Genomic DNA, 67,011 nt, shown 5'->3' with positions numbered 1-67,011 from the left:
GGATTATCCAATGAAAAAGCCCAGAATTCCATGGAAAAATAGGAGATACAGGTGGAAAATATCCCAAAGAAACTCAGGAAGAAGCACAAAACCCCATCCACATCCAAAGATTTAATTCTGATTTTCAGGATTTAAATCAAAAAGTAGCACAGAATTCAAGGAGATTCCCAAAACTCAGGGAGATTTTCCCAGGATTTCTTGCTATTCCACATGAAATTGGGAAATAATAAGGACAAACACTCAAAATCAAGGTAAACAAGTCCCAAACTCATCCTGCCCACCCAAAACTTCCTAAAATCCAGGAATAAATGACTTGGGCATCAATATTCCTGCCAAATCCCAATTCCAGAGGGTGGAATTAGCAGGATTTTCCTTTAATATTTTAAAGGAACAAAATCCATCTCACAAACTTCATTCCCTAAAACACACGTGCACACAGCTTAGAACACAACAACATTCCCAACTGGAATTTCCATCTCTCTCTGCCTAAAAACCTGGAAAACTTTGGATTTAGAACTCTTTGGGGGCACCAATTTATGATATTTACAAGGAAATTTACTGAAATTTACAAGGAAAACCAAGCGGTGAAAGGTGAAATTATCCCGATTTTCCAGCTCCCTGCTGCCCATTCCCAGCCCTGAGGAGCAGGGAACTCCCTCCAGCTCCGAGTTTTCCCAACTTTTTTTTTGGCGTTAGACAAAAATGAGCGGAAACAGCACAAAATGCAAGCAAGGAAAAGAGGAGAAAATTGAGTTTATCCCTTTGGAGGCTGGTTTTAAACCAGCGTTTAAAATGGGGAAGAAACCTCCAGCGATGTGGGTGGTGAGGCGATATGGGGGCAAAAATGAGCAAAAATAGAAAACTCTTTAGAAATTAGGGGAAAACTCATGAAAAAAAACAGAGAAAAATAAGAAAAAACAGGATGAAAAGGAGCAAAACACTTCCCAAGCCCAATGCTGCCTCCCCACAGGGCCCTGCCCAGGAAGGAGGCGGATTCCCCGCTCCGCGCTCCTCACCCGAGGGAGCCGCGGGGCTCCTCCCGGTGCTCCCCCGGCCCCGTTCGGACCTCCCGGTGCCCCAAATAGTCAAGAAAACCCAATTTTTTTAAAAGCTGGTTTTGGGTTTTTTTTTTTATTTTTACCCCCAACGCGGCCCTCACGAATCTCCTCCCGCCCCGCGGCCGGCGACAAAATGGCAGCGCTGCCCGTCATGTCGGGAGGGCCCCGCCGCAGCCTCCGCAGCGCCTCAGCCCCGGCGCCAGCGGGGCTCCCTCACGGCCCCGCGGGGCCGCCCGCGGCCGAGGCAGCGGCAGCGGCGGGAGGAGGAGGAGGAGGAGGCGGCGGCCGTGAGGGGAAGGCGGGGGGGCAGCATAGAACATGGCGCCGCGTCCTACTTGCGCTGCGGTCGCCTCACGGAGCCCCCCGGCCATGGCGGTTGTACCGCGGGGTTTGCCGTTGAGTCGTCCCCCCCGCTCCCTCCCTCCCTCCTCTCGCCGTCCTCCTCCTCTTCCTCCTCCTGCTCGCCCAGGAGTTTTTAAACTTTAAAGCGCAGCTTCCGCCGCCCCGCGCCCGCCTTTGTCCCCCCCCCTCCCCGGAGCACACCGCGCTCGGTTCGGCCGCCGCGTCCCGCCGCGCTGCCCCGGGCGCTGCCCGCTGAGGTACGTTCGCCCCCCGCTCGCCCCTTCCCGCAGCCCCCGGCGGCTCGGGGGACGCGGCGGGGCCGGGGCTCGGTGAAGCCTCCCCGGGCAGCGCCGAGGGCCCGGCGGGGCGGGGGGGGATGAGGGGAAGGGGCTTCCCCGCCGCGGGTTCGCGCCCCGCCTGCCCCCGGCCACCTCCCGCCCACTCTTTTTGGGGTGATTTTCCTATTTTTCGCTTCTTTCCTCCCCCCTCCCCCCGTTATTTTCTTGTTTGTTTTGGGGTTTTGTCGGGTTTTTGTTTTTTTGGTTAGGCTTTTTTTTTTTTTTTGTCCTGCCAAAGTTTTTCGCCGTCCCCCGTTTATTCCGCCAGACGCGGAACAACAACCTGAAGTCCGGCCCCGGGGGAAGGAAGGGGGGGAAAAGGGGGAAGAAGGAAAAACACGCACACACATCCAGCCTTTTTGTGCGTGTGTGGGGATGGAGGGGGTGGAGAGTGCGTTCATTTCTTCCAATATTATTTTTCATTATTCTTATGATTATTAGGATTATTATTCAACGCTCGCGCTACCGGCGGCGATGCCCCATCGCCCGCAAAATAAAAAAAAAAAAAAAACAACAACAGGGAAAAAAAAAAGCCCAAACCAAACCCAACCAACGCTAAGCGTCGGTTTCAAAATTCTTTCCTTTTATCTTCTCAGCATCTGGAGAGAGGGAGAGAGAGAGAGAGAGAAAGGGCGCGTTCATGAGGACTACAAAGTTACAAATATGGCTCCCCAGTCTCTCTTGCCTGATCACTGCAAAGAAATGAAGACGCACTTTAAACTAAACCATTCGCAACTCACTCGCAGTCCCTGCCTGCCTCTCCCTAGCCCAGCACCCTGCACAAATATTTGCCAACTAAACACGCCGAGAGAGAGAGCAGCGAGCAACTTATTTTTTATTTAATGCACGGCCAGCCCCTCTCCGAGGCATCGCAGCCCGGCACGGGCAGGAGGAGCCCCGGGGAGCCCCCGAACGTCCCCGGAGCGCCCCGCGCCCCCCAAAGCGGGGGGCACAGCCCCCCCCCACACACAGGTAGGCACCTCAAGGGCAGCAGCGGCCCCGCCAACACCTGGCACGCTCCACCCCACCAAAAAAAAAAAAAAAAAAAAATTGTGGGATGCCTTTTTATTATTCTCATCATTAGCGTTATTAGCATTAATTTTTTTTTTTTTTTGGCATTGCATTGCTTACATCTGAGGGCGTCCTGTTCCGCAGCTCTAAGTGGATCCTTCTCTTCATGTCCATGTCCGTGGCTGGCGGGAGGCGCGGAGGGTGCGCGGCTCGGCTGGCGCAGTGACCCCGTGCAGAGCCCCCCGATCGCGGGGCGCGGAGGGACTCGGGCTCGCCCAGCGCCGCTCGGAAGCCCGAGCGCAGCACCGCGGCGCGCACTAACCTGATAACCGCGGGGGCGGGCGCTCTGGGGGCTCCGCCGGGATTGACGGCGCGATCGGCCAACCGGAGCGCGCCACTGCCGCGTCTCAGCCAATCAGCAGCGCGAGGCGCGGCGGAAGCCAATGGGGGAGCGGCTGTGCCGGGCAGGGGGACAGCCCGGCGCCGAGCCCAGGCTCATTCCGCGCTGCCGCCTGATGGGGACGGAGCGGCCGCGGCTCCGCCGCGCCGGGCACGGTGCGCGCTGCGCCCTGCGCCCGCCCGAGCCTGGGGGAGGCGCCGGGGCGGGGAGCGGCGGCCAAACCGGAGCCGCCCGGCCAGGGGCGCGCAGCCAGGAGGGAGGGAAAGGTGCGGAGCGAAGCACGGGAATGGCGCGGGCAATGGCGCGGGCCCCGGCGGCGGGGGGCGGGCGGAGCGCGAGCGGCGGGCGGAGCGAGCGGGCGAGGGAGGGGCGGCGGCGCTGCTGAGGGCAGGGGGAGCGGCCGGGCCGCCCTCACGCGGCTCCCCGCGGCCGGGGCCGCCTCGGCCGGCTGGGAGCGGCTCCGGAGGGGAGCGGGAGGCGCTGCCCGTGCCCGGAGTAGCGGGAGGGTCCCCCCGGGACGGGCTCCGGCGGGGCGGGTCCGGCGCTGAGGGGACGGGGAGCGGCCGGGCCGCCCTCAGAGGGCTGGGAGCGGCTCCGGAGGGGAACGGGAGGGTTGGGGCCTCCGGGAAGGGAAGGGAAGGGCGGGAGGATCTCCCCGGGAAGGTCCCTGAGGGACAGCGGGGCCCGGCTGTGCTGGGGTGGAGCAGGGACAAACTCGGGAATCTTTCAGTTCCCAGGAAAAATGGGGAGGGTTTTTTTTCCTTGGAGTGCCAGGGTAAGGGGGATGGAATTAGGCTAGATGAGAGCACACTGAGATGGGATATTGGGAAGGAATTCCTGGCTGGGCTGGAATTCCCAGAGGAGCTGGGGCTGCTCCATCCCTGGAATGTCCCAAGGCCGGGTTGGAGCAGCCTGGGATATAGGGGAAGGTGTTGGGGTTGGAACTGGAGGGGTTTGACGTCCTTTCCAAGCCAAATCCCAGGAATTTTGATGGAAAACGGGATAGTTCAGGAACAGGGGAATGGGGATGGAGCTAGGCTGGGAATGCTGGAAAAAGGAATGATCCAGGAATACTCAAAACCTTTTCCAGGGCCTAAAGGAGCTCCAGGAGAGCTGGAGAGGGACTGGGACAAGGGACAGGACACAGGGAATGGCTCAGACTGGGAAAGGGGAGATTGGGGTGGGATATTGTGAAGGAGTTCCTGGCTGGGCTGGAATTCCCAGAGCTCCGTCCCTGGGATGTCCAGAGTGGGCTCGGAGCATCCTGGGATAGTGGGAATGATCCCAGCCCATGGACTGGGATGAACTTGAAGCTCCTTCCCATCCCAAACCATTCCCTGCTCCCGGATCCTTTTCCAGGTGCTGCAGGATGAGCATCCAAGCCCAGAGCTGCTCTTTTCCAGTGATTTGGGATTTCCAAACTGTTCCCATCAGCTGGAGCAGAACTCAGGTAAAAAGTGCTTCGATTCCTTCTAAAATCCCTGTTTGTCCCTTCCTGCTTTTCCTGGAAAACGCAGGGCTGGAAAATCCCAAAGAGCTGTTAGAAAGCATCGAGGGAATGCTGGAAATCCTTGGGAAACTTGATTTTATCAATGTATTTTACAGGACAGGATGGAGACAAAGTCTCAGCTGTGAGCATGGAAGAATTCCAGGATTATGGATAAAACCAGCAGGAACTGTGTTGGGAATGGGACAGGAAAAGCTGGATCCAACTCCAGGTAAAAATTCCAATTTCAGCAAAAGAAAACTGCAAAATGTTCCTTTTTTGGGATGTTTAAGGGGTTTAGGATGGAAGTTTGGGATTGGCTGAGAAACCCTTGATTGGAATTAATATTCCAAACTTTTTTTAAATGTTTGGGACTCGGGAATGAGGCAGAATTTGATTGGAGCTCTGTTTAAACTTCTCCTTTCCAGGTGTGTCCAGAGGTGGCTCCTGGGCTGAATCTTCAGGAACTTCTCATGGAATTTCTGCTCCTGGTGCTGCTGAAAACCACTGGAAAAGGACTTTTCTCCTGGAAAAAAAACAATTGCTGGGACAAGCTGGGATTTCAAAGGAATTTCTGGGAATCCAGAGCTGCTTTTCCCTTTGTTTGTTCTAAAGAAAAACATGGATTTTGATTGTTTAAAGGTGCAGAAAATTCCTTTCTCTTTCATTGTTGAGGGAATTTATTCCCAGTTCCAAGCCAAAATTCCACATTTAAAGCTGCTCCTGTCTTTCTTTGTATTCCAAGAGTTTGGGAATTAAAAATTGGGAATTGTAATATTGGGAATAAACCTGAAGGGTTATTTTTTCCATGGTACAACTTTCCTTCCGTGATTTTTCATTCCTGGGGTTTTTTTTTTTTTCCTGCTTTGTTTTTATAGGAAGTTTGAATTGGTGGGGTTGGTTTTTAATGGGAATTGTTGGGATTTTTTCCTTGTTTGTTTTTATCAGGAATTTGGAATTTATGGGATTGGTTTTTAGTGGGAATTTTAGGTTTTTTCCGTGCTTTAAATAGGAATTTGTGGGATTTTTCCTGTTTATTTTTAAGAGGAATTTTGAGTTCGTGAGATTTGTTTTTACCAGGAATTTTTAATGGAATTCCTGGGATTTTGCCTTGTTTATTTTACCACGAATTTTGAAATTATTTGGATGTGGTTTTAAGGGGAATTTTCAATGGAATTTGTCCTGTCCAATTTTACCAGGAATTCTGAATTTACAGAATTTTTCATTGTTAATTTTTAACAGGAATTTGTGGAGTTTTTTCCTTGTTAATTTTTACCAGGAATTTTCAATTTGTGGGATTTTTCCTTGTTTATTTTTAAGAGGAATTTTGAATTTGTGGGATTGGAGTTTTTTGCAGGAATTTGAGGTTTTTTTTCCCTTGGCTATTTTAACAGGAATTTTGAATTGATGGGATTTATTTTTACCAGGAATTTCTGGGATTTTTCCTTCTTTATTTTTCTAGGAATTTTGAATTTTTGGGATTGGTTTTTAGCAGGAATTTTTAATGGAATTTGTGAGATCTTCCCTTGTGTTTTTCCCCACAGGAAATCGCAGCTTTTCCCTTTCTTTTCCCAGGATTCCCTCCCAAATTCCATAGGAATCCTCCCATTCCTGCCCCGCATTCCTGGGGTGAATTCCCATGGAAAATCCCTGGGAATTGTTTGTTCATCCCTTGAATGTCCCTTTGTTTTCCCACACAAAGAATTCCTTCTTTTTCTTAGGAACAGCTCCCGGCTCTGCACAGCTGGGAATGGAAAAATTCCCAGAATTCCCCCAAATTCCCACCCTTAACATTCCCAGATGGGGAACTTTGGGATCAAACAAATCCCAGGGATCGAGGAATTGCATGGAAGACGCCCTTGGGATTCCACAAGGATTTCCAATTTGTGGTTTAACCCCTTAAAATCGGAATTTTTGCGGTATTCCAGGGAAAAAAGTGGGAAAATCTGATAAAAATGCAAGGAAAAGCTGATTTGAAGGGGAAAAATGAGGAGGAAAACTCTGGGATGGCTCAAAAATTCCCTAAAATTAGTTGGAACGTGTTATTCCCATTTTTAAAATATCATTATTAAACTTTCTTTTTCATGGAAAAATTTGTGGGATAATTGCCTTGTTCCTGATTTTTCTAATGGAATATTCCAAGATTTTCCTGCTTTATTGGCCTGGATTAATGGGAGAATTTGGCAAAATGCCCCAAAAATTCAGGATGAGTTGAAAGTCCTCAGAATTTAGGGAGAATGGGTGGAAAACATGGAAAAAATGAATAAATCTGATGTAGAATCCAAGGAAAAGTTGGGAATTGGGGGAGGTTTGCTGTGAAAAACAGGGATTGAATTCCTCCGGATGAGCAAATCCTTTGGAATCCAAGGAAAACTTGGGAATGGAGTGTGGTTCCTGGGAAAAATGGGAATGAAAGGGATTAAATTCCTCGGAGAATCAGGGAATCCAGGGGAAATGTGGGAAAATTGAATTCCTCAGAATGAGCAAATCCCGTGGAATCCAAGGGAAAATTGGGAATGGAGCTCCCATGCTGCTGGCGCCCATTCCCAACATTCCCACCTGGAATTCCCTTTCCTCGGAGCCGGGAAAAGCCCCTTTGGAGCCCCAAATCCCACATGGAGCGGGAGAATTCCCGGGTTTCTCCCTATGGATGCACCTGGATGTGGCCCAAAGAGCTGGAGAAGCAGCGGGGAAAGGAGGGAACGGCTCCATCCTGGGAAAAACCTTTGGGATCCATCCCAAAAACACTGGGATAAAGACATGGAGATCCCAGGAAAAGGCTGGATTTGGGATGGGACTGGGCTGGAATTGGGATAGGACAGGGCTGGATTTGGGATGGGAAAAAAAGGCTGGATTTGGGATGGGACTGGGCTGGAATTGGGATAGGACAGAGCTGGATTTAGTCCAGTTTATGCCGAGATCCTGGGGGCGTTTGGAAGTTTTTGGGATCAGTTTTGGGATCAGTTCCGTGCTCCAGCAGCTCCTGGTGGTTATTCCAGGTAGGAGCTGGGGGCTCAGCTGCCTCTGGAATGTGGGAATCGGGAACGTTTGTGCCCGGATCTGCTCCTGACATTCCCATGGCAACCTCCCATCGTCCCAGCTGGATTCGTTGTGGAGGGAATCCAAGGATGGAGGCTGGAGGAGACATTCCCGGTGTGTTCCTGACAGGCCGGAATTCCGGAGTGGACCCCGCGAATGGCGGCTCCAGATGGATTTGGCAGGAACACAATTCCCGAGGGATGGATGGGACAGGGAATGTCCAGTGCAGGGGTTGGCAAAGGGATAAACAACAGCTGGGAAAAGCGGGATTGGTGTGGGCCATGGAGCTGGGCGGGATTTGGGAAGGGAGCAGGGATTCGGGATTTATCCCAGCAGGACACATCCTTCTCCTCGGGAACACTGCGGGATTCTCTCCCTTTGGAGTCTCCCCGGATCCCTTGGAGGTGAATGGGAGAGGCTGGAGATGGGAAAAGGCTCCTGGAACCTGGATTTTCCTTTGGATCCTGGGGAAGTCTGGGATGCTGGGAAGTGCCGGTGGATTTCATGGAGCGTGGAGGGTTGCAGGAATTTTGGAGGGCTGGGAAAGGAGGGAATGGGAATGAGGAAGGAGGGAATGGGAGATGATCCCTGCTTGGGTTTCCTGGGAAAAAGGAATCCCCAGGGATGCTCCCATGGGCCCCATGATGATCCCAGGAATTGGGCTCAGCAGCTCCATGGAGATTTGGGATTCCATGGAATGCAGCTGATCCCTGCAGGATCCAGCTTTGGGATGCTCCGTGCCAGGAGCTCTCTGGAACCAGGCTGGGAGATCCCAAAAAGGGATTGTTGGGATTTAGGGATCGCTCCGGAACCATGGGAGCGGCGGAGGACACGGAGTGGCTGCGCTGGGTGAGCAAAAAATTTGGGAATGTCGCTGGGAAGGAGAAGGAAATCAGCCTGGAAGATTTCAAATCCACCCTGCAGGTCAAGGAGGTCAGGATCCGTGGGAAGAGGGGAGGGATCCGTGGGAAGAGGGGAGAGATCAGTGGGAATTCCCTGCTCCATGGGAACATTCCCTGATGCATGGAGAATATTCCCTGCTCCATGGGGACATTCCCGATTCCCAGCTCCACGGGAACATTCCCGCTTTTCCCGCAGTCCTTCTTTGCCGAGAGGTTTTTCGCGCTCTTCGATTCCGACGGGAGCGGCTCCCTGAGCCGGGAGGAGCTCCTGGGATCCCTGCGCCGGCTGCTCCGCGGGAATTCCACGGAAAAGCTCCACTTCCTCTTCCAGGTGTACGACGTGGACGGTGAGAGGAGAAAAACGGGATTCCTTGGGGTTTTTTGGGATAACTGTGGGATTTGGTCTTCTCCGAGCATCCAGCTTTGGCTGGGATGAGACTGCGGCCCTCGTTCCATGTGGGAATGGGGGAATTCCAGCGGGAAGACGAGGATTCCATCAGCTGGGGAGAGCAGGAACTGCTCCTCTCCAATCCCAACTCCCCATCCCGCCTTCCTGAAATTCTGGGATCATTTGGGTTGGAAAAGCCCTCGGAGTTCGAGTCCAACCATTCCCACCCCAAACCCCTTCCAATGCCTCCCTTTCCATGAAGGAATATTCCCAAATATCCAACCTGAACCTCCCCCGGATGCCATTCCCAATATCCCGTCCCTGGTTCCTGGGAGCACATCCTGATCCATCCAGGATTTTCCACTGGAAAATCTGTAGGACTGTGGAATATCGGGATGGAGATGACTCTGTAGGACTGTGGAATATTGGGATCAATCTGATTCTCCAGGGAGTAGATCCTGACCCAACCAGGCTTTTCCTTCCTGCGAGAAAAATTCCTGGATTGGGACTGGAAAATTGGGATGGAGATGACTCCATGGGGCTGTGGAATATTGGGATGGAAGTGACTCCATGGGGCTGTGGAATACTGGGATGAAGGTGACTGTGGGACTGGAATATCGGGATGGAGGTGACTCCGTGGGGCTGTGGAATATTGGGATGGAGGTGACTGTAGGACTGGAATATCGGGATGGAGGTGACTCCGTGGGGCTGTGGAATATTGGGATGAAGGTGACTGTAGGACTGGAATATTGGGATGAAGGTGACTCCATGGGGCTGTGGGATACTGGGATGAAGGTGACTGTAGGACTGGAATATTGGGATGGAGGTGACTCCTTATGGCCCCGTGGGACATCGGGATTCTCCCGGTTCCCAGGGAGCGGCTCCATCGATGCCGAGGAGCTGCGGGTGGTGCTCCAGGGGTGTCTCCGGGAGAGCTCCCTGGCCCTTCCTGAGGAGCGGCTCGGGGCCCTGAGCCAGGCCCTGCTCCAGGCCCTGGACCGGGATCACAGCGGCTCCATCACCTTCCCGGAGCTCCGGGAGCAGCTGGAAGCGTTCCCAGAACTCCTGGAGAACCTGAGCATCAGGTGGGGAGGGGAACTCTGGGATTGCTGGGAAAGGACTCCATGGGGAACCCACAGTGGGCTTGGGAGCAGCTGGAGAGGTTTGGGATTGGATCAGGGATGGGTTGGGATGGGATGGGTGCAGGGTTTGGATTTTGGGATGGATGCAGGGATGCTGCCACTCTGGCTGCAGGGCCGGGTACCACCCCGGGCTGGGTACTTCTCCAGCTCCTCATTCCCCATCCAAACACCCCCAAATTCCCATCCAAAACCCCTCCCTAGTTCCTATCCAAACCCCAATTCCCATTTTCCCAGTGCTGCCAGCTGGCTGAAGCCCCCCAGTCCCAGTCTTGCTGAGCCCTGGCTGTGCTGCTGCTTTTCCCGGGAATCCGGCGGGGATCAGCGGGCCGGGATGTGCCGCTGTTCCCGGGAATCCCGCGAGGATCAGCGGGCCCGGCTGTGCTGCCTCGGGGGCTGGGTCGCCAGCACCGCGCTCCTGCTCGCCCTGGGGGCTCTGTGGCACCGGGAGCGCGGCCCCGCCCTGGCGCTGGCCCGGGGCTGCGGGCAGAGCCTCAACCTCAACTGCGCCCTGCTGGCCGTGAGTGCCCCGCGACACCGGGGGGACACCGGGGGGACACCGGGGGGACACGAGGGGAGGGAGCCGGGAAGGCCGGGAAGGTGCCGGGTTAGCCAGGAGGGGCGCTGGCCCAAAGTTTCCCGTTGTCCCCGGCGTTTTCCATGGTCCCCCAACATTTCCCCTTCCCTCTGGAATTTCCCATTGTTCCCCAACATTTCCCCTTCTCTCTGGAATTTCCCATTCTCTCCCCGCATTTCCCATTGCCCCGGAATCTCTCATTTCCATTTGCTCCCTGGAATCTCCGGGTGCCCTGGCCCCTCCCCTCGCCCGCTGCCCGTCCCTGTCCCGGGTCCCCATCGCTGTCCCCTGCCCTGTGCCCTGTCCGTGTCGCTGTCGCCAGGCGCTGATGCTGCGGCGCTCCCTGACCTGGCTGCGCTCCACGCCGCTGGCGGAGCTGTTCCCGCTGGAGCTGCACGTGCGGGGCCACGAGCGCGTGGGACACCTGGTGCTGGCCCTGGGGACCGCGCACGCGGGGGCACACCTGGCACAGGCCGGTCAGTGACACAGGGGCACACCTGGCACAGGCCGGTCAGTGACAGGGGGACACGGGGACACACCTGGCACAGGGGGTCAGTGACACGGGGACACGGGGACACACCTGGCACAGGCCGGTCAGTGACAGGGGGACACGGGGACACACCTGGCACAGGGGGGGTAAGTGACAGTGGGACACACCTGGCACAGGCCGGTCAGTGACACAGGGGACACACCTGGCACAGGGGGTCGGGGACACGGGGGCACACCTGGCACAGGGGGTCAGTGACAGGGGACACGGGGGCAGAGAGCCCAGGGATGGGGATCGTGGCCCGGGATCCCATGGAAGGAAGGGGGTGCCCAGGGACGGGGGGGATGTCCTGGAGGAGGGGTGGCCGTGCCGGGAGGGCTGCGAGGGCAGGGACAGGGACAGGGGACACGGGCCGGACAGGGCAGGGCAGGGCCAGCAGCCGCGGGCTGTGATCCCCCTCTAGCGGCTCCCGCCGGACAGCCGAGGTCCCGAGCGGGATCCCAATCGCGCATTCCCAAATCGCGGTGCCGCACATCCTGGAACCCCCAGTGCCCATCCCAGAGCCCGTGCCGGGGCTCTCCCCTCTCTGCTCCCCGTGCCTCTCCCGTGCCACCACCCCCGGCGGGGGTGGCGCGGCCGCGCTGAGCGGTGCCCGTGTCCCCAGGGCTGGCGCGGCGGGACTGGCTCCGGGCCCTGGGCGAGTACGTGCGGCGGGCGCGGCCGGGCGCGGGCGGCGTTGGCGGCACGGCCCCGCAGACCGGGCTGGCGCTGCTGGCGCTGCTCCTGGCCATGCTCGCCTGCTCCAGCCCCTGCGTGCGCCGCGGCGGCCACTTCGAGGTGATCCCATGGGAATTCCCGGCTGGAATGCCGGGGGTGCCGAGGTGGGAAGGGGGGCACCCCTGGGTGCCCATCCCGGTGCTGCCCCGTGGGAGCTCTGGGCACGCCACACCCGCGGTTTGGGGTTCCTGGGATTTGCTTCCCCACGGGACCCAGGGAATGGTTTCCCAGTGCCACGGGGATATTGGGATGGGATTCCCAGAGAGGCCCCTGGATCCCTTGGGAGTGTCCATGGAGCAATGTGGGATAGTGGGAGGTGCTGGGATTGGAACTGTGTGGGTTTAAGGTCCTTTCCAAGCCAAATCCCAGAGATTCCAGGATTCCCTTGGGCTGCCTTTTCCCACTGGGATACCCAGACAGCCCCACCAGGAAGCACCATTTGGGTGCAGCACTTCCCATTCCCATTCCTACCCCCATTCCCATTCCCAGGTTTTTTACTGGAGCCACCTCTCCTACATCCCTGTGTGGTTCCTGCTGCTCCTGCACGGTCCCCACTTCTGGAAGTGGTTCCTGATTCCTGGCTCCCTGTTTGTGCTGGAGAAGGTTCTGGGCTGGGCGTGGCGCCGGGCGGGGGATCTGCACATCCTGGAGGCCAAGCTGCTGCCCTCCAAGGTGGGAAAAAATCCCAAATCCCAAACATTCCACATCCCAAACATCCCAAATCCTATCCATCCATCTCAAATCCCACCATCCCATCTCCCACCTCCTCCTGGCACTCTGGGAATGAAGGAATAAACAAACAGGGAAAAGCTGGAGGTGGCAGTGGGAAGCCAAAGGAATTCCTTTATTTCCAAGCCTTTTTCCCTATTTTGTCAAATGAAAACTCACTGAACAACCGGAGCAGAACGAAAACTCCCGGAACTCGGAATTTTTTCCCCAAATCCCGTAGTTTGAGCCCAGTCTGAACTGGGATTTTATGCAACCCAAACTGGGCAGGGAATGGGGAACAAACCCAACGGGGGGGCCAGAACCCAGAATTTCTGCTGCACAGAAACCAGCGTGAGGTATCCTTTGGACATTCCCGGTTTTCCTGCTCCCGTTCTCCTGCAGGTGACGCACCTGGTGATCCAGAGGCCGAAATCCTTCCACTTCCAGCCGGGGGATTACGTGTACCTGAACGTCCCAGCCATCGCCGCCTACGAGTGGCACCCCTTCTCCATCAGCAGCGCCCCGGAGCAGCCAGGTTCCTCCTGCTCCCTGAAAATCTCCCTGGAATGTTTCCCCTTAACATCCCTGGAATGTTTCCCACCCCTGGGATCTGTTTTTGATCCCCAGGATCTGTGAGCCACCCCTGGGATCTGTTTCCCATCCCTGGAATGTTTTCCATCCCCGGGATCTGTTTCCCACCCTTGGGATCTGTTTCCCACCCCCAGAATCTCTTTTCCCATCCCTGGGATCTGTCTTCCCTCCCTGGGACCCATTTCCCACCCCCAGGATCTGTTTTCCATGCCCATGGCGAAACATTTTTCCAGCTTGGATGGGGCTTGGAGCAAGCCGGGGTATGGGAGGCGGTTCCATGGGATGAGTTGGGTTTGGAGTTCTTCCCAATCCAGAGAATTCCAGGATTTTGGGATTGATCCCCACAGAAACCCTCTGGCTGCACATCCGGGCGCGGGGCCAATGGACCACCAAGCTCTATGAGTACTTCCAGCAGCTGGAATTGCACGGCCCGGAGCCAAATCCGCCCGGGAAGAGCTGCAGGGAGCGGAGGAGCCGGCACTGGGAACAGGTGGGATTGTGAGTTTGGGATCGGAGCAAAGGGACGGAAGTGGAGTGGATCCCATGGGATCATCCCAGCTGGGGAATCCCTCGGGATGAGCATTCCCTGCTTGTTCAGCCTTGAAGGATTTGTGTCCCAGGAAATAGGAATTTGTGCTCTGTGGAATGGGATTTGGGATGGATGGAAGGATGGGATGGTAGGATTGGGGACTGATGGGATTTTATGCCCCATTGAATGGGATTTGGGATGGATGGATGGATGGATGGATGGATGGATGGATGGATGGATGGATGGATGGATGGATGGGATGGTAGGATTTGGGACTGATGGGATTTTGTGCCCCATGAAATGGGAATTCCTGTGACCCTGCTGGAGGCCCAGCAGATGCCAGGAGAGGTGATCCCAGTGCTGATTCCAGCCTTGGCTCCCAGGAAGGATCCGTGGCCTCTGGCAGGGATGGAGCCGTGGAGCTGACGGCGTTCCGAGCCTCTGGAGCTGCTTTCCCAGGAAAGGACCCGGAGCAGGGGGTGAGCCCTGCCCTGATCCCAGGGGACAGGGACGGGATCCCAAATGGGATAAAGCTCCTTAAAAAGCTCCTCTTTGGAAAGAAACTCCTTGGATGTTATTGTGGCATTGACAGCTGGAATTGCGTGTGCAGCCCAGTGGGAAAATGCCCAAATCCAGGGAATTTTGGGAGTGCTTGGGAAGGGGGATGGTCACTGCTCCCCTCTCCTGCAGGGCGCCGGGCCTGGGGAGACCCAGCGGAGCTGCAGCGTCAAGGTGAGGATGTTCCCAACTTCCCTGGATCCCAGGAAATGGGCTGGGATCAGCATTCCCACCATCCCATCCCCATTCCTGTCCACCCCATGCCCATTCCCAGCTGCTCCATCCCTGTATCCCTGTGCCTGGATGATCCCACCTGAGGCTGATCCAAACCCTGCCCTGTGCTGGAAAACTCCAATCCTTCCCAGCCATTCCTTGCTCATACAAAACCCCATGAGGATCCCAAATTCCTGGATCCCCTTTGTGCCCTTCTCCTCTGCCCGGGAGCTGCTCCAGCCCCTGGAACTGCTGGATCTGACCCTGGAACTGCTGGATCTGTCCCAGTGCTTCCTGGACGGTCCCTACGGAAGCCCGAGCCGGCGGATCTTCACCTCGGAGCACGCCGTTCTCATCGGAGCCGGCATCGGGATCACCCCCTTCGCCTCCATCCTGCAGAGCATCATGATCCGGTGGGTCCCCCTGGAATCTGGGAACATCCCAGGGATTTGGGATGCGTGCCTGGGTGGAGGTGTCATCCAATCCTTGATCCTTGGGATTCATTCCCATGGCCACAGGTGGGGCCTGCCTCGGTGCCAGGATTTTCCTTGGGAATCTGGGCCGCAGGAAAGGTGCTTGGCCATGGGCAGGCACCGGGAGGGAAGGGGCAGGAAAAGGAAGGAAGGACCAGGAATAAGCAGGAAAAGATAGGAAGGGGAAGGAAGGAGCAGGAAAAGGAAGGAGGGAGCAGGAATGGGAAGGAAGGGGCAGGAAGGGACAGGAAGGAGCAAGAATGGGAAGGATGGAGGGAGCGGGAATGGGAAGGAAGGAGGGAGCGGGAATGGGAAGGAAGGGGCAGGAAGGGACAGGAAGAAGCAGGAATGGGAAGGAAGGAGCAGGAACGGGAAGGAGGGAGCGGGAATGGGAAGGAAGGAGCAGGAAAAGGAAGGAGGGAGCGGGAATGGGAAGGAAGGGACAGGAAGGAGCAGGAATGAGCAGGAATGGGAAGGAATGAGCAGGAACCGCCACTCCCCCATGCAGGTACCGGCGGCGGAGGCAGAGCTGCCCCAGCTGCCATTTCTCCTGGAGCGAGGAACGGCAGGACGAGGAGATGACGCTCCGGAAGGTGGGAACGGGAACAGGAGCGAGAGGGGATGTGGGATCCAGGCTTGGCCTGGGATGGGGCTGCAGGGTGCTGGGGTGGAGAGCCTGGGAGCATCCCTCAAATCCGGGAAAACTTTGGGAATGGGGGCTGGATCTGGTGCCAAGATGCGGCGAGATCCCAAGCCGAGGCTTTCCCGCCCTGCCAGGTGGATTTCATCTGGATCACGCGGGACCAGCAGCACCTGCAGTGGTTCCTGGGCCTCCTGGCCAAGCTGGAGGCGGAGCAGGCGGAACTGGAGCCGGGAGGTGAGCGGGAGCACCCGGCATCATTCCCGGGAAAACCCCCAGCCCAATCCAGGCCCCGGAGCGGGCCGGATCCCGGCGGGCAGCTGGAATGCCTGGGGTTGCCAGGGAAGTTCCTGGAGCTGCACCTGTACATGACCTCGGCGCTGGGCAAGGGGGACGTGAAGGCGCTGGGGCTGCAGCTGGCCCTGGACCTGCTGGCGGCCCGGGAGCAGCGCGATTCCATCTCCGGGCTCCGCTGCCGCACCCAGCCCGGCCGCCCCGACTGGGACAAGGTCAGGGAGCCGGGATACAGGGAATAACGGGAACGCTGGGGCGGGGGGAGAGGGGGAGCGGGGCTAAGGGAGGGAGCGGGGAATCGGGGAATGGGATCGTGGAATCGGGGAATGGGATCGTGGAATAGGATCCAAGAATCGGGCAATGGGATCAGGGAATCGGGGAATGGGATCAGGGAATCGGGGAATGGGATCATGGAATCAAGGAATGAGATTGTGGAATACGATCCAAGAATCGGGGAATGGGATCAGGGAATGGGATCAGAGAACTGGGGAATAGGATCAAAGAACTGGGAAATGGGATCATGGAATCGGGGAATGGGATCACGGAATCAAGGAATGAGATCGTGGTATAGGATCTAAGAATTGGGGAATGGGATCAGGGAATGGGATCATGGAATAGGATCAGAGAACTGGGGAATGGGATCAGACAATCCGGGAATGGGATCAGAGAGCTTGGGGAATAGGATCGGCGAACTGGGGAATGGGATCATGGAATGGGATCCGAGAATTGGGGAATGGGGTCAGAGAATCGGGGAATGGGATCACAGGATCATGGAATCATGGTATGGGATCATGGAATGCGATCAGAGAATCAGGGAATGTGTTGGGAGGGAATGGGAAGATGATGTCACTCCAAGCCTCTGATCTGGGTCACATTGTGGAATGGGATCATGGGATCAGGGAATTGGGGAATGGAATCATGGAATGGCTTGGGTTGGAAGGGGCCCCAAAGGTGACCTCATTCCAGCTGCCTCGTCCAGCCCCAGGGATGATGGAATGGGATCAGGGGATGCTGGAAGGGGCGGGGAAGGGCGGATCCCGGATCCCGGCGCGATTCCCGCTCCAGGTGTTCGGGCGGGTGGCGGCGGAGCGGCGCGGCAGCGTCCGGGTGTTCCTGAGCGGCTCCGCGGGGCTGGCGCGGGTCATCCGCGGGCACTGCCGCCGCTTCGGCTTCCGCTTCCACCGCGAGACCTTCTGAGAGCAGCCGCAATTCCAGCCGGGATCCCTGCGGCCGGGGCTCTGGGAATGCTGCCTGCGGACCGCGGGAATAAATCGGGAAAAGATGGGAATGTTTCCTTTGGATCTGAGGAATAAATCAGGGAAAGATGGGAAAGTTTCCTTCGGATCTGAGGAATAAATCAGGAAAATATGGAAAAGGTTCCTTTGGATCTGAGGAATAAATCAGGAAAAGATGGAAAAGGTTCCTTTGGATCTGAGGAATAAATCAGGGAAAGATGGGAATGTTTCCTTTGGATCTGAGGAATAAATCAGGAAAAGATGGGAAAGTTTCCTTTGGATCTGAGGAATAATTGGGGGAAAGATGGGAATGTTGGGGTTCATAAAAGCAATTCCAGCTCCTTGGCAAAACCAAGGAAAAACTGGGATGGGAATTGGTGCATGAGAGATGCTACTCCCTCCAGCCCGAAATCTGTGCTGGATTTGGATTGGGTTGCCTGGTAAATCAAGAGAATCCAGGAATCAGGAGCTGCTGAGGCTGTGGATAACAAGTCCACGCTTGGAATTCCTGATTTTCCACCCTTTTCCAGGCGTGGAATCTGCTCCAAAGCAGCAGCTCCTGGTGGGCAAGGCACAGAATTCCCGGGTTAGTGTTGGATTGGGATTGAATCACGTTCATCCGGGTTCTGTTGGGTTTATCCCGAGCTGGGTGGTTTTTAGGGATGGAGGATCTTGGAATCATGGAATTTGTTTGGAATCACGGAATTGTTTCTGTTGGAAAAGCCCTTGGAGATCCCGGACTCCAACCAGTCTGCTGTCCCCAAGTGTCACATCCAGAGGGCTCCAATCCCTCCGGGATGTGACTCCAGCCCTGCCTGGCAGCTCCTCCATGCCTGGAGCTTTTCCAGGTGGGAATTTTCCAGGTGGGAATTTTCCCAACGTTCCCAAACCTCCCCCGGCGCAGCCGCTCCCCCCCTCCGCTCTCCCTGAGCCGCTTTCCCAGCCCCCCGCTCTCCCGGTCCCTTTCATCAGTTACTCATTAATTATTCATTAATTATTCATTAATCCCCGTTAATTATCGCGATCAAAGCCGGCGCCTCACGCGGCCTCGCCACGTGACCGCGCTGTGGGCGGGGCCTGACGCAGCCAATCAGCGACGCGCTCCTCCCGGAAGCCCCGCCCCTTAAACGCGCGCTTCTGATTGGTCGCCGCCGCTCTCGCGGGAAGCCGGGGCGGGGCCGCTCCCGCCGCTCCCCCCCGGCCGCGCCGGTGCCAGCGGGGGCTGCGGCGGTGCCGGGGCCCCGCGGGGGTGCGAGCGGCGCCCGCAGCGCTCCCGGTGCCCCCGGAGCCGGCGGGGCGGCGGCGCCTCCTCCCCGCCCCGCCCTACCCTACCCGGCGCCGTTGTGGCGGCGGCACCGCCGCGCCGCGCTTTCCTATTGGCTGGCGCCCGGTGCTCGCGCCGCCCCCCGCGCTCTCCCATTGGCCGCGACGCGCGAGGGCGGGGCCCCGGCGCGGCCCCTCCGTGCTCCCCCCGCTGCCCCGCGCGGGGGTTCCGCCGCCCGCCAGGCCCTGGGCGCAGGTGAGGAGCGGGCCGGGATTCCCGGGAATTCCCGGGATGACGGGAATGATGGGAATGACGGGAATGGTGGGAATCATGGCAGCGGGAGAGGGAGAGGGCAGCGAGGTTACCCGGGCTGGGCGTGCTCGGGCCGCCTCGGGGTTGCTGCCGGAGCCTGGAATGAGGGAATGGGAGCGGTGGGAATTTGGGAATTCGGGAATACGGGCTGGGAATGCGGGAATGCGCGGAAATGCGGGATATGGGCTGGGGGGATGTGGAGTGCAGGAATCGCGGCTCTGGGATTCGGGAATATGGGATCCGGAATTCCTGGAATTCCCTGAGGATTCTCTTGGAATTATGAAGCGTTTCCTGGGAATCAGATGACTTTCCTGGGAATACCAGGATTTCCCTGCGAATGTCAGGATTTTCCTGGAATTCGGAGGAGTTTCCTGGGAGTACCAGGATTTCCTAGTAAAAGCTCCATCTGGGGCTGCTCCAGCTCCATTTTCCCCGGTTTTCCCTGCAGGAATCCCAAGAGGAATCTGTAAATCCCGGGATTTTTGCCTCTGGAAGCTCGAGATGCGTTAGAATTCCAAGAATTCCCAGAATTCCCTTTCCCTAAGGTAAGAGCAAAGCTGCTTTTCCCCATTCCTGTTTATTCCCGGCTCTGCTGGGATCTCTGGAGTTCCTGTCCCAGCTTGGAACCCAGATCTCCCTGATTGCTGGGAATGTTGGCACTGAGCCTGGACAGGGATACCACTCCCATCCAGGAAAGCCCAAATCCATGTCCTGATCCTGTTTTTCCATGGTTTTCCCAGGGATGTTCCACCATGAGTGACATTCCCCGCCGGAACATCCCAAATCTCCCTCCTGCTCCCATTTTCCCATGTTTTCCCATGTTTTCCCGTGTTTTCCCATGAATGCAGCACCATGTGCTGACCATTCCCATCCAGAACATTCCAAATCCCTCTCCTGATCCCATTTTTCCATGTTTTTCCCTGTTTTCCCAGGAATGCAGCACCATGCACTGCCTGGTCTGGGTGCTGTTCCCATCAGCAACATCCCAAATCCCTCACTTGGTCCTGTTGTTCTGCATTTTTCCCTGTTTTTCCCAGGAATTCTGCACCATGAGTGCCATTCCCATTTGGAACACCCCAAATCTCTCTTGATCCTGTTTTTCCATGTTTTTCCCATTGTTTTTCCCAGGAATGCAGCACCACGCGCTGCCTGGCCTGGGTGCTGTTCCGATCTGGAACACCCCAAATCCCTCTCCTGATCCCGTTTTTCCCCTGTTTTTCCATGTTTTTCCCAGGAATGCAGCACCATGCGCTGCCTGACCCCATCACCCTGACCATTCCCATCAGGAACACCCCAAATCCCTCTCCTGATCCCGTTTTTCCCATTGTTTTTCCCAGGAATGCAGCACCATGCGCTGCCTGGCCCGCCTCAGCTCCAAGGCGCTCCTGGTGCTCTGCTCCCTCCTGGCTCTGCTCTCGCTGCTGCTCTGGACCCGCTGCTCCCATCGCCCCCAGCCCGCTCCAGGCCCCCCGGAGCACCCCGGCATTCCCGACAGCGAGGAGGCCTCGCCCCAGGACGCCCCCAGAGCCCCGGGAATGCCGGGAAGCGCCGGGAGGGCGGCGGCGGCGCCGCGCTACGAGGAGATCGACTGCGTCATCAACGAGGAGCAGACGGTGAAGGGGCGGCGCGAGGGCAGCGAGGTGTTCCTGCCCTTCAGCTGGGTGGAGAAGTACTTCCAGGTGTACGGACGCATCGCCCAGGCTGACGGGGGCGAGAGGTTCGAGTTCTCCCACAGCTACTCCAAAGTGTACGCCCAGCGCGCGCCGTACCGGCCCGACGGCGTCTTCATGTCCTTCGAGGGCTACAACGTGGAGCTGCGCGACAGGGTCAAGTGCATCAGCGGCGTGGAGGGTGAGGGACCTCTTTGGGGTTGGGATGAGCCCTAGAATCTCCTGGAAGTGCTCCGTAAAACGTGCAGGAAGTGCTCTGTAAAATGTGCTGGAAGTGTGAAGCGAACCTGGGCGTTCTGGTGGGAATGTGGGAATGGTGGTAGGGTCAAGTGCATCAGCGGCGTGGAGGGTGAGGGACTGGGCGTTCCCCCTGGGGAGTCTTTGGGGTTGGGATGAGCCCTAAAATCTCCTGGAAGCGCTCTGTAGAATGTGCTGGAAGTGCTCTGCAAAAGGTGCTGGAAGTGCAGAGTGACCTGGATGGGAATGGGAGTGGTGACACCGCCAAGTGCGTCAGTGGGGTGGAAGGTGTGAGCCTGGGCATTCCCGGGAATTTTTGGGGTTGGGATGATCCTTAAAATCTCCTGGAAGTGCGAAGAGACACGGATGTTCTGGTGGGAATGTGGGAATGGTGGTAGGGTCAAGTGTGTCAGTGGCATGGAGGATGAGGGCCTGGGCATTCCCCTGGGGGAGTCTGTGAGGTTGGGATGATCCCATAACTCTCCTGGAAGTGCTCTGTAAAATGTGCTGGAAGTGCTCCGTAAAATCTCCTGGAAGCGCGAAGGGACGTGGATGTTCTGGTGGGAATGTGGGAATGGAGGTGGCACAGCAAAGTCCATGACAGGGTCAAGTGCATCAGCAATGTGGAAGGTGTGAGCCTGAGGATCCTTTTGGGATTGGGACGATCCCTAAAATGTGCTGGAAGTGCAGAGTGACCTTGATGTTCTGGTGGGAATATGGGAATGGCGGTAGAGTCAAGTGTGTCAGCGGTGTGGTAGGTGGGAGGCAGAGGATTCCCAGGAATTTTTGGGATTGGGATAAACCCGAAAATATCCTGGAAGTGCTCTTTAAAATGTGCTGGAAGTGCTCCTTAAAATGTGCTGGAAGTGTGAAGTGACCTGGATATGGTGATGGGAATGTAGGAATGGGGGTGGCACCATCAAGGTCTGTGACAGGGTCAGGTGCATCAGTGGTGTGGAACTTGGGTTTTGCTGGGAAAGCAGAGGATTCCCAGCAATTTTTGGGATTGGGATGATCCTTAAAATGTGCTGGAAGTACAGAGTGACCTGGCTGTTCTGGTGGGGATGTGGGAATGGGGATGCCACTGGCAAGGTCTGTGACAGTGCCGGGGGCATCAGCAGAGTAGAAGGTTTTTTGGGGTTGGGATGATCATGAAAATCAGCAGGAAGTCCTCCTTAAAATGTGCTGGAAGCGCGAAGTGACCTGGATTTGGTGCTGGGAATGTAGGAATGGGGTTTAGCGGTGGCACCTCGGGCCTTGGGATTGTCAGGGATGGGTTGGGTGGGACAGGACACGGGGAATGGCTCCCAGTGCCAGAGGGCAGGGGTGGATGGGATATGGGGCAGGAATTCCGGGCTGGGCTGGAGTTCCCAGAGAAGCTGTGGCTGCCCCTGGATCCCAGGAATGTCCAATGACAGCTTGGAGTGCCCTGGGATGGTGGAAGTGGCCTTACCCTTGGAAGGGGTGGAATGGGGTGGGATTGAGGTTCCCTTGCACCCAGCCTTTCCACAATTCCATAAAAGTTGGGAAGACCATGCCAGGGATTCCTCTGCCAGCTGAAACCATGGAATTCTGGATTTTATTGGGAAAGGGCCCAATGCCCTCCTTCCCTGTGACTTCCCTCTAACGTCCAACTGCATTGATGAAGCTCCCAGAATTTCGGGGTGCAGAGCAGGACTTTTTCCCTCATTCCAACGCTCATGCCAGTGTTTTTTTCCGGGCAGGAGTTCCTCTCTCCACACAGTGGGGCCCCCAGGGCTACTTCTACCCCATCCAGATCGCCCAGTACGGGCTGAGCCACTACAGCAAGAACCTGACGGAGAAGCCGCCGCACGTGGAGGTGTACGAGACGGCGGGGGACGGGAACGGGAACGGGGAATGGACGGTGCCCAAGGGCTGCTCCCTCACCACCGTCTGGGACAAGACCCGGCTCACCGGGGTCAAGCAGTTCTCCTGCCCAGGTGGGTGGTGGGAATTCCGGTGGGTGGTGGGGCAGGGAGTGGGAATTGTTGGGTGCTGGGGTTTTGTTTGGCCTTTGTTCCCAATCCTTGATTCCAGTCTTTCATTCCCAGTCCTTCATTCCCAATCCTTTTCATTCCTTATGCTTCATTTCCTGTCCTCTTCACTCTTCATCTTTTTCATTCTGCATCCTTTTTATTCCCCATCCTTTTTCTTCCCAATCCTTTGTTCCCAATTCTTCATTCCCAGTCCTTCCTTCCCCATCCTTTTAATTCCCAGTCCTTCATTCCCCATCCTTTTCATTCCTTATCCTTCATTCCCAGTCCTTCATTCTCCATCCTTTTCATTCCCCATCCTTTTCATTCCCAATCCTCCATTCCCCATCCTTTTCATTCCCACTCCTTCATTCCCCATCCTTTTTGTTCCCAGTCCTCCATTCCCCATCCTTTTCATTCCTAATCCTCCATTCTCCATCCTTTTTGTTCCCAGTCCTCCATTCGCCATCCTTTTCGTTCCCAATCCTCCATTCCCCATCCTTTTTGTTCCCAGTCCTTCATTCTCCATCCTTTTCATTCCCAATCCTCCATTCCCCATCCTTTTTGTTCCCAGTCCTCCATTCGCCATCCTTTTCGTTCCCAATCCTCCATTCCCCATCCTTTTTGTTCCCAGTCCTCCATTCTCCATCCTTTTCATTCCTTATCCTTCATTCCCGATCCAATCAGGTGAAACAGCCCAGAAACGTTGAATTATTGAAGGGCTGCTCTAAAAGCTTTGGAATCCCTCCTGGGAGCGGGGATGGCCTCTGGAATCCGCTCCAACCCTTTGGAAACGGGAATCTTTCCGTGCTGAGCGAGCCTTTTCCGGGGTTGCTTTTGCAGAAAGCTCTGAGGGCATCTCCCTGGAGCTCAACAACGGCCGGGATTTCATCATCTCCTTCGACCTGAAGCTGCTGAGCAACGGCAGCGTGTCCGTGGTGCTGGAGACCACGGAGAGGAACCAGCTCTTCACCGTGCACTACGTGTCCAGCACGCAGCTCATCGCCCTCAGGGACAGGGACATCTTCTACGGCATCGGAGCGCGCAGCAGCTGGAGCACGCTCACCCGGGACCTGCTGACGGATCTGCGCAAGGGCGTGGGGCTCTCCAACACCAAGGCGGTGAAGCAAACCAAGATCATGCCCAAGAGGGTGCTGCGCTTGGTGGCCAAAGGCCGCGGCTTCCTGGACAACGTCACCATCTCGGCCACCGCCCACATGGCCGCCTTCTTCGCCGCCAGCCGCTGGCTGCTGCGCAACCAGGACGAGCGCGGCGGCTGGCCCATCATGGTCACCAGGAAGCTGGGGGAAGGCTTCAAATCCCTGGATCCGGGCTGGTACTCGGCCATGGCGCAAGGCCAGGCCATGTCCACGCTGGTCAGGGCCTACCAGCTGACCAAGGAGCCGGCGTTCCTGGGCGCGGCGCTCCGGGCCACGGCGCCCTTCAAGCTGCCGGCGGAGCAGCGCGGGGTCAAGGCGGTGTTCATGAACCGGCACGACTGGTACGAGGAGTACCCCACCACGCCCAGCTCCTTCGTGCTCAACGGCTTCATGTACTCCTTGATCGGCCTCTACGACCTGAAGGAGACGGCCGGGGAGAAGCTGGGCAAGGAGGCGCGGCTGCTCTACGAGCGCGGCATGGAGTCGCTCAAGGCCATGCTGCCGCTCTTCGACACCGGCTCGGGCACCATCTACGACCTGCGGCACTTCATGCTGGGCACGGCGCCCAACCTGGCGCGCTGGGACTACCACACCACGCACATCAACCAGCTGCAGCTGCTGGGCTCCATCGACGACGCGCCCGTCTTCAAGGATTTCGTCAAGAGGTGGAAGAGTTACCTGCGGGGAGGGCGGGCCAAGCACAACTGAGCTCCTCCCCGTCCTCCCCGCCGTTCCGACGGCTCCTTCCCAAAATCGCGGGCCTTAAAACTGCTCCGGGGAGGGTTTGGGATCGGGACGCTCTCTCCCGCGTTGAGGTTGGGTTTTGTTGGGATTGGTTTTTCCTTTTCCGAGGAAAATGTTTGCAGAAGCCATAGAAGTCTTGGAAGCGCGGTCGCTGCCTGGAGAGCTCATCCAGGGCCTCCTAAACCGGGATTTTGTGTCCGTGTTGGAGCAGCTCCCGTGGGATGAGCGCCGTCCACGGGAATCACTCGGAGCCTGGGAGTGCAAAGCGTGGCTTTAAAGTGGGGGGGGGTTTCCTAGGGATTCGCTTTTTCGGGATGACAAATCCGCAGTTGGGAGTTTTTTGCCAGTTCTCTGCCTGGAGATCCTGGAGCTGGAGGGTTTCTTCATGGAAAACACGTGCCCGGCATCATGGAAGCACAACTGGGAGCCTGGAGCACACAGCCCCGGGCCACCAGCACCCGTGTCCCCTCGGAGCTGGGATCCCTTATCCTGGTGTCCCTTTGGAGCTGGGATCCCCTGTCCTGGTGTCCCCTCTGAGCTGGGATCCTTATCCCTGTCACTGGAATTCCCTCGGAGCTGGGATCCCTATCCCTGTCACCGGTATCCCCTCAGAGCTGGGATCCTTTTTCCTGGAGCTCTGTGTTTTCTACGGGATTTTGGAATTCCATCTGGGAGGTTCCTCAGAGCTTTGGGGGCGTTTCCGGGAATTGCTGAGCGGGACGCGGAGCTCATCTGGAGTTCCTCAGGAAATGCAAGAATTCGGGAATTCTCATTTTTCTCCTGCTCCAGCCCATCCAGCATTTTAACAGTTCCATCCCAGAGGTTTTTCCAGCTCTCCCTGGGCTGGAATTCTCAGAGGAGCTGTGGCTGCCTCTGGATCCCTGGAATGCCCAAGGCCAGCTTGGAGCAGCCCGGGACAGTGGAAGGTCCCTATGGAATGGGATGAGCTTTAAGGTCCTTCCCACCCAACCATTCCATGATTCCATGATCCCACCGGCTGCCTGATCCCAAAATCGAGGATGGACATTGGGAATTCCCACTGCTCCCATTCCACGTTGGAGCTGATCCCAATCCCAAAATCCTGGGCACAAGGACAACACCCATCTCCATCTTTTTATTGCTTTTTGAGGCTTTTCCTTCATTTCTCACCGATCTCGGAGCGACCTTTTCCCGGCTTTAATCCACGCGCTCCGGTCGGATCCATCCATCCCATGGATGGCAGAGGAGAAATTCCAATACCAAAGGTAGTAGAGGGGAATTTTTTCCATGCCCATGGAAACCCAGCAGACACAAACCCACCCCAAACCCGGGATTCCTGCTCAAAAATCCGCTCCATCCTCCCTCCGCGGGTTCCTTCCATTGTTTTCCCGGCTGGAAAAGCCAGAGAGCCTCCTTGGATGCTGCTCCAGGATGGTGTTGGTGCCTTACAGAGGCCAGAATTCCTCTTGGTTGGGTTTTTTGGGAATTGATGCTGATGGTGGGGTTGGAGCATGGCCCATTTTCCCGCTCTGGAAGAGCTCGGAAGCGCGGGATGGGCATTCCAAGGTTGAGGTCCCACCTCTTGTCCTTCCATCACCTTCTGGTGGCCTTAGCACAGGTGGAGCTTCCAGGAATCCCCAGAGGCTGTAAATCCTTGGAGAATCCATGGGGATATTCCTGATACTCTTTAAATTCCATTGTGCATTGGAAGAGGATCCTTGACCATGCCGGCAGTGCCCAGAACTTCATGGAATTCATTCCAGTTTGGGATCTTTTTCTTCATTTTCCATCTTCAAGCTCCCAAAGATCTTTGGGACCAAGATCAGCTTTGATCCCAGATTTTCCTGCGGAGATCCATGGGCTCTTCCCGTGGGATTCTTTCTCCATGGATGCCGCTGGAAGTTTGGGATGGAGCATTCCAAGGTTGCCCCTCCTGTCCTTCCATCACCTTCTGGTGGCCTTAGCACAGGCGGAGCTTCCAGGAATCCCCACCAGAGGCTGCAATTCCATGGAGAATCCATGGGGAATTCCTGATACTCCTTAAATTCCGTTGTGCATTGGAAGAGGACCCTTGGCCATGGAGCCAATCCCCAGAACTTCTTGGAATTCATTCCAGTTTAGGATTTCTTTGTTCATTTCCACCTTCAAGCCCCCAGAGATCTTTGGGACCCGGATCAGCTTCAATCCCAGATTTTCACCCGGAGATCCGTTGGCTCTTCCCATGGGATCCCCTCTCCATGGCTCCCCACCCCAGCAGCACAAGCACAACCCCCCCCCCCAGGATCCAGGCATTCCCTGGAATCTGGCATTCCCTGGGATCCGGGCATTCCCTGGGATCCAGGCATTCCCTGGGATCCGGGCATTCCCTGGAATCCGGGCATTGCCTGGGATCTGGGCATTCCCTGGGATCCAGGCATTCCCTGGAATCCGGGCATTCCCTGGGATCCGGGCATTCCCTGGAATCCGGCATTTCCTGGAATCCGGGATTCCCTGGGATCCGGGCATTCCCTGGGATCTGGGCATTGCCTGGAATCCGGGCATTCCCTGGGATCCGGGCATTCCCTGGAATCCGGCATTTCCTGGAATCCGGGCATTCCCTGGAATCCGGGCATTCCCTGGAAGCCGCTCATTCCCGTTCTCCTCCCCAGGCGTGGCTTGGCTGGGATTTTGTTGGATTTCCCGGGATTTTCCCGAGGATCCCGATGGAAAATATGCAATAATTTGTTTACAGGATGCTCCGGGCAGGGCGCTCCTTTAAGCACAATGTGCACAGGATAGTTTTGTATTCCGCCCCTCCGGAATTTTTGGCGGGAAGAGGTTCTCCTACGTTTCTATGGGACATTGGGAATGCTTGGAAAGCTTTCTAAGACTGGGAAATAAATTTTTTTATCTTAAGAAAAAAAAAAAACAAACCAAAACCTTGGGATGTCTTCCTTATTCTGGGATTTTCCAAGTATTTTATTTTCCAGATGTATTCCAAGTTTTTTCCCTGCGGTGGTGGCTTTGAGGTGTCGTGGTTTTAAGGAGGTTTTCTTCTGGAAAAGTGGGAAAATGTGGATTTTTCACATTAATTAAGGGTTTGGTGATTGAGGGAAGGAGCACAAGCGGTGGATTCCTGCTGGGAATTATTCCAGCTTGTTTGGAATCTTTTGGGAATTGTTAAATGAGGATTTTAATCGAGCGGTCACTAAAAATATCCCAATGTTGGGAATGGGGAAATGCAGCTCCAGGGAATCCCAGAGCCCCTTCCGGGAATCCAGGGAGAGCTGGAGAGGGATTTGGATCAGGGAGGGAGGGGCAGGACACAGGGAATGGCTGGAAAAGTGGACCTTGGGATGGAATTCCCAGCTGGGATGGAATTCCCAGAGAAGATGTGGCTGCCCCTGGATCCCAGGAATGTCCAAGGCTGGGTTGGAGCACCCTGGGATAGGGAAAGGTGTCCCTGCCCATCCCACCCAAAATATTCTGGGATTCTCCCAAGTGATTCCCACTCCTTGGCACATTGGGATTGAAAAGAGCCTTGGAGCATCCCCGAAGGTGGGAGCGGAATTCCAGAGCACCGGGAAGCTGTGTCCAGGGAAAAGCTGTGTCCCAGTGCTGGCAGGAAGGGGTTAATTCCCAGGAATTCCCAGGACTTTCCTGTGGGATTGAAGTTCGGGATAGAGCTGGGAATTCACCAGCCCTGCCCGGCTCCTCTTTCTCCCAATTTCTGGAAAACTGAGGGATAATAATTAATAATAATTAATAATTAACTGAGCCCGCTCATCCCTCTCCATCCCGCTGGGATCTCCCACTCTCCGAACGTTGGGAAAGCCGTTCGCAGTGGAACACTGCAGGAAAAGCAGCGGATTTTTGGGAAAAGCAGAAGGGGAAACTCACCGGGCTGGGATTCATTCCCATCCAGCTGGGAATGAATAATCCGGGAATGAGGAGCCGCGGGAGGGCTGGAATTGCCGGGTTCCTCCGGGAGTTTTCCAGAGGCGCCGGGAGCGGGAGATGCTCGGCAGGGCTGGGAATTGATTTTATTTTTTTTTTTTTTTTTTCCTGCTTTTTTTCCACTTCCTCGTCGCTGGCTCCGATCCCGGCCGCGTTTGGCCGCGCCGATTTCCGGGTTTATCTGGGAACTTTTTCCGTGGACGAGCCGGGGTTCATCCTCTCCCACAGCCTGGGAATTGCCGGCTCTGGGACCATCCCTGGGCGCGCTTCCCGGCGGGATCGTGCCTCTGGAAAAGCCGCGCCCGCCCGGCCGGGAATTCCATGTGGGCAGTGTTTGTTCCCAGTGAGTAATCCCGGGATTCGGAGGCAGCGCTGGAAAACGCCGCATCCAGCAGCGGCTCCGAGCAGCGCCCGTAAGTCCCGGCTTGTCCCCCTGTCCGGCATTCCCAGCTTTTCCCGCTGATCCCGAGGGTCGGCTCCCGGGAAGTTCGGGAATGGGAATGGGAAAAGCGCCGGGGCAGCGGGAGCATTCCCGGCCCTCCCACGGCTCCCGGCGCGGGGGATCGCGGAATTCCCGGGAAGTTTCACTCGGGAGCGGGATGGGGTCTGGGATCCCGCGGGAAGGACGGGTGGGATCGGCGGATTTCTGGCATGGAAAAGCTGCTGCTCCCGGCGGATCCCGGCGAATTCCAGCGGCAACAACAACAACAACAACAGCAACTCCCACAAAGCCGCCGTTGTCCCGCCGGGAGCGCTCCTGGCACGGCCCGCGCCGCTCCCGGAGTTTTCCAGCGCTGCTCCCGCTGCTCCCGGCGCCGCTGGAAACGCGAACGGGGCCGCTCGGGAATTCCCGAATATTCCCGGCCCGTGGAAAAGCTCCGCTGGAGCTGGCACGGAGCGAGGGATGTGCCAGGGGGTGGGATCTGCCATGGGGAGGGATAGGGATGCTCCATAGGGAAAGGAGATTCCGTATGGGAGTGTGTGGTGTGGGGAGGGATGAGGAGAGGAAAGGAAAGGAAAAAGGAAAGGAAAGGAAAGAAAAAGGAAAGGAAAAAGGAAAGGAAAAGGGAAAGGAAAGGAAAATGTGCCATGGGAGCTGTGCCATGGGCAGAGGACGGTGACAAGGTGACAGGGCCGGGCTCCTGGCATGGCGGCGGTGCCGGGTGGGGACATCGGTGCCAGGGGGGGACATTCCCCAGGAGCTCCCGGGCCGGAGCTGCGGCTGCAGGGCCGGGACAGCCCCGAGAGGGGTCGGGTGGGACTGCAGGGAACCGGGGGAGGCAGAGGAGGAGGAGGAGGAAATTAAGGAGGAGGAGGAAGAAGAAGAGGACGAGGAAGAAGAGAAGGAGGAAGGAGGAAGAGGAGGAGGAGGAAGAGGAGCTGTGGCAGCCACCTGAGCGAAGCCGCAGCGCTGGCAGAGGTGACTCGCAGGGGTCACAGCCCCGCCATGTCCCCATTCCCATTCCTGTCTGGGAAGAGCCCGAACAGGAGGAGGAGGAGGAGGAGCAGGAGGAAGCAGGCCCGGCCCGGCCCGGCCCGCAGGGTGTGCCCGGCCCCAGTGACTCACTGTGCTCGCTGCCCTCGTTGTGCTCCCAAACCACAAATTCCTGCCTGAGGCCGGGCCTGGAGCCTCCTCCTGCTTCCCACAGGGAACAGGGAATGGGAACAGGGAAATGGGGACAGGGAACAGGGAATAGGGACAGGGAACTGGGAGCAGGGAATAGGGAACTGGGAGCAGGGACAGAGAACAGGGAATGGAGAGAGGGAATAGGGAACAAGGAATAGGGACAGGGAACAAGGAATAGGGAATGGGGACAGAGAACAGGAACAGGGAACAGGGAAGGGATTCCTGCACAGCAATGACTGGGTTGGGATGGATCCAGGTGCTCCCAGCTCAGGGATCCCATCCAGGGGCTCTGAGAGGAGCCTCTGGAAAAGCCCAAGCCTCTGGAAGGGTTCATTCCTTTGTCCTCTGAGAATCCCAGAATTCCAGGTCAGAAGGGCCTTAAAACTCATCTCATTCCAGCCTGGCCATCGCAGGGACACTTCCATGAACAGATTCCAGCCTGGCCTTGGGCACTGCCAGGGATCCAGGGGCAGCCATGGCTGCTCTGGGAATTCCATCCCTGCCTCTCCCCACCCTCCCAGCCAGGAATTCCCAATTCCCAATGTCCCATCCATCCCTGCCCTCTGGCAGTGGGAGCCATTCCCTGTGTCCTGTCCCTGCCTCCCTTGTCCCCAGCCCCTCTCCAGCTCTCCTGGAGCCCCTTCAGGCCCGGAGCTCTCCCTGGAGCCTTCTCTGGATTCAGGTCCTGTTTCCACCATGGAAAACCACAGGAATTCTGTGGGATCCAGGGGCTGCAGGCTCTGTGGAGCTTTGAGGCAGCACCTCACTACTTCCAGAGCCCCGGGAAGCACTCGATTCCCAATTCCTCATTCCTGATTCCCCATTCCCCATTCCTCATTCCTGATTCCTCATTCCCCATTCCCCATTCCCATCTAATCTTTAACCAGAGGCGTTTCCAGCGGGGTTTTGTTGGTTCATTGCTCTCCTGCCTCATTAATTTTTCCCTCCCTCTCCAGCCGTTCCCGGTGTCCCGGGGCTTTTCCTGGAGCTGCCTCACCCCGGAGCTGGCAGAGGTAGGGCCGGGGTGGGAGGGAATCCCTCAATTCCAGGGGCTGGGAAAAGGGGTTCTTTGGGAATGGCTCTGTGGCGCACCCAAGGACTGGATCCCGCTGGGAATCTGGGATGGCTGGAGCAGCTGGAATGGCAGCCCAGGGTGCTGCAGAGGCTCCGGGAGCTCTCGGGATCTCGGGAATCCAGAACTTTGGATTCCTCTGGATCCTGGTGGGATCGAGCTGAGGCAGCACCTGGAGCAGGAGCTCCCTTCCCTCTTTTCCTGCTCTGGGTGGGAGGGAAGGAGGGATCACGGAGTTTTCCCTTGATTTCCCAGAGTGCCAGCGCCAGGATCGGGTAAGAGCCGGAGTCAGGACATTCCATGGGACTGGGAAAGGGGATCCAGCTGGGATCCCGTGTTCCTCCACTTCCCGGGATCCTGCATCCTGGGATCCTGAGGTGATCCCGAGGTGATCCCACATCCCTCTGGATCTGTTGGAATTCCCGTCCCTCTGGGAAGCGGGATCAGCCTTGTCTCACTGCTCCCTTGGGATCCCAGCTCCCCATCCCGCTGGGATGCAATTCCCTGTGGGATTTGGGATTTGGGGTTGGACCCCGTGCTGCATCCCAGGAATTCTCATCCCCTCCAGGCCATCCTGATCCTGGAATCGCCGCGGGAGCAGCGCCATTCCCGCGGGATGCGGCCGGGAGGGCTTTGAGGCGCCGTCCTGTGGAAGCTGAGCTGGAAAACCCCGGGAATTCCATCCGGAGCCGGCCATGCCGGGCCCCACGGCCCGGCTGCTCCGCGCCCACCAGGTGCCCGAGGTCAGCGGGAATTCCCTCCCTGATCCCGGGATCAGCGGGATTTGGGATTTGGGATGTGACATACGGGAACAGCAGCGGGGTCACCCCAAGGGTGGCACAGCTGTGTCCTGACTCCAGAATTTTGGGAATGCTCCCCATCCTTTTCCATTCCCATTTCCCATTCCTGTCCCCATTCCCATTTCCATTCCTACCCCCAATTCCCATTCCCATTCCCAATATTCCCATTCCCGTCCCTGTGCCTGTTCCCATTTCCATTCCCATTCCCATCCCCACCCCCAATTTCCATTCCCATTATTCCCATTCCCATCCCTGTCCGTGTTCCCATTCCCTGTTCCCAACCCCATTCCCATCATTCCCATCCCCATTATTCCCATGATTCCCATGATTCCCATTTCCATTCCCATGATTCCCATCATCCCCATCATTCCCGTTATTCCCAGAGTTACCGGGAGCCGGGAATCCTCTCCGGGTACCGCCCTCCCCGGAGCTCAGCCTGCGAGTGCCTGCTCAGCCTCTTTGGGATGAACAACGAGACCCTCAACATCTGGACACACCTGGTGCCCGCCGGGTGAGTGCCCGCGGCCCCGGCACAGCTGGGCACACCTGGGGGTGCCCCTCAACACCTGGGCACACCTGGGGGTGCCTCTTAACACCTGGGCACACCTGGTGGGTGCCCTCAGCCCCTGGGCACACCTGGGCTCATCTGGTGGGTAACCCTTAACACCTGGCACTCCTGGGCACCCCTGGTCATCCCTGGGCACCTCTGGTGAGTGCTCCTTAACATCTGGGCACACCTGGTGGGTGCCCTCAGCCCCTGGCACACACCTGGGCACACCTGGCACACCCCTGGACACCCCTGGGCACACCTGGGCACACCTGGGCACACCTGGGCACACCTGGTGGCTGCCCTCAGCTCCTGGACACACCTGGCACACACCTGGCACACCTGGGCACACACCTGGGCACACACCTGGGCACACACCTGAGCACACCCTCCGAGTGCCCACCATGCCCGGCACTGACCGCTCTCCCCCCCGGCTCCTTCCCCAGGTATTTCCTGTGGCTGCTCCTGTCCCGGCTGGGCGGTTCCGGCTCGGAGGCCGGGGCGGGGCCGTTCCTGGCCTACCTGGGCACGTGCGCGCTGTACCCGCTGGCCTCGAGCGCCGCGCACGCCCTGGGCGCGCTGGGCGGGCGCGGGCGGCACCGCGCGTTCTGCTGCGACTACGCCGCGCTCAGCATCTACGGGCTGGGTCAGCGCCACGGGACACGGGGATTACAGGGGGTTCCTGGGGTCTGGGGATCACGGGGGCATCGTGGGATTTGGGGATTACAGGGGGTTCCTGGGGTCTGGGGATTATTGGGGGGATTTGTGGGATCTGGGGATTATGGGGGATTTGTGGGATGTGGGGATACAGGGGGCATTTGTGGGATGTGGGGATTACAGGGGCTGCGAGGGGTCTGGGGATCACGGGGGAATCGTGGGATTTGGGGATTATTGGGGGGGGTTGTGGGATGTGGGGATTATTGGGTGTTTATGGGATTTGGGAATTGCAGGGGGTTCGTGGGATGTGGGGATTATTGGGGGGATTTGTGGGATTTGGCAATTCCGGGGGTTTGTGGGATCTGGGGAATTCCTGGGGGTTTGTGGGATCTGGGAATGCCAGGGGGGGGGGGGGATTTGGGAATTCCTGGGGGTTTGTGGGATTTGGGAATTACAGGTGGTTTATGGGATGTGGGGATTATGGGGGGATTGATGGGATGCGTGGAAATCCGGGGTTGGGGGGGATTGATAGAATTTGGGAGTTACGGGGGGTTTGTGGGATTTCAGGAATTGCGGGGGGATTGATGGGATTCGGGGAATGCCGGGGGTTTTGGGGGATGTGGGGATTATGGGGGAGTTTATGGGATCTGGGGATGATGGGGGGGGGGGGTTGGTGGGATTTGGGAGTTCCGAGGGATTGCGGGATGCGGGAAATCCAGGGAGATTTGTGGGATTTGGGAATTCTGGGGGGGTTTGTGGGATTTGGGGGATGCCAGGGGGTTTGTGGGATTTGGGAGTTCCAGGGGGATTTATGTGATGTGGGGATTATGAGGGGATTGATGGGATTTGGGAAATGACGGGGGACTGATGGGATTTGAGCAATTCTGGGGAGTTTATGGGATTTGGGGAATGCTGGGGGGTTTGTGGGATTTGGGAAATCTGGGGGAGATTGATGAGATTTCGGGAATTTGGGAGGTCAGGAGGAGCTGGGATAGGCCAGATTTACGGGATTTTGGGAATTTAGCCTGGATTTATGGGACGCCACATCCAGAGGGGAGGTTTGAGGCTTGGGGGAAATTCCTGCTCTTCCTTCTCCTCATCCCTGCACTCCAGAGCTCGGGAATGGCCTGGAGCAGCTCCGGCCACAAATAATTTGGGACAGACCTGGGATTTGGAATAATGGGAATGAGGAAAAATCCCCCCCAGCTGGAGGAGCCTCACTGGGAGCACGAGGCAATTCCAGGACATTCCCACAGCCCTCTGGAATGCTGCCTGTTCCGGAGATTCCCGGCCCTTCCCAATGTTCCAACCCGGAGCTCAGAGCTGAGCCCAGGAGGAGGAGGAGGAGGAGGAATTCCAGGAGAATTCCAGGGAATTCCAGGATTTGGAGCTGACAGCCCCGCTGTGCTTCCAGGCTCGGCGCTGGCCTATTCCGCCTATGTTTTCCCTCTGGAATGGGTCGGGAGCACATTCCATGATTTCTACGTTCCCGTGGCCGTGCTCAACTCCGTGCTCAGCACTGGCCTGTCCTGCTATTCCAGGTAGGATCCAGCGGGAATTTGGGATGAGGGGTTTGCTCACGGGCTGGGCTGGATGGGAGGCGGGGAAGGGGAGAGAGGGAATTTTTCTGTTGGGAAATGAGGAGAATTCGCCGATGAAAATGTGGAGCAACTGGAGGAGCTTCAATTTTTGGGAAGTTCCAAAGGGGATTTGTGGAATCCTGAAATGGTTTGTACTGGGAGGGAAACTTGGAGATGATCCAGGTTCGTTATCCCAGAGAAGCTATCCCAGAGTCCGCCGTCCTGGAGAAAATGTGGAATTCCCTGTGTATCCCATGTAGAATTCCTGGTGTTCCCTGGGATATCCCACGTGGAATTCCCTGTGTTTCCCTGTGTATCGCATGTGGAATTCCCTGTGTTTCCCTGTGTATCCCATGTGGAATTCCCTGTGTATCCCAGTGTATCCCACACAGAATTCCCGGTGTTTCCCAGGTTTCTGGAGGCGGAGCGGCCCCACCTGAGCAAAGCTTTCCGAACTTTGGCCTTCGTGTATCCCTACATTTTCGACAGCATCCCAGTTTTCTACAGGGTGTGTATCCCACAAAATCCTGGGAAATTTCAGCTGCCTGGAATTCTTTGGGAAAACAGGCCCAGCTCGGGGTTTGAAAGGCAAACAAACTCCGGCAGGAAAAGGCCCTGGGATATTTTTTCCTGCTCTCATTGCCGGCGAATTCCTCCCGCTTCAAAGGGCTGGAAAATTCCTGCCTTGGGAAGCTGGGAGGGATTAAACTTTTCCAGGGATTGAACTGGAGCAGGGTGGGAATTTGGGCCGGCAGGAATGGAGGTGATGGGAGTGGGGAACTGGGAATGGCTCCTTGGGATTGATGGATCAATCCCGCTTTTTTTCTGGGAAGCAGGGTTGGAGTGGGGCTGAGGGGAGTGGGGAACTGGGAATGGCTCCTTTGGGATGGATGGAGGGAGGGATGGATGGATGGATGATGGATGGAGCCATGGATGGATGGAACCATGGATGGATGGATGGATGGATGGATGGATGGATGGATGGATGGATGGAAGGAACCATGGATGGAGGGATGGAGGGAGGGATAGAGGGATGGAGGGAGGGATGGATGAATGGATGGATGGAACCATGGATGGATGGATGGGACCATGGAGGGATGGATGATGGATGGATGGAGCCATGGATGGAGCCATGGATGGATGGATGGATGATGGAGGGATGGAGCCATGGATGGATGGATGGATGGAACCATGGATGGATGGAACCATGGATGGATGGATGGATGGCTCCCGTTTTTGCCGGCAGCTGTCCCGGAGCTGCTCCGAGGCCTCGCTCCCGCTGCATTCCCGGCACAGCCTCTGCGCCCTCCTCACCTTCCTGAGCTTCACCTCCCGCCTGCCCGAGCGCCTGGCGCCGGGGAGCTTCGACTTCATCGGTGAGCATTGCTGGGAATGCCGGGAATAAACCCTGGGAATGAACCCCAGGAATGCTGGGAATTAACCCAGGGAATGCCAGGAATGACCCCAGGGGAATGCCAGGAATAACCCCATGGGGTCCCAGGGGTGAACCCAGGGAATGCCGGGAATAAACCCCATGGAATCCAGGGAATAAATTCCTCGGAGCCACAGATGTTGGGAATAGGAATTACACGGAGGATAAAACCCTAGGAAATGGGAATAGGATTTTGTATAATGATAAAACTCCAGCAATCAGGAGCAGGAATTTGTGGGATAAATATTCCCACAAATACGGAGCGTGCTGAGCATGAGTCAGTCCTGGAATCCTGGAATTCCGGGATGTTTTGGATGGGCAGGGCCACCTCCCACTATCCCAGAGCTCTCCAAGCCCTCGGAGCATTCTGGGGACGTGGAATCCACCTGGCCCAGCCGAACACCCCTGGAATTTCCATGGAATTCTCAGAGAGTTTTCTGTTGCAGGGCACAGCCACCAGGTTTTCCACATCTGCGGGATCCTGGGAACGCTCTTCCAGCTGGAAGCCGTCTCCATGGACATGGCGGAGCGGCGGGGCCGCCTCCCGCTTCCCTCTTCCCTGGAAACCTTTGGATCCCTGGGAATGGGGGCGGCCGCCAGCCTGGCCATCCTCGGGGTCTGCTTCCGCCGCCTCCGCCCGGAGCCTCCTTCCCGGGAAAAATCCCACTAAATCAGGGATTGCCTCGGATTTCCAGGAGCAGTCCCATTCCAGAGGTGTCCATGGGGCAATTGGATAGTCTGGAAATATTTCTTTGGGAATTTCCCAAGGGAAAACCACACCGGTTTTATCCGTGGATGGGTTGGGAAAAGTTTCCCATACCGTTGTTATCCACAGGGAAAGCGTCAAACAATCAGGATTTCATCCCTGAAAAGGGAGGGAAGCGCTCCTGCTTCCCATAGAATCCGGGATCCCTCAGGTCTGCCTTGGAAAATAATCCAGGGAATGTTGGCATCGCCAGCTGGGAGATTCTTGGTGAAGCCAAGCACTCCCTAATTCCCCATTTCCCCTGGGATGTGGAAATCCTTTGGAATTCCAAGCCTTGCACTCAGCCCAAGTGCCTGGGAAGGTGGGATGGAGGGGCTGGAGTTTCCCTCCCAGTTTAATTCCCACCGGCTCCACTCTTTATCCGGGAGAAGGGATTCCAGGAGAGAGCCCCAGTGGGATGTTCCTGCAGGAAAGCCCTGCCAGGGTCTCATTCCAGGAAATCCTGAGAAGTTCACTGCCGTGGGAATTCCAAGTTTCCACAGGGAGCGGGGGAGGAGATGAAATTAAGGAATTGAGGAATTCCATCCTGGATCCTGGGATTTGGGGTGGGAGTCGGGAGAGCTCCACACCCCAACCTCCCGGGATCCCGCATCCTTTAGGGAAAGGTTTTGAATGTTTTGGGAATGAGATCCATGGGGAGATGCTGGGAGAAAAGCAGGATTTGGGACAGCTCAAGGGTTAAAAGCAGCCTGGAATTTTAAAGAATTCCCAGGATTTTCCCTCTGCTGTTCCTTGTTTTCCTTCCCTGCTGCTCCTGGATTTTGCAGGAGGAGCCTGGAGCTCCAGGCTTTTCCAAGATCCAGGTTTTCCTCTTGGATTTCCCTGCAGGAACATGGCACACGCTTTGTTCTTTGGGAATATTTTCCTGGATAATCCCACGGGTCTTCCATTAATTTCCTTTAATTGCCTTTGCCGAGGTCTGACTGCTGCACTTTGGGAGCTGCTGGAATTTGGGATATCACAATAAAATCTGGGATGAACGGGTTAAATACGGGAAAAATCAATCCTTGGGAACGCTGAGCGGGATTTTCGGAATATTTATAAGCACTGGAATTGTTTTTCCAAAGGTTTTTAAAATATTAATATAAATCACTGATTTTATTCTGCTTAATAATAAAAATATTCCTGGGAAATCGAATTCCTTTGGAGATCATTGCTGATAATTCCAGAGTTTATTTACTTTGGGGGCTGCTGTGACCGGGGAGGAATCCAGCTGGGATTGGAGAGCCCGGAAAAACATCGGGAATCATCCCAGGATTATTCCAGGTCATTCAACTTTTGAACTGAAATCCTCCCATCCTCTCCAGTGCCGGGAATTTTGGGAAAACTGCATTCCAAAGGGGATGGAATGCCAGAATTCCACAGAATCCTCTGGCTGAACCCATGGAATGGGCGATGCTGGATCTTGGAGCAGGGAGAGGATTTTTCCTGCTTTTTACCAAAGATCTCTGGATTTTCCTCAATTCCCTTCCCAGGAGAAATGAAAACTCCGTGTCCAGTTGTTCCAAGGAAATAAACTGGGATATTTATTTGTGGAATGTTGATCCACACCAAGTGCCAAAGGAATTGGGGATGAAATTCCAGCAAACCTCCCTCACCCCTCCTAAGCCATGAGGATTTGGAAAAGCTGGAAAAAAGCAGGATCTTCGGGCTCCTCCAGGTGATTTTATCCTTTTTTTTTTTCTTTAAATATCCTCGAAGCCTTGTGGAAACATTCAGGACTTTGGACTAAAAATGGGAATTCCCTGGAATTTAAAAGAAATTGAATCCCTCTCCCCAGTTCCCCATTGGAATCCATTCCCCCATTCCCTGGGAAGGAAGTTTGCTTTTCCCTGGACTTGCTCTGCAGGATTTTTCCCACATGTCCCAGCACCACATTTCCACGGTTATTTTCCACCACGGATCATTTCCCACAGGTTGGGAATTAACTCATTTCCATCAGGTTGGGAATTAACTCGTTTCCTACAGGGTGGGAATTATTTCCAACAGGTTGGGAATTAACTCATTTCCAACAGATTGAGAATTCACTCATTTCCATTGGGTTGGGAATTAACTAGTTTTCCACACGTTGGGAATTAACCTGTTTCCACAGTTTGGGAATTATTTCCAACAGGTTGGGAATTCACTCATTTTCCAACAGATTGGGAATTCACTCATTTCCATCAGGTTGGGAATGAACTGAGTGACTGATTCACCTCCAGGCAGGCACACAGGGAAGCTCTGGCCCTGCAAACGGTCTGCATTCCACCTGTTTTCCTGAAAGATCGGAATTAAACGGATAAAAAGGGGGGGAAAAAAACCGGGATCGGCCGGGGCCGGGATTCGAACCCGCGGCCCCTCCACCCCCGCTACCAGCAGGGGGCGCCCGCTCCTCGGGCCGCGCCCCTTTCCGCGTTGCCGTGGTGACGTACCGTGCGTGACGACGTCAGCGGCGCCGTGCTCGCTGATTGGACAGATTTGAATCTCACGGGCGCGCGACCGCTGCCAGCCCCGCAGCGCGAGCACCGGGCCCTGTCGCGACAGCGGCGCCACCCGCGACATGAAGGCGGCGTGAGTGGCTCCGCAGCCCCGGGCGGGGAGGGGAAGGGAGGGTAGGGGCGGACCGGGGGGCTCCGGGGGGCGGCGGCTCGGCTTGGCGCGGGGCCGCCCTGCATGGCTGCCCTCTGCTCCCTCCCGGTTCCTTCGCCGTCCCGGCGCTCCCTTTCTCCCGGTGCTTCCCCGGCTCAGTGCTCCCCTGTCCCGCTTCTCCCGGCTCTCCCTTCCCCTGCCCGCCCCTCCCGTCCCCTGGGCTCTCTCCCCTCTCCCCCTCCCCTCTGCCGGTGTCCCGGTGCGGCCGTTCCCGGTGCCGGTGTCCCCTGTGCGGCCGTTCCCGGTTTCCCGGTGCCACCGTTCCCGGTTCCCGGTGTCCCCGTTCCGGCCGTTCCCGGTGCCACCGTTCCCGGTTCCCGTTTCCCCGTTCCGGCCGTTCCCGTTTCCCCGTTCCCGGTGTCCCGGTGCGGCCGTTCCCGGTTTCCCCTGTGCGGCCGTTCCCGGTTCCCGTTTCCCCGTTCCGGCCGTTCCCGGTGTCCCGGTGCGGCTGTTCCCGGTGTCCCGGTGCCACCGTTCCCGGTTCCCCTTTCCCCGTTCCGGCCGTTCCCGGTGTCCCGGTGCGGCCGTTCCCGGTGTCCCGGTGCGGCCGTTCGCGGTTCCCCTGACGCTCTCTCCCCTCAGTAGGGCCAGGACGCCGCGGAGGCCGAGGAAAGCCACGAACCCCACGCAGAAGGACCCGGTGGGGGTGAGTGCGGGGCTCATCCCGAGCTCCCCCATTCCCGCCCAGCCAAATTCCCGGCTTTATTCCGGAATCATTCCTGGTTTATCCCGGTTCCCGCTCATTCCCACCTCTCATTCCAGCTGTACTGCCGCGTTTATCCCTGTTTCCCAATCCCAGGGTCACTCCCAGATTTATTCCCGGTTTATCCCTGTTTCCCTCATTCCCCCCTCTCATTCCAGCTGTACTGCCGGGTTCTTTCCCAGGTTTATCCCTGTTTCCCAATCCCAGCTGTATTGCCGGGTTCATTCCCAGGTTTATCCCTGTTTTCCCTCATACCAGGTTCATTCCCGGTTTATCCCTGTTTCCCAATCCCAGCTGTATTGCCAGGTTCATTCCTAGGTTTATTCCCGGTTTATCCCTGCTTCCCTCATTCTCAGATTAATTCCCGGTTTTTCCCCCCTCCCAGGTGTACTGCCCGCTTCATTCCCTGTCCGTTCCCGGTTTTTTCCCCCCTTCCCAGCTTTACTTCCCAGTTTTTCCCCCTTCCCACGGGTTCTGCCCAGTTTATTCCCGGTTCATTCCCGGCTTTTTTCCCCACTCCCAGCTTTACTGCCCGGTCCATTCCCAGTTTTTTCCCCCCTTCCCAGGTGTACTGCCCGGTTCATTCCCGGTTCATTCCCGGTTTTTTCCCTCTTCCCAGGTGTACTGCCCGGTCCATTCCCGGTTCATTCCCGGTTTTCCCCCCGTTCCCAGGTGTACTGCCCGGTCCATTCCCGGTCCATTCCCGGTTCATTCCCGTTTTTTCCCCCCTTTCCCAGGTGTACTGCCGGGTGCGGCCGCTCAGCCGGGCGGACCAGGAATGCTGCATCGAGGTCATCAACGGCACCACGGTGCAGATCCACCCTCCCGAGGGCTACCGCGTGTTCAGGAATGGCGAGTACCGCGAGGTGACGGAATTCCCGCCTGGAATTCGCCTGGAATCCCTGCCCCCGCCCCTGGCTTAGCGGGAGGTGCCCCTGCCCTTGGCAGTGGGATTTGGCTTTAAGGTCCCTTCACCACCCGGAGTTCTGGAATTCCACGAATTCCATCCAGCTCCCGCTCTCCAAGCTTTCCCATGGCTTGTGGCACTTGCAGAGTGCAAAATCTGAAAGTTTTCCGCCCAAAAACCCATCCAGGACAAAAAAACATCACTTCTTGATCTGTGAAATAGATGGGAAGGACCTTAAAGCTCATCCCATTCCATGGGGAGCCACCATCCCAGACTGATCCAGCCTGGCCTTGGACACTCCAGGGAAAAGGAATCCACAGCTTCTCTGGGTGGGAATCTTAGCTGGGATGAGGAATATTTTGTTTCCAATTTCAGCTGGAAAAATCCTATGGGAAGGGTATTAAGGGGTCTTCAAAGCTTTAAATAGAACAGGCAAAGGTTAAATAATGAAATGTTAATTTAATTAAATAAGGTTTTGTTCAGAAATTTGGAATTCAGCTATTTCCCTAAGGAAGAGTTTTGGTGGAAAAATGACCATCAAAAATTAAAATTTGTTTAAATTTTATTAAAATAATTCATTAAAAATCGGTTTGAAATTTAGGATTATTAAAATGCATTTTAGTGAATTAAAAATCCTTTAAAATTATTAATAAGAAATAAAACCAGCTTGACATTCAAGACTGAAAACTGAGGCTGGGCTGGAAAAAGGTCCAAAATAAACAAAATCCCGTGAGGGAACAGCTCCACTTTGGCCACAGTGGATGTTCCTTTGCTTGGATTCTGGGGGGAGCTGCAAGGAAATTCCAGCTTTTGGCTGTCCTTTGGGAATTCTCTGCTCCGTGGGATCCCTCAGGCCGTGGGCTGGAATTCCAGGGTGGTTTTCCCTCTCTTGGCAGACCCAGTATTCCTTCAAGGAGGTGTTTGGCACGCTGGTGGCACAGAAGGAGCTCTTTGACGTGGTGGCCAAGCCTCTGGTGGAGGACCTGATCCGGGGCAAGAACGGTGAGCAGAGGTCCTCTCCTGTGTCCCCATTCCCAGGATTTCAGGGCTCCCAAGGTTGGGTTGGAATTGTGGCTCAGCTCCTCACACCACACCCCTGGAAACTCTTTCTGGAAGGGGAATCCTGGGATGGTTTGGGTGGGAATGGGTGATCCAGGGTTCCTGAGGTTTGGTTGGAATCGTGGCTCTGCTCCTCACACAAAATGGGGTTTAACTTCTCTTGAGCTCTTCCCTTGATGAAATGAAGGAAAAGTTGGGGGAAAAAAAAAAAAAGGCAAATATTTAATTAATTAGGTACTTGTATCCAGTTGAAATTCCCAATCTGCTCCTGCTGTTCTAACAAGAGATTTCAGCTTGGAATTCCCTTGGAAGCTCTTTCTGGATAGGAGTCCTGGGGTGGTTTGGGTGGAAATGGGTGATCCCGTGCCATGGAAGTGTTGTTGGAGCAGCCTGGCTTAGCAGGAGCTGTCCCTGCCTTTGGCAAAGGGATTGGATCCCTTCCCACCCACAGCGTTCTGGAATTCCATGAATTATGCATCCAAATCCTCTCCTTGCTCTCTCCCAAGTTTTCCCATGGTTTGTGGGAATTGCAATCAGCATTTTGGGCTTTTAGCAAAGCGCATTTTCAGCTCCCAAAAAAGCAGCAAATGGCAAAAAAGCCATCACTTCCTAAACCATCCAATCTATGGGAGGGACATTAAAGCTCATCCCATTCCATGGGCAGGGAAACCTTCCAGTATCCCAAGCCCCATCCAGTCTGGAACATTCCAGGGATGGCACAGCCCATGCCAGAGCTGGTTTGTGGCCCTTGGAGAGGGTGATGGATATTCCCAGCTGTGACCACTTTGGATGGTGTGCAGTATTTGAGGTAGGTTGGGGTTTTTTTTTTCCCCAATCCCGTTGATTTCTCCCTTTTCCCTGCATTCCCAGGTCTCCTGTTCACCTATGGAGTGACGGGCAGCGGGAAGACCCACACCATGACAGGATCTCCTGGGGATGGGGGGCTCCTGCCCCGCTGCCTGGCCATGATCTTCAACAGCATCGGCCCCTTCCAGGCCAAGAGATTCGTGAGTGCCTCCCCACATCCTCCCCACAGCCCCAAATCCATGGATTCCTGCTCCAAACCTGCCGTTGGAGGGATTGGGAGAGGGGAAAAAAAACCCACACCAGGGTCCTTGTTCCAAAAAGGGTTTGAATTTCTGGGAATGCTTCTAAAGCATTCAGTGGTTTGGTGCTTATTGCCCAAGCCCATCCTGGGAAAAATCTCTTAAAAACACATGGGAAGGAATCCAGCCAGGAATGTGTCAGTGTTGATGGCCAGGCGTTCCCTTCCTTGTTAGGATGGGTGATTAATGAGCATATCTTTAATTAATTAGGCAGTTGTATCCCACTGAAATTCCCAAACTATTCCTGCTGTTCTAACAGCTGATTTCAACGTGGAGGAAGCCTTTCCATGGCTTTTTTTTTTCCCCTGGAAACAGTGGAAAACACTGGTTTGGGTGCTCCATATTTCCATATTATTCCACTTCATTTCAGTAATTCCCATAAAAATTAATTGTCTCCTCATAAAATTAGGAATATTTTTCCAGAGGTGTGCACATGTGATGCCTAAAATATACTGAAATAATCCTGGAATTCTCATCCTTGGGAGCTTTTCTAAAACATCATTTTGCAAATTGTTTCTGTCAGATCTTGCTGGGTTGAGTGGCAGTGAGGGGCATGGTGTTAATAAATTAGTACCAGCCTAATCAGACTAATTAATGAATCGAATAATTATTTATTGGGCAGCACCTGGATGTTGGAATTGGCTGAAATTCCTGGTTTTTCCCTCAGGTTTTCAAGCTGGATGACAAGAACGGGGTGGACGTGCAGAGCGAGGTGGAGGCTCTGCTGGAACGCCAGAGGAGAGAGGCCCTGCCCACCCCAAAAACTCCAGCTGGGAAGTGAGTGGCTCTGGGAATAACAGAGGGAATTTGTGCCCTAGAAATGGGGTTCAGCTTCTCTTGGGCTCTTCCCTTGAAGAAATGAAGGAAAAATTGGCAAAAAAAAATTGGCAAATATCTAATTAATGAGTTAATTGTATCCCACTGAAATTCCCAATCTATTCCTGCAGTTCTGACAGGTGATTTCAGCTTGGAGGGAGCCATTCCATGGCTTTTTTTCCCTGAGTTTTTGGACCTTTTCCCCCTCAGAATTTTGACATTTTCCCCTCAGAATTTTTGACCTTCCCCCCCCCGCCCCCCCCCGCCCCAGGATTTCAAGGAGATCTTCAAGTTGATATCATCCCGTGGGCAGGGTTATTAATAATAATAATAATTAGTAAAATATTAATGGGAAATGAGTGTGTTCCATGTGGTTTGAACAGTTCTTTGGATGAGAAGACTTAGGCTCAGCCTATTTTTTGTACCTGTTAAGCCAGGATTAAAACCCCCTGGTGTTAAGTGAGAATCCAGCTCTGCGAAGCCAGACCAAACCGAACTTTGGATTTTCTAACCAAATCTGGTGAAATTCAGTTTGGAGATATTTCCATAGAACCACAAAATTCCCTCAGCTGGATCATGGAATTCCAGCCGTGGAACTCCCTCAGCTGGATCACGGAATTCCAACCATGGAACTCCCTCAGCTGGATCATGGAACTTCAACCATGCCTGTTTCTCAGTTGGATCGTGGGATTCCTCCAGCTGTATCATGGAATTCCAATCACAGAATTCCCTCAGATGGATCATGGAATTCCAACAATGGGCGTTTCTCAGTTGGATCATGGAATTCCAGCCATGGAATTCCCCCAGCTGGATCATGGAATTTCCACCATGGAATTCCCTCAGTTGATTCATGGAATTCCCTCAGCTGGATCGTGGAATTTCCACCATGGATTTCCCTCAGCTGGATCATGGATTTCCCCCAGTTGGATCGTGGAATTCCAGCCATGGAATTCCCCCAGTTGGATCATGGAATTCCCCCAGTTGGATCATGGAATTCCAGCCATGGAATTCCCTGAGTTGGATCATGGATTTCCCTCAGTTGGATCATGGAGTTCCGGCTCCTGGCCCTGCCCAGGACCCCGCTGGAACGTGACTTTTCCCGGATATTGTATTCCCGAATATCCCCGCCTTTCCTTGCGTTTCCCCGCCCAGCCCCGCAGCTCCGCTCTGAGCCGCCCCGGCTGCTGGGAGCGCCGTCCCAAATCCCCGTTTCCCGCAGGAGGCAGCTGGATCCCGAGTTTGCCGACATGATCGACGCGCAGGATCACTGCCGGGCGGGGGACGTGGACGAGGACAACGTCTACGGCGTCTTCGTGTCCTACATCGAGATCTACAACAACTACATCTACGACCTGCTGGAGGAGGCCCCCTGCGACCCCATCAAACCCAAGTGAGTCGGGAAAGCCGGGATTGGCCCAGGCTGGGCTTGGGAATCAGCGCCAGGCCGCTGGGAAGGGGTTTGGGATGAGAGCAGTGGGATGAGAGCAGGGTCTTTGTGTCCTGTTCCGATGTCCACCGTCTGCTTGGAGCCCACCAAGCCCAAGGGAGTTTGGGAATTCCCGTATTCCCAGTCCTGGGAGGATTTTGTAGGATCTTCACCTTGGGTTTTTTGGTTCTAACCTTTGGGAGATTGGCTCAGAATTCCTGGGAATCACTGGGAATCGCTGTTAAACACACGTTCCAGCCGGGAATGTTTCAGTACTGATGGCCAAGGTGCTCCCTCCCTCGTTGGCCTGGGTGATTAGTAAGCAAATATTTAATTAATTAGGGAATTGTATCCCACTTAAATTCCCAGTGTATTCTAACAGGTGATTTCAACTTGGAACAAGCCATTCCATAGATTTTTGCCCTGGAAACAGTGGAAAACACTGGTTTGGTGCTCCATATTTCCCTATTATTCCACTTTGACATCAGTAATTCCCATAAAACCAGAAATTAGGGATATTTTTTTAGGGATATTTTTTCCAAAGGTGTGCATTTGTGATGTCTAAAATCAGTAGGAGAAGTCTGCAAATTCCACTTGGAATCTATGGATTGAAACCCCATTAAAGGAGCCCCTCAGTCCTGTGTTAATTAAGGAGTGGTTGATTAACAAAGACTAATGAGGGGAAAGCAAACTGGGAGCTGTCTCCAGGGTCCTCATTCCAGAAGGTTTTGAATCTCTGGGAATGCTTTTAAACCGTTTAAACACAGTGTTTAAACACTGAATGGTTTTAAAGCATTTTAAAATAAAATTTTTAAACATTAAAATTTTAATTAAAAATTTTAAACATTAGAATAAATTTTAAAAAAATTAAAAGATGTTTATTCCTGAAGCTCATCCTAAAAAAAAAAAAATCTGGGATTATTTCTCCCTCTGGAAACTGCAGTGTGGAAGGATTTGAGGCAGAAATCAAGGATTTAATGTTTTTCCCCGTTTTTTTGGTAGGTGGAACAATTGCAACACTCCTGTGAGAAATGGAGACTTTGTGTATGTGTCCAATGTCTTATTCCCATTATTCCAGTGCTGTTTTCCTTGAGTAGAAGCAGAAAATTCCCTGCCTTTCCTTGCTTTCCTAGGAAACCTAGGATGCTCTCCTTGCTTCTGTGCGCTTGTAGAAAAGCAATAGCTGCCACCAAAGCAATTAATTGCAATTAAATAGCTGCTAATTAGAGGAGTAGCTGGAGTGTCACTAATCCTGGCTGTGTGTCCATGTCCTGTGTTCCCTCTTCCATCTTCTAGATGGATAATTGAACTTTTCCCTCCAAATTTTTGTTGTTTTCCCCTCAGAATTTTTACCTTTTCCCCCTGGATTTTGACCTTTTCCTCTCAGACTTGTCACATTTTCCCTCCAAATTCTGAATTTTTTCCCTCTGAATTCTGTCCATTTTCCCTTGGAATTTTTGACCTTTTCCCCCTGAATTTTGACCATTTTCCCCTCAGAATTTTTGGACTTCTCCCCCCCAGAATTTTTGACCGTTTCCCCTCAGAATTTTTGACCCTTTCCCTGCAGACTTGTGACGTTTTCCCTCCAAACTCTGAATTTTTCCCCTCCAATTTTTGACCTTTTCCTGCTGAATTTTGCCCTCCGAGAGAATCTGCATGGCAAGAAGCTGCACAGAGAACTCCCCTCCAATGGGATTTATTTGGATTTTTTCCCTCTTTCCCACTATCCCAAAGACCTCCCCAGTCCAAAATCCTTCGGGAAGACCAGAACCACAACATGTACGTGACGGGCTGCACCGAAGTGGAGGTCAAATCCACAGAGGAAGCTTTTGAAGTCTTTTGGAGAGGTAAAAATCTTGGAATTCAGGGCTGACCGCGCATCCCAGCACCTTAAACATCATCCGTGAGCAGGGAAATTCCGCTGGATCAGCCCCATCCTTTGGGGTGGAGCATCCACAGCTTCTCCGGGCATTTAGGGCCTCCCCCATTCCCAGCCCTTCCCAATATCCCACAGCTGGGAAACCCCTCGCACCCTGGTGCTGGAGGGAAAGCAGCAGGATTTTTGGGAATGTGGGGTGTCTGAGCAGGGCAGAAGAAGCGGCGCATCGCCAACACGCAGCTGAACCGGGAATCCAGCCGCTCCCACTCGGTGTTCATCATCAAACTGGCACAGGCTCCTCTGGATGCTGATGGGGACAACGTGCTCCAGGTGAGTTCTGCGTCATTCCGGGAGAATTCCAGCAGAATTTTATGGAATTTACCTTGGAAGCAGCTCCCGTGCCTCAAGTTTGGAGCTGACAGAGTTAATCATAAAGTTTGGTGTTAAAACAGAGGGTGAAGTTGCTGATTCCTTTGGTTTTCACCTTTTCCTTTGTTTGGGAATCTATGATTTGGGGAATTGGAATGATCCAACAGCTGTCAATCCATGGCCCAAGGCAGAAGGGATCTGCCAAACTTCTCAAAAAAAGCTGGGCTGTACCAACCCCTGTGGGCTCGTATCCAACACATCCTTTGGAAGTGGGTTTTGGGATGAGGTGTCCCCCAGCCCTTTAGGGGGAATCTGGAGGGATCCAGGATTTCCTCTGTGTCCCAGGAAAAGGAGCAGATCACCCTGAGCCAGCTGTCCCTGGTGGATCTTGCGGGAAGTGAGAGAACCAACAGGACCAAAGCTGAGGGGAACAGACTGCGGGAAGCAGGTAGGAACCCCCCGGAGCACCCTGCTAATTAACCCTGCTAATTGAAATCCTGCTAATCCTGTCTCCTAGGCAGGAATCCCAGGAATTCTTGAAGTGCTCTGTTAGGATGACCTCAAATCTTCCCACAAGTTTGCGGCAGCACTTCTGCCACTTCAGTTAATTAGAGCAATTATTAACAAATATTGTTAATTAGGCAATTTATTCTTCTGACTAATCTGGGAACGTGATCCAAGGGCTGCTCATGGAGTTATTTTGCCTTGTGTTTGCTGCTTTTAGGGAATATCAACCAGTCCTTGATGACATTGAGGACGTGCATCGAGGTTCTGCGGGAAAACCAATTGTATGGAACAAACAAGGTGGGCAGCCCTTCCCTGGTTATCCCTGGATTTCATCACCTGGATAAGGAAAACTCACGAGATTTTTTTTTCCCTGGCCTTTATTCCCAGATGGTTCCATACAGAGATTCCAAACTGACTCATCTCTTCAAGAACTATTTCGATGGAGAAGGGAAAGTTCGGATGATTGTGTGTGTGAATCCCAAGGCGGAGGACTACGAGGAAAGCCTGGTAAATTGCCTTTTTCCATTCCCTCCTGCTCTTTTTCTCCTGGATTCTTGTACTCCAAGAGACGTAAAGAATTACAATTGATTTTTGAACCCTTCAGTTACAATTCTGCGGGATAAATCTGCTCCCCAAGTCTTGTTTTTGCTGTTCACATTACACCTGCTCCTTGCTTGAAAAGTGGGAAAGGTTTTCCTTCCTCACAGAATTCCATGGAGCCATGTTTGGGTGCTTAATCCCTCCTATTCCAAGAATTCCAGCTGTCTCTGCCCAAGCTTTTGTGGCACTTTGTGGCGAGGTTTCTGGATGATCCCAAACCGTGGCTGGGAACTCCTTGCGCTTTCAGCCGGACAATCCCCCCTTTCCCACTTCAGCGACCCAGCCCCGCTCCCAGTTTCCCAGCTCCAGGTGCTCCTGGTGTTTTTTCCCCGTTGTCTTGCAGCAAGTGATGCGTTTTGCAGAGATGACCCAGGAGGTGGAGGTGGCCAGGCCCCTGGACAGGCCCCTGTGCGGGCTGACGCCGGGGCGGCGCCTCCGGAACCAGGCATTCCGGGAGGAGCTGTCCCGCAAGCTGGAGCTCAGGGGCGGCCCCGTGGGAGCAGGTGAGGGCTGCAGTGGGGGATTCTGCTCTGGGAGTGTCCACCTGGGAAAAGGGAAAGAGTCAGGGGAAATTTAGAGAGCCTTCCAGAGCCTCAAGGGGGGCTCCAGGAGGGCTGGAGAGGGGTTGGGATTAAGGGATGGGAGGGGCAGCACACAGGGAATGGCTTCAAATTGGAAAATGGGAAATTTGGGTGGGATACTGGGAAGGAATTCCAGGCTGGGAGGGTGGGGAGGGGCTGGGCTGGAATTCCCAGAGTATCTGTGGCTGCCCCAGATCCCTGGAAGTGTCCAAGGCCAAATTGGAATGTGGGACAGTGGGAGGTGTCCCTGCCCATGGAACGGGATCACTTTAAGTTCCTTTCCAGCCCAAACCATTCCATGATTCCAGCAGAGTTTTCTGTTAGGAATTAAAGGCTGGGAATTAATTTTTAAACCAATTCCACTGAGCCTTAACTATCAGGCTGAACCTCAGTGCCCTAGGAGCTGCTGCTCTTCCCTCTGCAGTGTCCCTGTGGAGATTTCCAAGGAATTGCACAGGATTGGGATGAATCCATGGTCCCAGTATTGCAGCTTCTGACAGGAAATTGTGCCAAGGAAATTGTGGGATGTTCCTGGAAGTTCAGGACCTGCTTTTTGTAAAACAAGGAATTGAGGCTGTCACATTTAGTCCTTTCCCATCCATCACCTCTTTGGAGACCCATAGCTCCCATCAATCATTCCCAGTTTTCCACGATCCTGCCCCTTGTCCGTTGGAATTTTCCCATCCTGCTGACGGATTTTCCATCCTGCAGGACCAGAGGAGCCATCTCCTGCTGAGCTCTTCTTCCAGAGCTTCCCTCCCCTGCCTTCCTGCGAGCTCTTGGACATCAACGATGACCAAACACTCCCAAAACTGATCGAGGCCCTGGAGCAGCGCCACAAAATGAGGCAGATGCTGGCAGAGGAATTTGCCAAAAACGGTAGGAATTTGCCCCAAATTGGAACATCAGGGCAAAAAACTCAGATTTGGCGCCCTTATTATTCTTCAAAGGATCTCCCTTGCCTCAATATTTCCTGTTTAGATTGACTGTTTCAACCTTTTTTTGAGGAATTTTAAGCTTTAAATTTGTTGGGAAAAACAGAGGTTTGGATGTTTTGGGGATAAGAGGGAAGATTAAAGATAAAATAGAAAATATCTGAATTCTCTTCCAGTTCTTGCCTTTAAAACAATGCTGCAAGAATTTGACTCCAGTGTTGCATCCAAGGAAAATTACATCCAAGGAAAACTGGCTGAGAAGGAGAAAACCATAACAGGGCAGAAGACAGAGCTGGAACGGCTGGAGAAGAAGATTAAAACCTTGGAGTACAAGGTCAGTTGGATCATTTTGGAGCACAGATCCCATTTTTTTTTAATGGATTATTGGCAAGTTCCTTGCGATCGGGAATAAATATTTTGGAGGAACTTTTACTGAAAATTTGTTGGCTTTTTTACAAGGTGAGGCTTTTAAAGCAGCAAAATCAGTGACTTGGAAGTGAAAATTGAGATTTTCTGGGAAATTCTGGGATTAGAAGGTTGTGTTCCCACCCAAATCCTTCCTCTCTTCCTGCAGATTGAGATTTTGGAGAAGACAGCCACAATTTACGAGGAGGACAAGAGGAACCTGCAGCAGGAGCTGGAGAGCAAGAGCCAGAAGCTGCAGCGGCAGGCGTCGGACAAGAGGAGGCTGGAGGCCAGGCTGCAGGGAATGGTGGCTGAGACCTCCCTCAAGTGGGAGAAGGAATGTGTGAGTGCGGGAATGGGGGAAAAGTGGGATCAGGTTATCGGGAATCTGGGGATTTGGGGTGTGGGAATTGAGGGGAAGGGAAAGGAAAGGAATTGAGGGGAAGGGAAAGAAGGAAAGGGATTGAGGGGAAGGGAAAGAAGGAAAGGGATTGAGGGGAAGGGAAAGGAAAGGAAAGGGATTGAGGGGAAGGGAAAGGAAAGGAAAGGGATTGAGGGGAAGGGAAAGGAAAGGAAAGGGATTGAGGGGAAGGGAAAGGAAAGGAAAGGGATTGAGGGGAAGGGAAAGGAAAGGAAAGGGATTGAGGGGAAGGGAAAGGAAAGGAAAGGGATTGAGGGGAAGGGAAAGGAAAGGAAAGGGATTGAGGGGAAGGGAAAGGAAAGGAAAGGGATTGAGGGGAAGGGAAAGGAAAGGAAAGGGATTGAGGGGAAGGGAAAGGAAAGGAAAGGGATTGAGGGGAAGGGAAAGGAAAGGAAAGGGATTGAGGGGAAGGGAAAGGAAAGGAAAGGGATTGAGGGGAAGGGAAAGGAAAGGAAAGGGATTGAGGGGAAGGGAAAGGAAAGGAAAGGGATTGAGGGGAAGGGAAAGGAAAGGAAAGGGATTGAGGGGAAGGGAAAGGAAAGGAAAGGGATTGAGGGGAAGGGAAAGGAAAGGAAAGGGATTGAGGGGAAGGGAAAGGAAAGGAAAGGGATTGAGGGGAAGGGAAAGGAAAGGAAAGGGATTGAGGGGAAGGGAAAGGAAAGGGATTGAGGGGAAGGGAAAGGAAAGGAAAGGGATTGAGGGGAAGGGAAAGGAAAGGAAAGGGATTGAGGGGAAGGGAAAGAAGGAAAGGAACTGAGTGGAAGGGAAAGAAGGAAAGGGATTGAGGGGAAGGGAAGGAAGGAAAGGAGTTGAGGGAAAGGAAAGGAATTGAGGGGAAGGAAAGAAGGAAAGGAATTGAGGGGAAGGGAAAGAAGGAAAGAAAAGCAGCGGTGGGGGGGTCTGGCTCTGCTCCCAGGGAACAAGGAAAGGAGGAGAAGAAGCAGCCTCAGGCTGTTCCAGGGTAGGCTCAGGTTGGATACTGGGAAAATTCCCTCATGGAAAAGGTTCTAAACATTGGAACTGCCCAGGGAGGTTTGGAATTCCCATCCCTGCAGGTAACCAAGGAATTCCTGGACGTGGCACTCAGGGCTCCACACTGGGTTCAGTCCTGGCTTGGCCTCGCTGGAGGGCATTCCAGCCTCAGCAATTCCATGTTTCCCACTGCTTTCCCTGTGCCTGCAGGAGCGGCGGGTGGCAGCCAAGCAGCTGGAGATGCAGAACAAGCTGTGGGTGAAGGACGAGAAGCTGAAGCAGCTCAAGGCCATCGTCACCGAGCCCAGAGCCGAGCGGCCGGAGAGGCCATCCCGGGAAAGGGAGCGGGAAAAGCCTCTCCCAAGATCCGTGTCTCCTTCCCCTGCTCCCGTGAGTCACTCCCAGACCTGCTGGATTTAGGAAACAGCACGTTTAGGGATGAAGTGCAGGGATTTTGGACATTAGTAGCCCCAAAGCGCAGAGTTGGAGCAGCTTGCTTTGAGTTCCTTGTCTGCTGTTTGTTCTTCATCCGTTCTCCCACCTCCTGGTATCCTTAGGAATGGGAAATCTCTGGATTTTTCTGTCCCTGTGTGCTTGGAGTCTCCTGTGTCTCACTGCTCTCTTCTTTCTTCCCAGAGCTGAGGTTTGAGCCCAGAGTTGGAGCAGCTTGAATTCCTTTTCTTCTGTTTGTTCTTCATCCATTCTCCCACCTCCTGATATCCACAGGAACGGGAAATCCCTGGATCCGTCTCTCCCTGTGTCTCACTGATGTTTCCCTTCTTCCCAGAGCTGTGCTGTCCCTGCTGAAGTTTGATCCCCGAGCTGGAGCACCTTTTGAATTCCTTGTCTTGTCTCTGTTCATTGTTTATCCATTCTCCCACCTCCTGATATCCACAGGAACAGGAAATCCCTGGACCTGTCTGTCCCTGCTTGGTGTCCCTGTTTGACCGCACGGCGCCTCCTGTGTGTCCCTGATGTTTCCCTTCTCTCCGGAGCTGTGATGTCCCTGCTGAAGTCTGAGCCCTGAGCTGAAGCAGCTTGACTTCCTTGTGTCCTGTTTGTTCTTCATCCGTTCTCCCACCTCCTGCTACCCACAGGAACGGGGAATCCCTGGATTTGTCTGCCTGTCCCTGTTTGCTTGGAGCCTGCTGTGTCTCACCGCTCTCTCCCTTCTCCCCAGAGCTGTGGTGACCCCGCTGAGCTCGGGGACACCCGGGTGGCCCCGCGGCTGCCCCGGCGCTCCAACTCCTGCAGCAGCATCTCTGTGGCCTCCTGTGTGCTGGAGTGGGAGCAGAGGGGCCCTTCCTGCGAGCCAGCCAGCATTCCCAAGCCCAGGAATAAAGCTGGAGCAGAGCCGGGCTCGGCCTGGCCCAGCCCTGCCAGGAGGAGAGGGATGTGCTGGAGCCGAGTGCTGGAGGTGCCCAGGGATAGAGAGGAGCTAGAGCAGGAAGAGGATCCGTGCTGCAGGGTTAGTCCTGGCCTAGCGGGGCTCAGCCCGGCTTAAAGGTTCTCTGAGCCTGAGCCTGGCCTAAAGGTTCTCCGTCCTCGAGCCTAACATAGAGTAGAGCTGTCCCTGATGTGTCCTGCTGGTCCCAGACTGAGCCTGGCTGCTCTTGCTGCCCTCTTGGTGTTTGGAGCTTCCTTGGAAATTGAGAATTCCCACTTTTAGGGAGCTCTGAGGTGGCCACACTCTGCTCTAGCCATGGGTGTCCTCATGTTTTTCCCTGGTGTTTCCCTTTCCCTTTTCCTGGCATTTCCCTTTTCCTTTCCGTCTCCCTCGTGTCTCCTCCAATCCCTCCTGCAATTTCCCATCTTCCAAGGTGCTTCTGGGAGCTTTTCCTGCCTGGAAACATTCCTTGGATAAACCTCTTGTGTGCTTCAGCTTTAATTCCCTAATTCCCATTAACTGGGAGCTCTGATTCCATAAATTATTTGGCTCCTTGAGGATTCAGTCCCAAGAGCACTTTAAGAAAACAGAGGGGGACAATCTCTTCCTTTGTCCCCTCCTTCCTAGGTGTGGAATGCAACAGATTGGACCAAAATTCCCAAGAAATAGGACTTGACATGGAATATTCCATTCATAATTTGATCCCCAAAAAACAGGAGATGGTCTGGAATATTCCATGGGATAACTTGATGCCCAAAAAATAGGAATTGGCTAGGAATATTCCCCTGATAATTCAATGCCAAGCTCTTGGTAGTGCCCTCAGGATCCAACCGAAGAACCAAACCTTTGCCATTCCCACACCCATCTCATCCAATCCCATCCATTCCCAGTCCCCATTCCCTTTTCCCATTCCCAGAGCGCTCCGGCAGTGCTGCTGTGGCCATGGCATTCCCACAGTGCCGGGGAGCGCTGGGTGGATCCCTGTGCCCATTCCCTGTTCCCATTCCTTGTTCCCATTCCCCATGGCCATTCCCCGTTCCCATTCTCATTCCCTGCTCCGGTGGCGCCGCTGTGGCCGCGGCGCTCCCGCAGTGCCGGCGAGTGCTGAGTGGATCCCTGTGCCCATTCCCTGTTCCCATTCCCTGTTCTCATTCCCTGTTCCCATCATTCCCAGAGTGCTCCAGTGGCGCCGCTGTGGCCGCGGCGCTCCCGCAGTGCCGGCGAGTGCTGGGTGGATCCCTGTTCCCATTCCCTGTTCTCATTCCCTGTTCCCATCATTCCCAGAGCACTCCGGTGGCGCCGCTGCGGCCGCGGCGCTCCTGCAGTGCCGGGGAGCGCTGGGTGGATCCCCGTTCCCATTCCCCGTTCTCATTCCCTGTTCCCATCATTCCCAGAGCGCTCTGGTGGCGCCACTGCAGCCGCGGCGCTCCCACAGTGCCGGCGAGCGCTGGGTGGATCCCCGTTCCCATTCCCTGTTCCCATTCCCTGTTCTCATTCCCACTCTCCATCATTCCCAGAGCGCTCCGGTGGCGCCGCTGCGGCCGCGGCGCTCCCGCAGTGCCGGCGAGTGCTGGGTGGATCCCCGTTCCCATTCCCCATTCTCATTCCCCATGCCCATTCCCTGTTCCCATTCCCTGTTCCCATTCCCCCTTCTCATTCCCACTCTCCATCATTCCCAGAGCGCTCCGGTGGCGCCGCTGCGGCCGCGGCGTTCCCGCAGTGCCGGCGAGCGCTGGGTGGATCACCGGCCGCCGTCCCACGTGCCCACGGAGACGCTGCTGCAGCCGCGCGTGCCCAGGGCCATCACCGTGGACGCCCCCAGCGAGCGCGCCCTGGCCCGGTGCGACCGATACCTGCTGACCCACCAGGAGCTCGCCTCCGACGGGGAGATCCAGACCAAGCTCATCAAGGTGACCTCGGGAGTCTTGGGAATGTCAGGAATGTCGCGGTGGAGTTGTTGAAATTTTGTTAAAATTACCCCAGGAGTTCCTGGGTGTGGCGCTCGGTGCTCCGGGCTGTGGGCAAGGTTGAGATCCAGACAGGGGCTCATCAAGGTGCCCTTGGGAATCTTGGGAATGTTATTGGAATTGTTGGAATTTCGTTAAAGTTACCCCAAGGAATTCCTGGATGTGGTGCTCTGGGCAAGGCTGAGATTCAGACCGAGCTCATCAAAGTGACCTTGGGAATTGTGGGAATCTTGGGAATGTTGCTTTGGAATCGCTGAAATTTAGCTTGGTGTTTTCACAGTTGGGTTCCACGATTTGTGGGACCCCATGATTCATGGATCCCATGCTCCACAAATCCCATTATTTGTGGGATTCCATGATTTGTGGATCCTGTGATTTATGGGATTCCATTATTTTTGGGATTATTTTTGGTTTATGCATTTTCCTGTGGAAAAAGGCAGCAATCCATTGACAGTGAAATGGGAGGGGCTTATTTTTGCCCGTATCTCTTTGGGCTGGAATTCTGGGATGAATCCCAGTGTTGTTCCTGTCCCAATCCTGCTTTTCCTTGTCCTTTTCCCATTCCAGGGGGACGTGTTCAAGACCAGGGGTGGTGGCCAGGCCGTGCAGTTCACGGACATCGAGACCCTCAAGCAGGAATCTCCCACTGGGTGAGTCCGGTCTCTGGAATCCTGGAATTCCCAAAATTCCAGTCGTGGAACCTTTCATTTGAGCTTCTGGAGTCCTGGAATTCCCAAGGTTCCAGTGATGGAAACCTTTCGTTTGAGCTTCTGGAATTGTGGAATTCCAGGTGTGTGCATGGAACTTCTTCCAGGCCAGATGATCAAATGGGAAAATCCAACTTGAAATTCCATAAACTTGGGGAAATTTATGGATGCTGGTGCTGCTGGATCCAAGATTTATCGAGGAAGAATAAAGGGGTTTTTCAGTGTTGGAATGTGGCAAATTCCGTGAGGTTTGTGCTGTAATTCCACAAATTCCCGTTCCAGGCGGAAGCGCCGCTCGTCACCTCCCAATCCCGACCCCGCCGGGGACGCTGCGGACTCGGAATGGACGGATGTGGAAACCAGGGTGAGCTGGGAATGTCACCCTGGGAATGTCGCCCTGGGAATCTCGCCCTGGGTCCTGGAATTCTGGCTTGGGTCGGGTTGGGAGGGAACTTCAGCTCATCCCAATCCAGCCATTCCGTGGGCACTTCCCGCTGTCCCTGGCTTCTCCATCCAGCCCGGCCTTGGACGTTCCTGGGCTGGGGATCCAAACCCCTTTGGATGAGGATTTGGGAATGCTGGGAGCTGGGAATGGTGGGAAGCAGCGGATCCTGACTGTGGTGTGTTCCCAGTGTTCCGTGGCCGTGGAGATGAGGGCGGGATCGGCGCTGGGACCGGGATTCCAGCACCACGCCCAGCCCAAGTGAGTGCTCCTGGAATTCTTTCCTTACAACTTCCAAACTTCGGGAATGCTTTCCCCCTGGTTTTGCTGCCCTTCCCACATCAGGTTTGCATTCCCAAGTGGAATATCAGGAATGGCAGTGGGAATGCCCTGGATTCCCTCTTCTGCCCCTTTAGCCTCTTGCTCACATTATCCATTGGGAAATTCCAATTTCTTGGGATTGGGAAATTCCGGTTTCTCAGGATTGGGAAGTTCCAGTTTCCAAGGACTCCAATTCCCTGTGGGACGAGGGAATTGCGGTGGAATTCCTGCTAAAATTCCAACTGCATAATACCACTAAGGAAGCCTGGAGAATTCCCTCTTTCCCAAATTATTCATGAGGCATCCCTGGTTATTCCAGCTCTATACCCAGCCCAAGGAAGTGCTCCTGGAATTCTTTCCTGACAGCTTCCAAAATTCAGGAATGTTTTCCCCCCAGCCTTGCTGCCCTTCCCACTCTGGGTTTTCATTCCTGGCTGGAATAGGGTCAGGAATGGCTGCAGGAATGCCCTGGATTCCCTCTCCTGCCCCTTTAACCTCTTGCTCATGTTTTCCATTGGGAAATTCCAATTCCCCATGGGAAGAGGGAATTGAAGAACTGGAATCCAACTTTGTTTTAGGCTGCTCCTGCTGCCTAAAAATCCAAGGAAAACACCGGATTTTTTGGAGTTTCCTTGGATTAAATGTTGGATTTTTTTAGGAGGCGGGTGGTAGTGCAAAAACCTGGGAACGAGGAGTTGGCTGCTCCCAGAATTCCTCTGGATGAATCCTGAAAGTTCTCTGTGGCTCTTTCCCACTGCAGGCGCAGGAAGCCCTGAACTTTTCCTGCTGGAGTCCCGGATTTTCCCAGCCTGAGGAATGCTCTGCTGCCACTGCTCCTCAGGAACTGCTTTGTGCTCATTCCCAGAGGTTTTTAGGGAAGCTGGGAAATGGCTCCGTTGGTGATCCCAAAGAACTTCTGGATGGATCTGTCCTTTTCCATAGATTTAGGGGAATCCCAAAGGTCCCTCTAGAATTTCGAACGGGGCTGGATCGTTACGGACAGTGCCAGCAGGCTTTTCCCTGGGACACTTTTCCAGCGTTTTCCCAGTTTTTTAATCCCAAATCCATCTTTTCTGGTCATTCCCTCTCTTTTGGGAGACCCAACCGCTGCTATTCCGAGCTGCAGTCCAGCACTTTAAGGGTGTTTTTGGCCATTCCCGATTTTACTGGAAGCAGGAAAACCTTGGGAATTCAGATTTCTTCTGGCAAGAATGGATTTAGAGTATTTAAGTATGTCAGGACATTCCGGAGTCACCCAAAATCCTGGGAGCAGTGGGAATTCACATCCCAGCTGCCTTGGGGCATGAGGGAATTCTGGAATGTTTTCCATGTGGGAATGGGGGGGGAAAGGGGATTTCCTCACAGATAGGGTGGGAATTGGCTCACTTTGTGTCCCTGCAAGTTGTTCAATAAATACTTTTATTCCCAACCCTCTTCCTGGTTTTTAGGGAAATCCCAGGGGAGGCATCTTCCCTGGCTTTGCAGAAAGCTGGGATCAGAGGTGTTTTTTGGGATGGTAAATCCTGGGATCCGCTTGGATCCTGAGATGGGGTTGGGACAATTTTACCCTCAGGTCTGCAAAGGAAATTCGGGGCCATTTGGGGCCGTTTTGAGAGATTGCCTCGATCCAAGGGTTCCAGCCCAGGGAGAAGCTTTGCTTCCCGAGGTTTGGAATCCTCAAATCTCAGAATGGCTTGGATTGGGATTGGAAGGGATTTTAAAGCTCATCCCAAGGGCAGGGACACTTCCCACTATCCCAGGGTGTGCTCCAAGCTGGCCTTGGATGTTTCAGGGATCCAGGGGGAGCCTGGAAATTCCCTTCTCTGGGAATTCCATCCCAGCTGGGAATTCCTATTTCCCAATGTCCCACCCATCCCTGCCCTCTGGCACTGGGAGCCATTCCCTGTGTCCTGGCCCTGGATCCTTCCCTTCTCCAGGGGAACATTCCCAGCTCTCCCAGCAGAGCAAAGCAGCTCCGGGATCTCCTCTGGAATTTCTCCAGGAGCTCCAGGCCCTTCCCCTGCTGGGATTCCAGAGCTCAGGAGGGACAAAGGGAGAGCTTTTCCAGCCCCTCGGGAATTCCATGAGCTCCAGAGGCAGCTCCCGGCTGGATCCGTGGGAAGCAGCTCTCCCGGAGCGCCGCTAGATGGGGCAGGAAAACCACGGGAATGGCGCCGCTTCCCGAGCCCTGGGAGAGGGAATGGCTCCTGGGAATATCCCTGGGATAGGGATAACCATTGGGAATTGGTGCTGCTTCCTGAGCCTTCCCCAGCCAGAATCAGGCTCTGCCCTGGGACAAGGAATGACCCCTTGGAAAATCCCAGCCTGGGCAGCTTCCCTGCTCCCAGACTTCTGCCTGCCCTCCTGGAAGGATTGGGATTGGGATAGGGATGACCACTGAGGAATGATGGAAAACTCAGGGAAAGGCTCTTACTTGTGGGATTTAATGAGTTCATTAATCGTTAATGAGGAGCCATCTCTTGGATTTGGATTCCATTATCCCAGTGACAAGTTAAATCCCATTGGGAATATTCCTGTGGGAAACTGGGATACATGAGGAACTGATGCTCATGGAGACGGTTTGGATACAGGAAAAGGTTGAAAACACTGGGAATTCTGAATCAGTGCCCTTGGATTTGATAATTTTATTTTTGTAATTTTATTTTACTTTTATTTTTTGTTTTTATTCTTATTTTTAATTCAATTTAATTTTCTTTTATTTTTAAATTTTTCTTCTTAATTTAATTTTAATTTTATGTCTATTTTTATTTTTATTCATATTTTTATTAATTTTATTTTTAAATTTTTCTTCTTATTTTAATTATTTTAATTATTTTAATTTTAATTCTGATTTTTATTTCTATTTTTACTTTTGTTTATTTTATTTTCCTCCAAAGCCTCGGCAAAGGGCAGAGGTTGGAGGGGGAATGTTGGATTTGCAGCTCCAAGATCTCCAGTCAGATCCTGGTCCCAATCCCTTTACTTCCAGGGAAATATCCCTTTATCCCAACCATCTTTATCAGGACAAAGTGGGCAGCAAAATCCAAGCGTTTATCCCAAAAAATCCATCCCTGGAGTGCTGGAATTGCAAGGAGCGCTTTTTCCATGAGGTGTCAGTGTGGCACCGGGATTCCCATCCCTGTTTTCCAGCAAGCCATGGAAAAGCCTCCTTGGATCAGCAGCAGATTCCAGCTCGTTCCCAGCTCCCGGCATTCCATGGATGGAGCAAGGGTTTGATCCCATTCCATGGGATGGGATCATTCCGGAGTCAATCCCGCCCTGGCTCTTCCCACCTCCGTGTCCCAAACTTCCACCCAGCCACATCCCAACATTCCAGCTGGGAATGCTCTTTCCCTCATCCTGGAAAAAACAAGCAGGGAAAAGGAGTTCCCTGGAAAGGGGCCTGGGACAAGGGATGGAGGGACAGGACACAGGGAATGGAAAAGGGGATTCAGATGGGATACTGGGAAGGGATTGTCCCCTGGGAGGGGCTGGGGTGGAATTCCCAGAGAAGCTGCGGCTGCCTCTGGATCCCTGGAATGTTCCAGGCCAGGCTGGATGGGGGTTGGAGCACCCTGGGATAGTGGGAGGTTCCCTGCCTATGGAATAGGATGGGATTTAATCCCTTCCCACCCACAGCATTCCATGGCATTCCCATCCATGGATTTGTCCCCAGTGTCCTTAAAATGCCTTTAAGTGTCCCAGAGCCACTGGGAATGATTTTCACATTCCAGCCAAGTTGCCCTTGGCCGGGATTCCACTCTTTTCCTAAAATCCCACCCCGAGCCTTCATTCCCAGTAGGATTTCTCCTTGGTGCCAATAAATGTCCCCATCCCGGCTTTTCCCGCATTCCTTGAACTCTCGGGAAGCAGCAGATTGTTCCAGGGAGTTGGGAGATGGGAGCTGGGAGCTCCTGCCGGAGCCATCCCGGTGTGGATTCCCAGAAATAATCCTAATGGGAAGCGACGCTGTCGGCTCCCATCCGTCAGCCCTGGCAGAGCCAATTGGCTCCGTCCCTTGGAATCATGGAAAGGACGGAGAAAATGGGAATATCCTCAGCTGTTGGGAGCTGCCAAGGGGCTGCTCCATGGGAACGGAGCACCGGGATGCGGCCGGAGCCGGGAAACTCCTGGTGCCACTGGCAGCTCCGAGGGCTCATTGGAATCCCAAATTTTCCACCCTGCTCCTTGTTTTCCCAGCCCCTTCCATTGGGTTTTCCAGCCTTTTGCACTCTGCAATCCCAATTTTAACTCCTACACTTTTGGCTCCTGGGTTTTGCTCCTAAGTTTTGTTCGTAAACCTTGGGCTTGGAATTTTTCCTCCCAGAGCTTGGGCTCTGAATTTTTGCTCCTAACTTTTGTTCCTAAACTTTTGGCTCCTATGTTTTGTTCCTAAATCCGGGATCCTAATCTTTTATCCTAAACCCTGGGCTGGTAGTTTTTCTTCCTAATCCTTGAACTTTCTTATTTTCCTTCTGAGATCCTGGTTTTTGTTCCCAAATCCCGGGCCCCTTATTTTTATTCCTAAACCTTCAATCCCATCCAATTCCACCCCTGCCATGGGCAGGGATGCCTTCCCCAATCCCAGGTTGTTTCAATTCCCATCCAACCTGACTTTGGACACTTCCAAGGATTCATCCACAGCTTCTCTGGGAAGCCTGTCCTGATTTTTCCAAGGTTTCCCTCCAATGGATATCCTGGGTGAGGATCCTCCTGCCTGGCCATGACCCCTGAGCATCCCCATCCCTCTCCAGCTCTGCTTCCCTGGGATCCTTTTAATCCATGGGATATTTCATGGATTGCTCATCCCTGCCCTAGCAGTGTTTTCCTAACCCTTCCCATTAATCCAGCTGCTTCTTTTCCATGCTGGAAAAAACCTCCCCTTCCTCTGTGCTCCAACAGACAGAGCAGCTTATCTGGAAAAGCAGGAAAATTTTCCCTAATCCCTCTTGGATCCCGGGATATCAGCAGGTAACGGGTTCAGTATGGAACAGGGCCCCGGCCCGGGGTCACGGGCGGAGCAATAAACAAAGCCTGGGTTGAATTACTCCTGGGAAATTCCTTGATCCACACCTGATTAAAGCCTCATCCCGTGAAACCAGACGGTTCCCTTGGATCTGGATCCAGATTAGATGGAGCTGGAGCCCTGCCCACCCCACACAGCTCGTAAATTCCTTGGGATATGCTGCAGCTTTGGAGAATTTTCCCTCCTCTCCTTCCTCTGCTCCCTCTGCTCATCCCATTTGGATCCCAAGACTTACCTGGGATGCACCTGGAATCTTTCCAGGTGGAATTTGGGGGGGGAAACCCGCTCTGATCATTCCTGCATGGGAACAAAGCGACTCTGGGACCTTGGTTTTCCAACCGGCTCCTTTGGCAGCGTGTCCAAGAGGGAAAAATGTCCCTGCTTTTCAAGTGGAGCCAGGGCCAATGTAAATATTTATGGAATATTTTATTACAATCCCAATTTACTCCTTGATTGGAAACATTTCCTAATAACCCTCTGGAAAATCCAATTAAAGTGCAATTTAAGGGGTTTGCTTTGGGGTTTTTTTGGAATTGCTCTTTTGCCAGGAATGCTGATCCATAGGTCGAGTGGAGGGTTGGAATGTCAGCGGGGTTGGATGTCCATGGAAGAGCCTGGATTTAAAAATATGGGAAAAATAGCTGCTTCCTTGGGAAATCCTGGTTTTCCTTGGGAAATCCCGGTTTTCCTTGGGAATGGGGCAGCTCAACCTTTCCAGGTACCAATTCCTGCTGCTTTTTGTCCCTTTTGTCTTGGTTTGGGGCACATCCCAAGAATCCCATCGGCTCCAGTGGGACCAGGGGCGTGGAAGGACTTGGAAACCCCCTCAGTGTGAGTGTGGGAGGCTTTGGGATCTTTATCCTGATGGGAATCCCAAAGGATAACGATTCCAAAATGATCCTTGGGGTTTGGGATGCCCAGCCAGGGCATGGAGCTGCTGCTCCGGGAACTGTGGGATTTATCCTTGGAATTGTCCAGTTCCTGGCTGAATTCCCAACTTTATTTGGCCAGGCCAGAACTTGTTCCCTGGTGTCTCCCATGGCAGCAGCTCCTATCAAACCTTCCTCTGCTTTCCCTCTTTTCCCTCTGAATCCCACATTCCGGACTTTCCCACCCCAACAAAAGGATGTTCCATCCAGTGAGGATGCCAGGAATCTTTAGGAAGTTTTATTTTTATTGTACAGGACAAAAAATTCCTCCTCAGGAATTCCTTGAGGACCCAAGACTTCAAGCAGGAGGCAGGGGCTCCTTTTAAATTGAAAATCAGGGAATGCTGGAATTCTAACGAGCTGGGAAAGGCAATTATCTCCCTGGAAAACATTGGATTCATTAGGATGAACATAAAGGCAAACTTTGGGAAGATAATTGGATCTTTTAAATCTCCATGTTCTTGATCCCTGCTCGTCTCATAAATATGGATTTTTATATAATCCCTAAAAAAAAAACCAGGCTCCCGTTAAGGAGCACAAAAAGTGCGATAAATGCTGGGAATTTTTGACATGGAATCAAAAGAAAAAGGAACAAAAGGGAAGAGATTTGAGTCCAAAGGCTCCTCCTGGCACATCCTGGCTGTTCCTGGTGCTGGAGGGGATGAATCCATCCAGGAGCTGGATGAGCATTGGGAATCATCTGGGTGCTGAGGTCAGGGATTTCCATCACCCATCCCCATCCCATCCCATCCCATCCCATCCCATCCCATCCCATCCCATCGTCCTGTGCCCTCTGGGAATGCTGAACCTGCTGATCTCCCCTGGTGATGGGAAAAAGCTTTTCCCAAAAACCCCGGGGTGATGTCCTGCTCCGAGTGCTCCTGGTGTGGCAGTGGGAGCTGCTTTCCATGGAACAATTATCCACGGCTGCACAATGCCAGGAATGCCTTTTAATCCCTGTCCTGCTGTGGGGAACATTCCCACGTTTTTGTGCCTCTGTTCCCAGAATCCCAAACCGGTTTGGGCTGGGAGGGATCCATGGGCAGGGACACCTCCCACTGTCCCAGGCTGCTCCAGCCTGGCCTTGGACACTTCCAGGGATCCAGGGGCAGCCACAGCTGCTCTGGGAATTCCAGCCCAGCCCCTCCTCACCCTCACAGGGAACAATTTCTTCCCAATATCCCAATATCCATCCCTGCCCTCTGGCAGTGGGAGCCATTCCCTGCGTCCTATCCCTCATTCCTGTGTCCCCAGTCCCTCTCCAGCTCTCCTGGAGCCCCTTTGGGCCCTGAGCTCTTCCCTTCTCCAGGGGAACATTCCCAGCTCTCCCAGCCTGGCTCCAGAGGGGCTCCAGCCCTGGAGCAGCTCCGTGGCCTCCTCTGGAATTGCTCCAGCAGCTCCAGGTCCTGCTGGTGCTGGGATCCAGGGCTGGAGCAGCTCTGCAGGTGAGGCCTCACCTGAGGGGGACAGATGCCATGGATTCCTCTGGGATCACTGGAATTCCTCTGGTGCTTCCATGGAGCTGGATGTGGCCCACTGGAGTGAGGAGCAGAGAGGGGATGGAGCTCCAGGCATGGAAAACCCCTGGAAAGGTGAGGCCACGAACTCCTCCAGCCCTTCCCAGGTTTTCTGCCATTGGAAATGGAGGCAAGTCAGGCTTAATAATTAATCCAGGCTTATTTAAACCCACGGCTCCTCTCAGTGCAGCAATGATCCATCAGACACGTTCTCCTCGTGTATCCAGGGTCATTTTTAGTGGATACTTCAGGAGAAAAAGCTGGTTATTCCCTGTTTAATTAAACTTGTCATTAGTCTCCGGATCCTGGGTCAATCCTTGGGAAAATCCAATGCCTTTCCCTCCCTTCCAATGATTAAACCATCGATCAAGAGCGGCTGTTTAATCTCTCTGCCCATAAACAGCCGTTCTTGGCAGGCCCAGCCAGATGGGCAGATAATTTCCAACGTAACTTGGAATCTATTGGAGTTTCTGGAAGCCTGGCTCGGAAAAGGCCTGGAATATCCCAGGGATGCCCGTGCAATCACACGGCCAATTTGCGGGAGTAATTACCTCGATTCCGCGCGTGCTCCCGGTAATTGGCGCCCCAGATGGCGTCGGGATGCATGGATGGCCACTTGTGCACGGAGAGCCACGCCACGGGAATTGCACGCGCAAATCCGGCCTGGATCCCCAGTATTCCGTGTATCCCGAATATTCCGTGTATCCTGCGTATCTCCCTGGAGCAGGAAGTGCTGTGGTCAAGGTGGGTGCTTGAGGCATTTCCATGGGACATGGAACGTCCTCGGCTGGAAGGGACCCACGAGGATCATCCAAATACAGCCCCAAGAATTTTGGGAAGTGCCCTGGAGAGAGGGAGGAGCCTGGAGGGCATCCGTAAGTAGCCAGGGTCTGGCTGTGACTGGGGAATGCCATGGGCAGCTGGAAGCAGGGGGGTGTTGGAGCCGTGCTGCCAGCTGTGATTCCCACGGGATAAATCCGCCTTCAAACGCCTTTTCCAAGGCTGGCCTGTAGTGAATCCATGTGCTCTTCCAGAGGTGTATCCATGTTCCATCCCATCAGTGCGCGTGTGTGCCATTCCATCAGTGACTCCATCCTAGCGGCACGCCCATGTTCTATCCCATCAATCCATCCCTGTGCCACCCCATCCATGTTCCATCCCATCAGTTCATCCAGGTTCTATCCCATCAATCCATCCCTGTGCCATTCCATCCATGCATCCGTGTTCTATCCCCTCTGTGATCCCTGTACCATGCCATGCTTTTATCCCTGTGCCATCCCATCCTTTTATCCATGTGCCATCCCATCCATGTATCCCTGTGCCATCCCATCCATTTATCCCAGGGATAAATGCCATAAAAATGCCATCCCATCCTTTTATCCATGTGCCATCCCATTATTTTTTCCCTTTCCATCCCATCCATGCATCCATGTTCCATCCATCCTTTTATCCCTGTGCCATCCCATCCATGCATCCATATTCCATCCCATCCATGTGTTCCTGTGCCATCCCATCCTTTTATCCCCGTGCCATCCCATCCATGCATCCCCGTTCCATCCCACCATTCCATCCCTTTATCCCATCCGCGTCTCCCCGCGCCACCCCGCCCGCGGCTCGGCATTCCCGAGCCTCCATCCATGTGTCCCGCTCCCCGCCAATCCCCGCCGCGGCCGCGGGAGGCTGAGCCCTTCCCGGGAGGAGCCTCGGGGCGGAGCGGCTCCATCCCGAGCCGTTATCCCTTTTTATTGCGGCGCCGCGGCCCCGGAGCTCCGGCAGAAGATAAATTCCACGGAGCGCGGGGCGGGGGAGCGGCCGGCGGGGCTCAGCGCTAACATTTACCCTGCGCCGGGGTCGATATCCCGCTGATCCCACTCAATCTGCTCCCTGTGCAAACTCCGGGCCGCCTCCCCCCGGATCAATCCCTCCTCCAAAGGTTACGTGAAGGTGGCCGGATTCTTCTAAGCTGTTTGCAGAGCCTCCGTTTGCTCTGCTAACACAGCCTGGAACTGCTTCCAAGGATTCTGTTTGCCTTGGATTAGGGCTGTTTGCCCAAACACCTTCCCGAATCCAATCGAGGCCAGGCTTTCCAAACATTTGGGCACATCTGTCAATCAATAGCAGCAATCGGGTTCCTGATCCAAACAGCAAACTCGGCCAAATCCAATATTTATCCAAACTTTTACTGACTCGGGCTGGTTTTAAACAATCCAAAGCCACGGAGCAGCCGTTGGTGCCGAAAGGTCCTGGATAATGTGTAACTCCGGGCAAACAGAGCCCGATTCCAGCAAGGAGCAGAGCGAAACTAAACACTGGAATTATTGTCCCACTTTTATTGCGGATAATTTGCTTAAATGTCCAGCGATTATCTGCTAATAAGGCCCGGGTTAATTAGGCGGGGCCTAAGAGGGCTTGGGCTGAGCCTCGCTCAAGGGCAGGGTG

At 54.3% G+C, this 67,011-nt stretch overlaps 5 protein-coding genes and 2 long non-coding RNA genes across 14 annotated transcripts in view; 5 read left to right on the top strand and 2 right to left on the bottom strand.

Moving 5' to 3' along the window:
- Nucleotides 1-3,102, bottom strand: part of ANP32A (acidic nuclear phosphoprotein 32 family member A) — a 13,241-nt gene extending 10,139 nt beyond the window's left edge. For both annotated transcript variants that reach the window (XM_054642266.2, XM_054642267.2), the window contains exon 1: nt 2,870-3,102. In XM_054642266.2, coding sequence (XP_054498241.1) covers nt 2,870-2,923 — 54 coding nt within the window. In that variant the 5' untranslated portion in view covers nt 2,924-3,102. The remainder of the gene's footprint in view (nt 1-2,869) is intronic.
- Nucleotides 1,123-5,452, top strand: LOC129126371 (uncharacterized). 3 transcript variants are annotated; one of them, XR_008535062.2, is made up of 5 exons: nt 1,123-1,657; nt 2,335-2,710; nt 4,509-4,599; nt 4,755-4,867; nt 5,064-5,452. It is a non-coding gene; the product is annotated as an uncharacterized LOC129126371 (long non-coding RNA). The 3 variants fall into 3 exon arrangements; XR_008535061.2 differs by lacking the exons at nt 1,123-1,657; nt 2,335-2,710 and adding an exon at nt 3,227-3,415; XR_013184101.1 differs by lacking the exons at nt 1,123-1,657; nt 2,335-2,710 and adding an exon at nt 3,525-3,685.
- Nucleotides 5,453-8,291: 2,839 nt separating this feature from the next.
- Nucleotides 8,292-17,306, top strand: NOX5 (NADPH oxidase 5). The gene is made up of 15 exons (XM_077185633.1): nt 8,292-8,607; nt 8,773-8,923; nt 9,839-10,049; nt 10,341-10,623; nt 11,003-11,156; nt 11,832-12,004; nt 12,434-12,616; nt 13,055-13,187; nt 13,591-13,733; nt 14,156-14,251; nt 14,463-14,956; nt 15,525-15,609; nt 15,794-15,893; nt 15,999-16,165; nt 17,016-17,306. Exons 1-15 carry the CDS (start codon nt 8,488-8,490, stop codon nt 17,145-17,147), a joined length of 2,625 nt encoding a protein of 874 aa, XP_077041748.1. The 5' UTR covers nt 8,292-8,487; the 3' UTR covers nt 17,148-17,306.
- Nucleotides 17,307-18,358: 1,052 nt separating this feature from the next.
- GLCE (glucuronic acid epimerase) lies at nt 18,359-27,020 on the top strand. Its single transcript, XM_054642265.2, has 5 exons — nt 18,359-18,704; nt 19,210-19,306; nt 20,099-20,612; nt 22,393-22,629; nt 23,506-27,020. Exons 3-5 carry the CDS (start codon nt 20,111-20,113, stop codon nt 24,528-24,530), a joined length of 1,764 nt encoding a protein of 587 aa, XP_054498240.2. The 5' UTR covers nt 18,359-18,704; nt 19,210-19,306; nt 20,099-20,110; the 3' UTR covers nt 24,531-27,020.
- Nucleotides 27,021-31,752: 4,732 nt separating this feature from the next.
- Nucleotides 31,753-38,094, top strand: PAQR5 (progestin and adipoQ receptor family member 5). The gene is made up of 7 exons (XM_077185391.1): nt 31,753-31,923; nt 32,364-32,491; nt 32,974-33,173; nt 34,599-34,725; nt 35,176-35,272; nt 36,011-36,140; nt 36,643-38,094. Exons 1-7 carry the CDS (start codon nt 31,876-31,878, stop codon nt 36,864-36,866), a joined length of 954 nt encoding a protein of 317 aa, XP_077041506.1. The 5' UTR covers nt 31,753-31,875; the 3' UTR covers nt 36,867-38,094.
- Nucleotides 38,095-39,233: 1,139 nt separating this feature from the next.
- On the top strand, nt 39,234-58,356 carry KIF23 (kinesin family member 23). 4 transcript variants are annotated; one of them, XM_054641801.2, is made up of 24 exons: nt 39,234-39,512; nt 40,173-40,236; nt 41,031-41,159; nt 42,097-42,202; nt 43,130-43,266; nt 44,033-44,142; nt 45,401-45,571; nt 46,610-46,651; nt 47,342-47,454; nt 47,695-47,816; nt 48,201-48,303; nt 48,580-48,659; nt 48,750-48,869; nt 49,306-49,465; nt 50,255-50,422; nt 50,655-50,812; nt 51,053-51,226; nt 52,487-52,666; nt 53,457-53,744; nt 55,343-55,573; nt 56,198-56,280; nt 56,620-56,701; nt 56,970-57,040; nt 57,861-58,356. In XM_054641801.2, the coding sequence occupies exons 1-24, from the start codon at nt 39,502-39,504 to the stop codon at nt 57,874-57,876; spliced, it is 2,919 nt and encodes a 972-aa protein (XP_054497776.1). In that variant the 5' UTR covers nt 39,234-39,501; the 3' UTR covers nt 57,877-58,356. The 4 variants fall into 4 exon arrangements, with proteins under 4 accessions (XP_054497776.1, XP_077041484.1, XP_077041483.1 ...); XM_077185369.1 differs by lacking the exon at nt 53,457-53,744 and having other exon boundaries at nt 40,176-40,236; XM_077185368.1 differs by lacking the exon at nt 53,457-53,744.
- Nucleotides 58,357-63,315: 4,959 nt separating this feature from the next.
- On the bottom strand, nt 63,316-66,547 carry LOC143695167 (uncharacterized). Of its 2 annotated transcripts, XR_013184145.1 has the most exons (4): nt 66,412-66,547; nt 65,124-65,290; nt 64,513-64,684; nt 63,316-63,733 (listed from the first exon to the last, which is right to left on the bottom strand). It is a non-coding gene; the product is annotated as an uncharacterized LOC143695167 (long non-coding RNA). The 2 variants fall into 2 exon arrangements; XR_013184144.1 differs by lacking the exon at nt 66,412-66,547 and having other exon boundaries at nt 65,124-66,206.
- Between the last annotated feature and the right edge of the window lie 464 nt (nt 66,548-67,011).

Source organism: Agelaius phoeniceus, chromosome 13 (genome assembly GCF_051311805.1).
Source record: "Agelaius phoeniceus isolate bAgePho1 chromosome 13, bAgePho1.hap1, whole genome shotgun sequence".
NCBI classification, from domain to species: Eukaryota; Metazoa; Chordata; class Aves; order Passeriformes; family Icteridae; genus Agelaius; species Agelaius phoeniceus.
Note: the sequence above shows the minus strand (reverse complement) of the source record. Positions and strands in the feature narration are given on the sequence as shown.

Coding starts and splice junctions, on each gene's coding strand:
- NOX5 (XM_077185633.1), top strand. CDS start 8,488: ATGGGAGCGGCGGAGGACACGGAGTGGCTGCGCTGGGTGAGCAAAAAA. Junction 10,624..11,002: donor TCAACTGCGCCCTGCTGGCC/GTGAGTGCCCCG, acceptor CGCTGTCGCCAG/GCGCTGATGCTGCGGCGCTC. Junction 12,617..13,054: donor CCAAGCTGCTGCCCTCCAAG/GTGGGAAAAAAT, acceptor GTTCTCCTGCAG/GTGACGCACCTGGTGATCCA.
- GLCE (XM_054642265.2), top strand. CDS start 20,111: ATGCGCTGCCTGGCCCGCCTCAGCTCCAAGGCGCTCCTGGTGCTCTGC. Junction 20,613..22,392: donor GTGCATCAGCGGCGTGGAGG/GTGAGGGACCTC, acceptor TTTTCCGGGCAG/GAGTTCCTCTCTCCACACAG. Junction 22,630..23,505: donor CAAGCAGTTCTCCTGCCCAG/GTGGGTGGTGGG, acceptor TTGCTTTTGCAG/AAAGCTCTGAGGGCATCTCC.
- PAQR5 (XM_077185391.1), top strand. CDS start 31,876: ATGCCGGGCCCCACGGCCCGGCTGCTCCGCGCCCACCAGGTGCCCGAG. Junction 32,492..32,973: donor ACACACCTGGTGCCCGCCGG/GTGAGTGCCCGC, acceptor CTCCTTCCCCAG/GTATTTCCTGTGGCTGCTCC. Junction 36,141..36,642: donor GGGGAGCTTCGACTTCATCG/GTGAGCATTGCT, acceptor TTTCTGTTGCAG/GGCACAGCCACCAGGTTTTC.
- KIF23 (XM_054641801.2), top strand. Junction 48,870..49,305: donor AGGACTACGAGGAAAGCCTG/GTAAATTGCCTT, acceptor GTTGTCTTGCAG/CAAGTGATGCGTTTTGCAGA. Junction 55,574..56,197: donor TCCAGACCAAGCTCATCAAG/GTGACCTCGGGA, acceptor TTCCCATTCCAG/GGGGACGTGTTCAAGACCAG.